The 72,089-nt window shown below is 39.2% G+C and overlaps 4 protein-coding genes and 1 long non-coding RNA gene across 5 annotated transcripts; 2 read left to right on the top strand and 3 right to left on the bottom strand.

Annotated features, from left to right (window-relative positions):
• Positions 1-19,565: 19,565 nt before the first annotated feature.
• On the bottom strand, positions 19,566-21,656 carry LOC136219845 (BI1-like protein). Its single transcript, XM_066007402.1, has 4 exons — positions 21,149-21,656; positions 20,594-20,707; positions 20,340-20,491; positions 19,566-20,058 (listed from the first exon to the last, which is right to left on the bottom strand). Exons 1-4 carry the CDS (start codon positions 21,558-21,560, stop codon positions 19,843-19,845), a joined length of 894 nt encoding a protein of 297 aa, XP_065863474.1. The 5' UTR covers positions 21,561-21,656; the 3' UTR covers positions 19,566-19,842.
• An 11,638-nt stretch (positions 21,657-33,294) lies between these two features.
• Positions 33,295-41,888, bottom strand: LOC136219844 (receptor-like protein EIX2). The gene is made up of 2 exons (XM_066007401.1): positions 41,247-41,888; positions 33,295-35,774 (listed from the first exon to the last, which is right to left on the bottom strand). Exons 1-2 carry the CDS (start codon positions 41,849-41,851, stop codon positions 33,470-33,472), a joined length of 2,910 nt encoding a protein of 969 aa, XP_065863473.1. The 5' UTR covers positions 41,852-41,888; the 3' UTR covers positions 33,295-33,469.
• A 6,164-nt stretch (positions 41,889-48,052) lies between these two features.
• On the bottom strand, positions 48,053-49,792 carry LOC136219842 (BI1-like protein). The gene is made up of 4 exons (XM_066007400.1): positions 49,448-49,792; positions 48,852-48,965; positions 48,561-48,718; positions 48,053-48,446 (listed from the first exon to the last, which is right to left on the bottom strand). Exons 1-4 carry the CDS (start codon positions 49,707-49,709, stop codon positions 48,240-48,242), a joined length of 741 nt encoding a protein of 246 aa, XP_065863472.1. The 5' UTR covers positions 49,710-49,792; the 3' UTR covers positions 48,053-48,239.
• Positions 49,793-51,610: 1,818 nt separating this feature from the next.
• Positions 51,611-54,178, top strand: LOC136219841 (uncharacterized). The gene is made up of 2 exons (XR_010684299.1): positions 51,611-51,786; positions 53,764-54,178. It is a non-coding gene; the product is annotated as an uncharacterized lncRNA (long non-coding RNA).
• On the top strand, positions 51,780-53,875 carry LOC136219840 (pentatricopeptide repeat-containing protein At5g18950). Its single transcript, XM_066007399.1, has one exon. It carries the CDS (start codon positions 51,921-51,923, stop codon positions 53,697-53,699), a length of 1,779 nt encoding a protein of 592 aa, XP_065863471.1. The 5' UTR covers positions 51,780-51,920; the 3' UTR covers positions 53,700-53,875.
• Positions 54,179-72,089: the final 17,911 nt, after the last annotated feature.

Raw genomic sequence — 72,089 nt, 5'->3', positions numbered from 1 at the left:
GACGAGGCAAGGACGTATGGGATACGTCACGACCCAACTGGTATGTCTCTCGTCAAACGTATATAACATGGTGAAAAAGCGCCTGATACACCATGACATACGGGGCATGAAGCTCATGCCCCTCGCTTGGCGTAAGGGAAGAGGCGAAGATGTACGGGAGGCGTTATGTCACACATAGTATACCTTTTGAACGGTGTGTAATGACATGATAGAGACACCAGGAATGGGTCCCAATAAGCGAGGCTCAACAGGGAAAAGACATATGGAATATGTCGCGACATAACAGGTATGCCTCTTGATTGGTGCCCGGACGATTAATGGAAGATGCATGGGGCGCATTACGTCCTACGGGGTACAACAAAGTGAGGATACAAGGAATATGTCACCACATGACAGGTGGGACTCCTGACGGGTGGACGCATGATGACACGACGCAGCAAGGCCATAGGGGATTCGTCATGAGAGAACGGTATGCCTCTTAACCGGGCAAGGATATACAAGAGATGACGCGACATACGGGGTATGCCAACACCAAGGCGTAGGAGATACGCCATGACATAATGGTTATACCTTCTGACTAGTGCCTACGATACTGGAAAAACATACGAGGTACACTACTATACGCATAGTATGCTAAGGCGAAGACGCATAGGATACGTCACGACATAATGGACATGCCTCCTAGCTAGCATACCAATGACACGGTGAAGACGCACGAGACATGCCAAGGACGCATAGGATGCTTCCCAACACATAGGTACGACAAGGCAAAGACGTATGGGATACGTCATGACATAACTGGTATGCCTCCTGAATGACACGCGACGCTGGGGTCGACTCTTTCTCACACTCCTAATAAACACGTCCTAAGTCTACGAAACCTAGAATGGCTGCACGCAATTTGGTTAGCATGCAACGCTCTATATGGCATGACTACCATGATTCGTTAAGCATAGAATGTATTATAACTTAAATCTGACTCGACTGGTGTACAACAAGATATAAATCTATACAAACAAACTAGTTAGCGAAAATCGTACATAACGCGTAATTAGATCGCGACAAGAGAAAGAAAATGTTAGATATCAATCACAATTATCATGCCATCTCTCTTCCATCCTTATTCCTCCACACACTCGTTGGTCCAAGTCTCTGTCCTAGGATTTTGGTATGGGCTCACATCGTGGTCCAGAGGACGCGTGATGCCGTCGATTATTGCGAAAAAGTAAATCATTCACCATACAACACAGTTCGTTTTTGACGCATCAGCGTTCAGTGACTAAGAAATCGACCAAGTTGGATTGTCCTTTCGGAATAACTCGTCTTTCGTCCTTTCGTGAGACGCATTAGTTCGGGTTTTGACTCCCTTTGAGCGCATCTCAGTTTTTAGACGTGGTACGAGTTATTCTTCTAGTCCAATCGTTCGTTATTGTCAATGACTCGTTCCCTTTTGTTCGTGCGGGTTCGTGTCTCAATTTTTAGATTACAACGGGATCTTTTGGATCTATCGAGAGACGTAACCACGTGTTTATTTAGTGATGGAATCACTTTTGGATTTTATTTTAGGGAACGGACTCATCGCGTAACGCGTTTGTTCTTAGCGTCGAGGATCCGTTTGCTCATTTTAGCTACGTGAAAAGACGGCGAGTCTTATTTTGAGCGCACGGTAATCTTTCGGCTAGCAACAGTTCGTTGTTCTTCCCAATCCATGGGATATATCATCTTAGTGTGGTTATATAAAATCAACGTTTCGTTGAATCGCATGTTTATTCGAAGCGAGGATATCACCGTTCTCTTTCCTTTAGGCATGAATTTAAGCAAACACGTACATCGGGCCATATTTCTTGCAGTTTTGGTAACGGTCGAAATGATCGAGTCGTTAGTCAAAACCGGCAGTCTCGTCCATATGGCGCAATTATATGGTTTGGCTTAATTCGGCTTCGTGATTTTAAACAGGGTATACACTCGTTCGAGGCACGTATTCAACGGCATTGGTTTATTTTCTTTAACTACTCTCGGTATTGACATATATCGTAGATTCGGAATGATTTTGGTCGTTTAGTTCATTTTTTTGCTTTTCTTTTCTTAGTCACTTCTGCGGACACGTCCATTTCTCTTAAGAACGACACGGGGCATAACGTAAAAGCTCGTCTTTTATTTGGAAGGGACGGGCTACTTGTGCGAAACTTTTCACGTTACGACAGGGTCATTCAAGACAGAAATGTTCTTCGTTTTCGTTTCGTCATGATCTCGTTTTATCCCAACTTATTTAAAGAATGTGAATAACGGCTACTGTTAATATAGTCTTTTGTATCGAGATGTAACTATCCTTAACACCGAACCGATTCATATCATAACACATTTCCTGAACATGTGCCTTCGTCGGGACACCGAAAGGGACAAGGCGGGTCGCACATGTTCATTCATATGAGATGACTAAGTCGTCTTTAGTTCAAATTGTTTCGATGTTTTAGGGTAATTAGTATGTCGATTCATGAGTATATATTAACACATCGTCTCATTTTCTTTACCTACTTTAGGATTTAGACACGTATCATGGCGATTTGAAAACACGAACTGATTCATTTATCACGCCAAAAATAGTAACGGGTAATCCTATGGCAACTTCTAAGGCTACTATATGCTGACACGGCTGAGCGCGGGACCTCACAGGACCGCACAAATTCGCCCCTAACGAATGGATGGGGACCCTTTGGCGCCTTACTGTAAGGGGGAACTTACACTAGCCTCTTTCGAGCGACGAATGGACTCTCGCTAGAGGTTTCGCGGAAATTACCCAAAAGGTTTGCAATAATGCACATGAATGCATACGAAAAGAAATAATACGATCCGTCCCCGTTAAGGGCTTAATACACGCCTTTCGGAATCAAATTTCTCGCTTCCCCAGCAGAGTCGCCACTTGTTAGACGAGGTGCCGCGGCCTAATCTCCCGGGCGGACCGAGGGGTGGACAACCTTATGGCGATGTAAGCGGTGATTGGCGCCGAAAGCAACCAATCGTGGAATCAAGCTGCTCGGCAGGACCGGAGCTCGGAGATATGGAAGAGTCGCCACCCACGAATGGAAAAATGAACACCGATCCCTTGCGGGAGACCGGTGTGGGTTCGAGAAACTTAGGTACGAGGCGAGAAGGCTAGCTCCTTTCTGGAGAAAGGCTACTAGGCACCCCGACATCGCCCGGTTATGAACCACCGGCCTCCTACTCAGCATGTTAGGCGATAACGGACTAATCGTATACTTCTTTAAGTTTAAAATTCATTTGAAACCTTTTCTTTCTTTTTTCAGAAACCGTTTTGAGCATATATTATTGGAAAGCTATATTAGTAAAGAATCACCCATTTATATTATACATACACATAGAAGGGGGAAGAAAGAAGTGATTTATTTACAACTTTATTTAAATGTCATGCCGTGTGTTTATTCTACACTAACTTATTTCCCCAAAACGAGTTTATTTACATGGTTCGCACCTTAATCACCGTTGGAACGATTTAGGTGCGTTTTAAAACCCCGATTAGTGAAGTTTACTCGAGTCACCGTTGGAGCGACTCAAGTGCTTTGGAAACGTTTGAGACAAAAACCTTTAGTTAAGAAAACGTGGTTAAACATACAAGTCAATTTTATTTTGTACAAATCCTTTAAGAAAATGATTCAAAAACTCTATTATTCACAAAGAAAGCGATTTTAATTACAATGTTCACTTAATCCGCCTTTGGAACGGATTAAGGTTTTAAAACGTGGTGTTTTGGAAACGATTTGAAATATTAACAAAAAACAACTCCATTTATTTACATTAGGAACCTCTAAAAATTCATTAGTTTAAATAATCAAATTGAAAACTCTCTTTCTTTTGATTTATTTTCCCCTCTTATTTAATGGACTCTCTCTACCTATTATAATTACAATAATAAACCCATTTAAAGCAAGATTCATAATCAAATAAAGCCCATTTGAAACATGGACCCATGAATGATCCAAAAGAATAAATAAAGTAATTCTAGCATATATATATACATTTAAATCAAAAAGAGAATATGAAAATAAAAGTTAATAAAAGGAAACTATATAATACATATATGAAAATATTAGATAAAATACATTTATACTTTAAAGATGTGAAAATAGTAAATAAATCTCATAAATAAGAACCTAACATTTACCCAAAACAATTTCATTCAATAACCAATAAAATAACCCAAATATCCCAAAACTACATATATACATAACTATTATAGTTTTAAATATCAAAAAATAACATATACTAATATCTATTGATTATTTCCCAAAATGCCCAAGTAAATAATCTTCAAAATAGGATCTAATATAACTCAAATGAATAAAAGAACAAATATATACATATACTTATGTTTTAAAAATTAAATAAAGAATGATATACAAACATCCTAAATAATTATATACACTAAACATCTAAAATAGTTTGAAACACATATATTATATAACTATACATATATATATTAAGGATTAAAAACTTAGAAATTGAGAAAAAGGGACTGAAATGGCATTTTTTGCGTTTTGGCAAGACTCTTTCCTCCTCCCTTTTCTGCTCACTCGTAGGGGTTCGGGACCCCCACAAAGGGGGAGGGAGTCGACTGAACATCTCAGCCATTGGCGGGAATTTCGCCTGCATCCGATCCCCAATTCTTGTTCACCCCGTATGATCGTCTTGGGTGAATTGTGACCTCGTACGCTCGTGTCGGGTGAGCAACAGCCGCTTCGTCACAGTACTTACTTATGGGCTAACGGGTCACACTTTACTGACGGAAAATCCGTAGGTAAACAGCAATTAGTGACAGAAATGGCAAATTACAGCAGCACTCTAATTGTTTCCAGATTTATTCAAAAGCTTTAAATTAAATCTAATTCAATCGTTTTGGATTTCCGAACTACAAAAAATGGATCATAGTCAATAACGGAAGTTCCTAAAACGATGTTTTTATTTTAAAACATTATTTGGAAATTTCTTTTAAATTAGAAACTTATAATTTCAACGTTTTCGATACCCGAACTACCTTTTTATCGGATCACGGTTCGTATTGGGATATCAAAACGAGGTTTTCTATTTTAAAACAAAACCGAATTTTATTCAACACGAAACAAAAATTAAATAAATACGCTAATTAAATAAAACGTGATAAAATAAATAACTAATCAAATAAAGAAACTATCACATAAAAAAAATAGAAGAAGAGAGTAAATAAAATAAAATAAAAGAGTATAGTCCTCGGATAATACCTTAAATTCGATATCTGACAGTCGAAGCGGATCGATTCCACGAGCCGCGATCTTCCTTTTTTATATTTTTTAGTAAAAGTTTAACTTTAGGAAACTCGGAATTTTTGAGAAAAAAAATATTTTTCTCAAAAAATAAATTCACTTTCTCTCTCTAAAAATGTTTAGAGTGAGAAAGGCTCCAAGAAATCCCCCCCCCTCCCAAATGCATGGGGATCCGTGCCTTTTATAGGCAAACGGGTCCCCGGACAAATGGGCGACGCCCGAGTAAAATCGGGCGTCGCCCAAGGGGGTTGGGCGGCCGCCCAAAGCATGTTGGGCTACCGCCCAACAGGGTTGGGCGAGCGCCCAACGGCCGCCGGGGCGCGTCTCGCGGTTGGGCGCTCGCCCGACGCGGTTGGGCGTCCTCCCGACGTGGTTGGGCGCTCGCCCGACGGCCGCCGGGGCGCGTCTCGCGCCGCCGGGCGTGCACGCCCCCTGCGGTCGTCGAGCTCACGTTCCGTACCGTCGGGCGTCCACGCGTCGTGACCGCCGAACGTGTGTTCCGCGCTGCCGGGCGCACACGCCCCGTGGCCAACGAGCGCGCGCCTTGCGCTGCCAAGCTCGTGCATTGCTCGGACGTCGAGCGCGTGCTATTCCTGGTTGGATGCGTGGGTCCGACGGGCGTCGAGCGCGCGCTTTGCGTCGTCGAGCGGGTGTCCGACTGTCGTCGAACGCGCACCGGCCGCCGCTAAGTACTTGCACCATGCCGCTAAGCATTCGCGAGCCATCCAATCAACAACAGCGACCCACCGTAACTTATTTATTTTATTATTTTTTTATCGAAACTTCCGAAATCAACCGCTTCAACTGTCTTGTTTCAGGTTTTCGTCACAGGTCCTCCGACTCGGTGTCTACAGTCGCCTTCTACTCCCTGTGTCGATCTGCCGGGTATCGAGCAACAGGTCTAGTCTTTCGTGAGTTTTTTAAACCAAGCAAGGGGCAACGATCTCAACATGTCACGTTCTCACACTAGAAGTTCAAAGTGATGGGTGGTTTGAAAGATAAATTATCCGAATACCGTCACCGCTACTTCTTGGTGAGGAAGCTCGATGGGGACTTTCCTTTTTGGGTCGTATAGAACGACGACCCCATGGACTCCAGTCGATGGCTGAAAACCCGCCCTAAGCTGCCTTTCGAGGAGAATTTAGTGAAGTATTTGAAAGGTCTCCCATCGGATAAGGATCATAAGCAGGATGTAGATGAGTTAGTTCGTTATTTCCTGGTCGTCGGTTACTACATTTGGAATCAATGGCGGATGGCTCAACTTAGAGGGTGGTCGACTACGGATTTTGAGAAATGGAAACGGGGATATAACTTCAAAGCTGGAGAATTGGCGGAATTGGAGGCGATCTCCGTAAATGTTGCCGTTGTAGGTGAGGGGCTGGGATTTTATTTTGCCTTGTGAATTATGTCGCACGTAATATGTTATTGTGTATTCGGAATGTCTTATTCTTTCTCCCTTCTGTATTTGCAGGTCCAGAAGATCCCCGTGTCAGCATGGACTTTGACCCCAATGAATTCAGTGTTGGTCTGGAGACCGCTGATGAGGCGTTCGGAGGAGCTTCGGGTTCATTGGCTTCATTTTCCTTGCTCGAGGATGCGAACCAAGTGGTGCAAAGTATGGGAGGGGTTATCGATGTGCGAGAAGATGCTGACGGAATAGTTGATGTTCCGCAAGGAAAACCCGTGAATGATCCAGCTGCCAAGGAGCTTGAGGGCGATGTGGGGATGATCGTCCTTGAAGAAGAAAAAGGCGACAGTCCGAATCATGGGGTGGTTGCTCGGAAGCGAAAAAGGGATACGGGGAAAGCTGTTGATGAATATGTGGCCGGGGAAGAGCCTGCTGGGGAAAATGCAGCTAGGGCCAGCGAGGGTACCAAGAAACCCTGTTCTGACGGTGGGACCGAGCTGTCTGCTGACGTGTCGGATCGAGTAGGAGATCATCCGGAAATGGTTAAGAGGATGGAAACGAAAATCTCCAAGTTCAGGGATTATGTTATGAACTTGTCAGTGCACTCGGATATGATGACTTCCGATCTAGCTCGCGCGATGGCTCATGTTGCCAGGGTCCCCGGGGAGCATCAGCGGATGGAGGGGGCTTCAAAAATGAACGTGGGCCTGGAGACCTTATCGGCCCTTGGTGTGGTGGGTTCTCCTATCCGCACTGTTAGCCTTGGTTTGCCTTTCATGATTTTCGTCTTCTAACTTGTGTTATCTTATGTAGGCTATCTAGAATGCAACCAGGGTTTTTGACATGTGCGTTAATGACGATCAAGTTTTTCGTGATATGGAAGACGGTCTGCGGAGATCTGTCGGCGATCTCGAGGAGGCAAATAAGAACTTGGTGGCTGCGCAGGAGCTTCTAGATCGTCGTGCGACCGAGATTACCGTTTTGTCCGAGAAGCTGAAAATAGAGACGGTCGGTCGAGTGGAGCTCTCCCAGAGGTTGAAACAAGATGTCGAGGAGATTTGTGCGTACAGGGTGTTGCTCAGGATGGCTGTTGGGTGGACTCCTCGAGTAGCGGAGACTTTGAAGGAGAAAACAGGACGGGCGGCAGTGCTGGCCGAGGAGAACGACTCTCTTAGGCAACAACTGGAAGCTGCACGGAAAGAGGCTGCTGATCTTCGTGCTCTCGCTGGTCAGCGCGAGGAGAAACTTATAAACCTAGATCGTATGATGTTGATCACCGCTGCTCATTCCGCCGGTTATAAAGTTCCTTCGGAGGTGATCTTTGCTCCGAATGTGTATGACAAAGCTGCCCAGGTGAAGGCTGTCGAATTTTGTGGTCGTTTCAAGAAGCAGTAGGCAGTTTGTACTTTGTCCATTTTGTTTTCAAAGATGTAATGATGATTCGTACAATCTGAATCTTTTTTGTGATATTGTAGTGTTCTAATTATGTCCTGCATGTTGATTTGATTGCAGTTCATTGTGATGTCTTTCATGTCTTTTCTCCGTTGTGTTATAAATAGGAGCCGGATTTTTCGTTGTGGACTTGCAATTTCTCTTTCACCCTTTCCTTTTCTTCTTTAGCTAATTTTCTCGGGGAAATGTCGCTTCGGGACGTCGTCGATCCAGCCCGCGTGTTGGAGGTGCAAAAGGCAATATCGGCGATGCCACATCCCTATGTTTATTATCCCCCGTCTGAGGAGAACGATCTGGAAAGGAAGGTGAGGTATTCGTCCCCTGTTTGGATGAACCGGGACTGGGCCTCTCAAAGGAGGAAAGTGGAGAGTGAGAATTCCGTTCCTTATACCGGATCCGTCACCGATTCCTGTGAGGTCGTTGTTAGCGCGCTTTCTACAACAGAAAAGAAAATATGGTCTCATGAGGGCATCGGGTATCTCCACCCCGATGAAACCTTCGCTCCGGTGCTCAATCCGCATCCTTCCTGGATAAAGAGGCTTCTAGCCGATGAGATGGAAAGGGTGATAAACTTGCCTCATGAGACGGAGTACCGGCGAGTAGGGCGCCATGCCTCGCCAACGCGTCCATATGGACCGACGTTCGTCGATCCCATCAAACCTCGAAGTGTGGTTTTCTTGGAGTTTGCGAGGCAGGGTAGTCTTGGTCCCGTTCTTGCTAATCCTAATCATCGTGTGACCCATGTGGGCAAAGCCTATTTGTATCATAGGCAGAACGGCCATAATACCGATGAGTGCGTGGACTAGAGAGCGATGCATCAAGATTTGATGGATGAGGAGGCTATCCCGAACCCTGATCGTCCTCAATCTACCTGAATGTGTTAGGGTTGCTTATGCGTTTGCTGTAGCCATAGGAATGTTTGTAATGGCTCTTTGTAGCAGGAGTGACCTTGTTGTAGTTTGATATCGTAGTTGACCTTGTAGTTTGCGAGTTTATTTTAATATATGCACCTTTCATGTGATAAGACTTGAATGTTGTGGAGAGACTCGAACGATAACATTCGGATGTTGTACTCAGATGCTCGAGGAGTTTTATTATTTTATTTATAAATGAAATGGAGCGAAGAAAGGGGCGGAGTTCTGCGTACTCCAAATCGTTCATAATGTGGGATTGTGAGATGACGTATTAGGCGTTCGACATGTTCGAAGAGCCTGATGTTAACATTTGAATGTTTGTTTGGCGGAGAATGCAATAGGGTTCTGCTCGCTCAAAATCGTTAACAAAATGATAGTTAGACGATGTAGGAGGCGTTCGATATGATCGAAGAGCCTGATGCAAGCATTTGAATGCTTAGTTGGCGGAGAACGCAATAAAGTTCTGCTCGCTCAAAATCGTTAACAAAATGATAGTTAGACGATGTAGGAGGCGTTCGATATGATCGAAGAGCCTGAAGCTAGCATTTGAATGCTTAGTTGGCAGAGAACGCGGTAAAGTTCTGCTCGCTCAAAATCGTTAACAAAATGATAGTTAGACGATGTAGGAGGCGTTCGATATGATCGAAGAGCCTGAAGCTAGCATTTGAATGCTTAGTTGGCGGAGAACGCGGTAAAGTTCTTCTCGCTCAAAATCGTTAACAAAATGATAGTTAGACGATGTAGGAGGCGTTCGATATGATCGAAGAGCCTGAAGCTAGCGTTTGAATGCTTAGTTGGCGGAGAACGCGGTAAAGTTCTGCTCGCTCAAAATCGTTAACAAAATGATAGTTAGACGATGTAACCAAAACATCTCTATGAATCGTGATTCGTGTACAAGTTATTGATAATATCTCTTTAACGTTTGGATATTCCAGCTATTGTCGTAAACCATCCCGTCTAAAGAGGCGATCTTGTAAGCTCCATTGTGGAGAACATTGTCGATCTTGTACGGTCCCTCCCATGATTGGCCGAGCTTTCCTTGAGCTAAAGGGGATTGCGCAGCCGCGGCGTCTCTGAGCACAAGGTCTCCGACCTGAAAAGTGCGGGGTTGAACTCTTCTATCGTGATAGCGCGCGACGTTCTGCTTATGGGCCGTGATATGCAAAAGAGCATTAAGGCGCTCTTCCTCGAGTCGGTCGCTGGCTTCCTTGAGCTCCGCGCTATTGTCGACCTCTTCGAAACTGGTCTGTCGGGGGGAGCGAAGAATGACTTCAGACGGTGACATTACTTCTACCCCATAAGCGAGGAAAAATGGGGTACGTCCTGTTCCCGTATGAGGGGTGGTGCGGTATGACCATAAGATTGCCGCAATGTGATCGGGCCATGCCCTGCCTTGGTCGGATAAACGTGCTTTGATCCCTCGAAGGAGCGTTCGGTTGCTTACCTCCGTGAGGCCGTTGCTCTGAGGGTGAGCTACCGACGTGTACCGTCCTTTGATACCCCAGTCTGCGCAGAAATCGCGAAACTGACTGCAGTCGAACTGCTTCCCATTATCAGTGATAAAGGAGTGAGGGCCCCCGAATCGGTAAATAATTGTTCGTTTGAGAAAACTGATAACGTTGTCAGCGGTTATCTTGGCAAGGGCTTCAGCTTCGATCCACTTGGTAAAGTGATCGACTGCCACGACCACGAAACGCTTTTGTGCTAAAGCCATTGGGAAAGGGCCTAGCAGGTCGATGCCCCATACCGCGAATGACCAGGGTGTGATGATACCTTTGAATGGAGCCGCGGGGGCGTGATGGGTATTGGCGTGTAGTTGACATGCCTGACAACTGCGGACCAGACGCGTTGCGTCGGAATCCATGGTCTGCCAGTAGAACCCCTGGAGCCGGGCCTTCTTTGCAATTGTTCGGGCGCCCTGATGCGAGCTACATACGCCCTGGTGAATTTCCTTAAGACAGTGATCTCCCTCTTCCTCGGATACACAACGCAACCAGGGATGCGTGGCAGATTTGCGATAAAGTAAGCCATCATGTAATGCATAACGCCAAGAACGCCGGACCACAAGGGATGCCGTTGTCCGATCTGCTGGGAGTGTCCCATCCTGAAAATATCTGATAATTGGGCTTCTCCATCCTCCTGCCACGGCGTCTGCTGAGTCGATCTGCAGCGAACTCTCGGTGCGAATAGCTGGGGCGCTTGCAATTTCGATTAAGGTGAGCGGGTCACTAGACCATTCGCCTGCTGCAAGAGCGACGATAGCGTCTGCTTCCTCGTTCACCTCTCGCGGTACTATCATCAGGTCAAGGGTTACTCCTTTTGTTTTGAGATCATTGAGTAGGGATGTGGCGAGGGCCAGGTATTGGCACATTGTCGGGTCCTTTGCCTGGTAAGCGCCGCTGACATGGCTGACGACAAGCTTCGAGTCCGAGGGCGGCGATTAAGGCCTCATACTCGGCCTGATTATTAGTGGTCGGGAAATTTAGCCGGACGGCGTACCGCATGTGGAGATTGCCGGGTCCTTGAATGGCTATACCAACGCCTGCCCGTCTTGGAGCGTAGGACCCGTCAAAGCTCATAGTCCAGATGTCGTCAGTGCGAGCTACCGTTGTCGTAGGCTTGGTGTTAGCACAGCCGGTAAATTCGACAATAAAATCAGATAACGCCTGAGCCTTGATCGTCGTGCGAGGCTCAAAACGGACGTCAAACTGGGAGAGATGAACGGACCAGTTGGTGATACGCTCGGAAACCTTGGGTCTTTGGACGGCCTTTTTTAGCGGATAATTGGTCCTGACCACGATCGTGTGCGCTTGGAAATATGGTCTCAGACGTTCTGAAGCTTGAGTGATGGCGAATAGGGCTTTTTCCACCTCGGAATATCGGATTTCGGCTCCCTTCAGCACTTTGCTCAGAAAGTAGATTGGAAAAAGCTCCGTCCCCTCTTCTTGAGTTAAAACGACCCCTACTGTTTCATCCGTGATGGTGAAATATAAGTGAATGTCCTGTTCTGGTTTTGGCACCGAGAGCATAGGGGGTGTTGCGAGGAAAGATTTTATGGCATTGAACGCGGCCTGACAATCTGTAGACCACCTAAAGGGGTGCTCCTTCTTGATTGCTTTATAGAAGGGGAGACATTGCTGCGCCGAGCAGGAGATGAAATGTCCCAGAGCGATGATTCTTCCATTGAGCCTTTGTACCCCTTGCAGATCGCGCGGTGGTTCCATTGCTAGAATTGCTTCGATTTTTGCGGGGATAGGCTCGATGCCCTTTTCTGATACCACGCAACCTAGGAATTTGCCACTGCGAATTCCGAAGAAATATTTTTCCGGATTCAGCTTGAGGTTATAGGCTCTGAAGATTTTAAATACTTCTGCTAAATCTTGCGAATGGTCGCCCTCTTCGGTGCTTAGGACCACCGTGTCGTCGATGTACACATGTACTGTCTTACCAATGAGATGGGCGAACATCTTATCTACCAAACGCTAGTACGTGGCCCCTGCATTCTTTAACCCGAAAGGCATGACATTGTAACAATATGTGCCTTCGTGTGTAATGAAAGAGGTTTTCTCGGCGTCGGCCGGGTCCAAAGGGATCTGCTGGAAACCGGCGATGGCGTCAAACTGAGACAAGATCTTGCGACCGACAGTTTGATCGAGGAGTTGATCTATGTTAGGCAGCGGATAAGAATCCCTGGGGCAAGCTTTATTGACATTCGTGAAATCTACACACATGCGGTACTTTCCGCTGGCTTTCTTTACAAGTACAACGTTAGAAAGCCAGTACGGATAGTTGACCTCACGGATAAATTTTACAGCTAGGAGTTTGTCGATCTCTGCTTTTACTGCTGCCTGCTTGTCTTTCGCCTGCACTCGCATCCTTTGCTTCACTGGTTCGACAGAGGGGTCGATATTCAGCTTGTGCATTGCTTTCTTAGGTGCGACCCCCATGATGTCCCCGGTGCACCAGGCGAACACATCCGAATGCTCTGCTAGGACAGCCTTGATCTCTTCGGCCAGCGGGGAAGCGAGTTTCATTCCCATTTTCACTATCTTGTTGTCCCCGAGGATACAGTCATCGACTGGTTCAATGGGCACGGGATTGTAACCCCTCATGTCCATCAGACCGTCCTCTAGGTAGAGCGCTGTTCGAGGCTGAGTCGCCTCCCATTGCAATTTTTTGGCCAGCATATGATCTCCCTGGATGGTGATCTTTCCACGCGGAAGGGGCAAAGTCAAGCATAGTCCGGAGATATCCACCGTGGCCCTCAGGGCGGCCAGAAGAGGCCTTCCGATAATAGCATTGTAAGCCAGGGGGATATCGACCACCACCCACTCTGCGGTATCCTCGATTTCCTCGACCCCTTCGGCGAAGATAGTCGGTAGTGTAATAACTCCTTTTACCGGCACTTCGATTTCTAAGAGGCCAACCAAAGGGAAAGTCCCGGCCCGGAGGGCGGTGTGAGTATTCTTCATTGCGCGGAGTGCTGCCCAGGTGAGCAAGTTCACCGAACTTCCTGTGTCTACAAGCACTCGGTGTGTTTTAAAACCTGCGATGCTAATGGTGACAACAAGGGCCTCCGAGTGGCTGGTACGGAGTGGAGGTTGCACCGTTAGTGTCTGCCTGATCGCCTTTCTCTTATGGGAGCACTCGGGCGGTGCGGAAAGTGCTGGTGCTCCTTCCCTTATGACGTATATTTCCCCATGGTACCTTGACCTCTTTGGCTCCTCTGCTCGCCCCGCTTCCCTCTGCTTCGGGCTTTGCTCCCTTTGCCTACTCGCCTTTGGTGGCGCTCCCTGCTCCGTGATCCGCTCGATCTCCTTTTGTAGTTGATAGCAGTTCTCCGTGGAATGTCCGGAGGATCTGTGATACTTGCAGTATTCCTTTTCTGCCCGGGTTTTGCCCTTGTCCCCGGCCGAAACCTGCTGTGTGAATTGGCGAGGTTGACTCTGAATGGCGTAATGCACTTCCTTGCCCCGGGATCGATCTCCCCTTCGCTCCGGGTTGGCGCGCTCGGCTCGGTCCGGAAAGGGCATCGGAGCCTCCTTGCGGACTCGGGCCTCCTCACGTGACTCTGGGATCATCCTGCCTCTATCCTGCTTGTGCGTGTCGCCTTTGGCCTTATCCCTTTCTGTCTCCTCGTAGCCGGCGGGACGGTCACAATCATCGTATCGGACAAACGTCTGTGCCATGGCCATCAGCTCTTCGAAAGACCTCGGCATCTTTCGGAAACACTTCTGCTTTAGAGGCTCGCAAGTGGTCCCTTTCGCTAAGGCATCGTGGGCCACCTCCAGGTTGAGGCCTTTAACTTGCGAGGCCATGTGATGAAACCTTGAGAGGAAACTGTGCAGAGGCTCGGTTGTTCGCTGCTTGAGCCCGTTGAGGTCCGAACTGATTTTCCTGACCTTTGCCGCTGCGACAAAGCGGGAGAGGAAAAGATCCTTTAGGAGATCAAAAGAATCAATGGATTCCGAGGCAAGTCCCCGATACCATTCCTGCGCACTGGATGAGAGAGTGGTGGGGAAGACCTTGCACATGATGTCCTCATCCTTTGAGTATAAATTGATGGTGCTCATGAACGATGCCACATGGTGTTTTGGGTTAGTCGAGGAGCTTTCCAGTCGCGCGGGAACCTCTTCTCGATGATCCTTTGCACCAGTGATGTTTTGCTGGAGGTGATGCTTCCTTCCATTACGCCCCCGAGGGCCCTTTTGTCGAGAAAACGTTGAATCTTCAGTTCCAACAACTCTTCGCTATTCGCGACTGTAGTCCCCTCTCGCCGCTCCTCGCCCTCTCTGGTCGCAACGGCCCCGGCTCCTCTTCCCGCGATGACCACCGCTTCTGGGGCCTGCTCTGGCAAGGTTCCCTCCTGCTGTATCTCTGCCGCCTCTTTAAGGTATTGCCATATTTTGGCGTTCTCCTCCTGCATGCTTCTCTGCTGGTCTATGATCTTCATCTGAGCCGCCGTGTGTACGGCCTGGGTCGTTTGAAAACCTTGGATTGCGCTGAGGAGTTGAGTGGTGTTAAAGGTCTCCTCCTCTTCAGGGCTTACCTCCTCCATCAAAGGCCCAAGGTTTCTGGGGGAGATCGGAAGGTTTGGGATCACGCCTCCGGCGTGCGTCATGGAGCTGGTTGCTCCAGCTTCGGGTACTACAGTTGGTGCCGAGTCATTAGGGGTTTGCATCTTGTTTGAAGCTCTGGAGTCACTTGTAGTCCACACTCACCGCACCAAATAATCTGGGAATGCGAACACAGTGATCCTGGCCTTCGGTGATGACGTCTGGCTCGCCGATTGCTCGTCCCTGCGCCGGGAAAGGTCCCTGTGGATACTCCGACGAGCAAGACAATTAGTAGCTCAAGAGCGTTTATTAATCAATTGTGTAAGAGATAGAAAGAGTTACCCGCCTCGATTCCCAATATGAGCTGTGTATTTATAGAGGGTGCCTGGGCCTTCAGGCCCTGATTCATATCCCGAATCACTTACTTTGTGTGTTTTCACCATTGGATGAATTTTAAACTCCATCATCCAATGGTGAAAAAAACAAAGTAAGGTTTACTTTGTCAAAAACAAAGTAAGGATAGAAAGCACCAAAGATATAAGGTACCAAAATAGATTTATGATTTTTGGAGAAGTATCATTTTAGACTTAACGTACAAAATAGTATCAATATATGCTTAATGTTTAAAAAAAATGAATTTAGATCTCAACAACGAAATATAACACGTTATTTATATTATTACGTTATTTAAAATCTTCAAAAAAAAAAAAAACTGTTACTCGATAAATTACCTTTTAATTAATTAATTAATTTATAAACAACAACATTATATTAGCTAAGAAAACACACAGTCATTAACAACATAACATGAAATACAATTCTGAAATCTTCAAGAAAGATTTTCAAATCGGATAGAGAGACAGCCAGACACTAAGGTGCCGTTTGGTTCGCGGAATAGAATGGAATGGAATAGAATGGTTATTCCAAAGGAATGGAATAGCAAAGAATGGAATAGAAATTCTTAGGAATTATTATTCTTATGTTTGGTTGGTGGAATAAGGTAGAATGGAATAGATAATTTTTTTTATTAAAAAGACAATATTATCCTCAAATGTAATTTCTTATTTATTTTAAAATTTTAATTTTTTACTATAAATTGTTCAAATATCTAATATATATTATTTTAAAAAATATATAAAAAATAGAAAAATGGAAAACACGAAAGACGAAAAAAACACGAAAAATACATTAAAAACGAAAAAACAATAAGAACATGAAAACGGAAAAATTGTAAAAACACGAAAAAAGATAGGTAAAAAAACAAAATGTAAAAGCGCAAAAAAAAAATTAAAAACACAAAAACAAAAGAAAAAAATGAGATAAAAGTGGAAAATGGTGAAAACGCGAAAACATATAAACGTGTTAACACAAAAAAAAACACACACGCAAAATATAAAAAAACACAAAAAAAAATGTGCAAACCGTAAAAAAACACAAAAACATGAAAAAAGTGGAAAACACGAAAATGTGAAAAAAAAATGAAAAACGTGAAAAAATCGAAAAACACGAAAACATGAAAAAGTGTTAAAAACACGAAAAATGCGTTTGTAACGTTTTTTTTATGTTTTTCCGTGTTTCCCAAGTTTTCTTGTTTTTTCCGTTTGTTCACGTTTTCGTATTTTTCACGTTTTGTCATATTATTGTGTTTTATTTTGCATTTTTTCGATTTTTCACGTTTTAGTTTTTCGGTTTTTCCCCTTTTTGTTTTTTTTCGCGTTTTTGTATTTTTCGTATTTTGTTACTTTTTCGTGTTATTCACGTTTTTCCATGTTTTTCGTATTTTTTCATATTTTTTTGTTTTTAACGTTTTCGTGTTTTGTTTGCGTTTTTCGCATTTTCATGTTTTTCACATATTGTCACGTTTTTGTGTTTTAGCATTTTTCGTATTTTTTCGCATTTTCGTGTTTTTATTTTTCACGTTTTTTAATATTTCGTGTTTTGTCACTTTTTCGCGCTATTCCTATTTTGTGTTTTTCGTGTGTTTGCTGTTTTTTTTTTGCATCTTCGTGTTTTTCGCATTTGTTCACGTTTTCATGTTTTTCGCGTATTTTATTTTTTGCATATTCTCGTGTTTGTAACATTTTCACATTTTTCGTGTTTCATATTTTTCGTATTTTTACATTTTTTAACGTTTTCGTCATTTTTTCATTTTTCACGTTTTATATGATATAAATTATGGATTGACCAAAATTTATAAGATTTGGGAAAGTGATTAGAGAGAAGATTGAGGATTTAATGGAGGATAATTTTGTAAATTACAAAAATATAATATTAGGAATAGGCTATTCCTAACCTAAATTGAAGAATAGCTATTCCATGAAATCAAGGAATAGGGATTCCATGGAATAGCTATTCCATAAAAAAAATCAACCAAAGGTGGGAATAGCTATTCTTTAGGAATATGCTATTTTATTCCCCCTCTATTCCGCGAACCAAACGAGCCCTAAGATTATAAGCAACTGTTTTATAAGAATGAAAAAAAAATTCTAAACATCCGAACCATGTTCTAAAATCTTTTATTTTAGATAAAAAAAATTGTTAAAAGCCGTGTTTTTTCGATGAAAATCGAAAATTTTAGAAAAGATGCTATCTTATGATATTTAAATTCCCCATTATAAAAGTGGAAGGCATGAACAGTGCCAATTCCAATTTTTTTTCAATTTGTTCCTATAGCACCCTTCAATTCACTTTCCAATTTTGCCCAACTTTTTTAAATTTATTCTCGTCTCACCCTTCCACTTAATTTGACATGCATCTCCACCCTCCTACAAAAAACGACCGCGTTTTTTTTGCTTTGCAAGAGGGTTAATTACATCCATAGCCACTGAACTTTATCATTTTAATATTGTGACTACTGAACTTCAATTCTTAACAGTATGGCCACCAAACTTTATACTTTTTAACACTAGTGGCCACTTAACACCTCAAACCGACTGTTGACGATCTCAAAATAAATAATTCGAAGAGTTCATGATATTCAAAGGAATTTCAGCTCTTAAAATTTTTTGTTTTGAGGTCATTTAGGTGTTGTTTGGTTAGAAGAGAAACTAAATTTTTAGAAAGAGAAAGCTAAAAAAAATGTGATTTTGGAAAAAAAAAATGTGATTTGATGGTAAATTTCATTCTGAACAACTTTAATTCTTGAATATTTTCATTTTGAGGTCGTTAAAGGTCATTTTGAGGAGTTAGTTAAAATTGAGTGACTACCGATGTTAAAAAGTGTAAAGTTCAGTAATCATACCATCACGCATTCTAAGCCTTTATCTTATTTTTGAATATTTACTATTAGATCCAAACTTACAAAAATTTTAAGGTGAAAATTCTAAGCATTCTAAGACTTACATTTAATAAGTCAGCGTATAAAGATGAATAACCAATTTCATTTATTTGGTTATGCAATATCCATTGAACACTACCACTAATATTAATAATTTACTTTTACATAGATGCGCTCTTTAATTTTATCATAATTTTATAACATGAATTGGAATTTTTTATTATTATTACTACTTCGGGTTTTCTGATCTTATTAAAAATTTCTACTTTAAAAGTTTTCTCAACCCAGCCCAATCCTTCAACCAAGAACAAAATTATTTACATAATTTAATTTTTGCGCTAGCTGTTTTTAATTTTCGGTTTGATTTGGTTAAGTAGGCGTTCAGTGTAGAAAACTTTTGTATTTTTAGTTATTATATATCTATTGTAACTAGAAACATAACTATACTACTACCAATTACGTGGTTCAAGTGGTTAAAATACAAATCAATTTAATAAAAATTAATACGTTATTTTTTTCCCGAAGCGAAGCAAGGATATCTTTCTAGTAAAAAATAAAAAGAACAATATACATGAAATAAAACCCCAACCAGTAAATATAATAAGGGGGGCATAATGTTTCTTGGGAAATTGAAACCTGAATAAGTTCTGCATTTGTTAGAGTGAGAGAGAGCAGAGGACGTGATATAATCATCCACATCACATATTATACATATTAATGTTTAAGATTTACATTTTAGAATTTAAATTTACTCTTTGTGTTTTCACCATTGGATTAATTTTCTAATCCATCATCTAATGGTGAAAACACACCAAGTAATGGTACTTTATCAAAAACAAAGTAACCATAGAAAGCACCCACAATCTTAATATTTTATTGATTAAAATGTCATAATATGTGTTTTATCACGATTTTGCGGAGAAAGAAGGAAATCCAAATCCTAACTATTAACAATATCATTAATAACTCATTATTGCTTTAAACAATGGGAAATTATTTTCCATTACTTATAGGTAATAGATATTAGTTGTTTTTTTTTCTGCTATTTCAAAATTTTATCAAACAATTAAAAGACAAGAAGTAGTTCCGAAAAATGGAAACAGACAGACATTAAATTCTTTCCATTTTGGTTGAGCGGGAAAATGAGATTAAAACAAGGACATGAAATGAAAGAAAATGATTACAGATATAACGTAATTATTCCCAAGAATCAAAGCCTTCACATTTATTGAATTGCCACAATCAATTATTCAAGAGAGATAGACTCCACTTTTCATATTCACATCACATAGCCAAAGGCAATTCAAGCAAAAGACTATCAGTTCCTTCCAAAAGAAAAGAGCAACCTAACCTTTCATGGTAAGTAGGTATAATTCAAAACTCAATTCAATCCATTAGCTTCTCTGCTATTTCTTCATGATCAAACAAACATCAGAAACGTTGAAATCTTCATGGCTTGGTATAGAAGGATCAAATTCAGTTCCACCATGATCCAAGTTCGGACCAATTTGTTGTGAACATAATCAGCCATGATTTCTTGGATCCCTTTACTCATATGCCAGAATATCACGAAAGTGCAACCGGAGAGAAGCAATGTACCACCACCATTCAAGACAGGATTAAATGGATAAGATATCTGCATGTATAACAACACAAACTTACTAACAATCGGGAGGATCAATTGATAATATGTATTACAGATTTTTTTTGGTCTAAGCATACGGATGCCTAAATTCTGTCACATACCCAATCCGTTACAAATTCTGAATATACTGTAATTACTGATAGAAATTTCCATTGTAATTATAATTTTTCTTTGTTTCTCCCTAAGGGAGAGGGGTCAATGGACCCTTTGTGAAACTCTGTAAATATGCCGCAGTCTGCACATACAAATATATACAAAGATCAAGAACTGACCTGTAACAAGCCAGGAAGAGGTGCAAGGGAGCTGCACAAGAAGGTTCCAAAAACGTTGAACTTCTTCCCTTTCCTAGCAGCCCAAAAGGTATACCCGGTTAAGGAGGCAACAGCAGCTGTGCTTATTGCAAATGCTTCATTCATAACCATTCCTGCAATATGAAATTTGGGTCTTGATTTGAATAATGAAACTATAAGCAGACATCATGAAAACACATTTGTGTATATACATATGTTGAGAGAGATTGACATACCATCCACAATGGAAAAGGCAGTACCAAAAGTAAGAGTCTGAAGCAAGGACAAAGCTCCTAGGGAGAGGAGATTCCGTTGATGCTTATACCCATACTTATGCAGGCCATAAAGAGCTGCAAATTAAGGTCTTAAGCTACTGATAATGATATCTGGTTTTTACAGATTGTAATCTAACACAAAATCAAGCCACTAAGTTCTACAATGGTTTGAATCCAACAAAAAATAGGCATGTATTCAAATACATGGATATCAGGTATAATATTAAAGAGTAAAAGTTGCACATGTTTTTTTATAGATCAATTCCAATTAAAATACGCAGACAGCAGACTTATCTATTAATCCAAAGATCAAAATTAACTTTAGCAATTAGCAATTAGAAAAATCCGACGATGAAATCTGATTTGAAAAACTAGAAAAGCAAAATTGACAACTTATAAAACAAAAAAAAAGCAGGAAATTAGAAAATTTACAAGAACAAGGAGATCAAAAGATCAAAGCAGGACAATCAGTGTCATAATCGTTGATAAAACAAAGTAAAGGCTTACGTTACGTACAGGCGAAACATAGAAGACCGAGCCCCCCATGATAGGGAGCGTAATTGATGACTGTGGAAGAAACAGCAATGGAAGTCAGAATCTGGAAATTTGAGATCCCATAAGTTTTTTTTAGGAGAGGCCACCATTTCTGGCTCCTTAGAGATGTTTCAGCGGCGTCATCCTCCGATTTATGCTTCTGTGTTGAAAAGAAATGATGGGAGACAACAGAAGAGGAAGGAAACAGGGTGGATTTGGCGGAGCGAGTAGGTGGGATAAGATTGGGTTTGAATCCGGTGGAGCGGGGAGTAGTATCGAATCCGGCGAAGTGAGTGAAGGTGGAAATTGAGCGGATCGAGAGAGAGGAAAGTGGATGGGAAGCGGAGAGAATGTGACGGAAAACGGAGGAAGATGGCTTCGTGAGAAAGATCATGATGACTGATGAATTGCAGCGTTTAGGGTTTGGAAAATCAGACAACCAGGCACTATCTCAATCAACTCACTCCTCCTACAGAATTCGCTCAAGACTATGTTTGGTTTAACAATCAGTTTGATACCAATTTTTAGGGTAAATTACACCCATGCCTATTGAACTTTACTCATTTTCACTTACGGCCACTAAACGTCAAAACTTAATATAAAAGTTATTCAACTTTACATTTTCTAATGGGATAATTACTAATCTAACCCAATGAAGGACCTCACTTTACATATCTAACCCACCTTCCTTCCATTTTACCAAATTAGACAAATAAACCCATTTTGGACAAAACTACCCTTATTTTAGTTTGAAGGTTCATCTCCTACCTCCCGCTGCTTCCACTTCGACTTCCTCACCCGACCTTTCCCATTCAACATCATTGTGGTTCATCTTCTTCAGTTTCAGTTCGTTTCAACTGCATTTTACGTTTTGAACTCATCACTATATATAATCCGGGTTGTTCTTCTCTGCATTTTCATTTTTATTTTCATCTCCTACCTCGGCTCATTTTCCTTTTCCATCTACTGCGCGCGGAAGTTATGGCGAGAAAACGGAAGGCGACGGCGACGGCGGCAAGCGAAGAGGAAGGACGGACGAAGCATAAGGTAAGCATGCATCATCTTCTTCCCCGTTGTTACCGCCATTAATGAAGATTAAATGCGCTCGAATGCGCTCGTATGTTAACTGTATGTAAATATGGTCGCATTTGTTACCTAAATGCGTTCAAATGCGACAAGGAATTATACGTGAACCTAGTGTCGCATTTGTTACCTAAATGCGACAAATGCGACGAGCCATTCCATTAAACTGTCGCATTTATTACCTAAATGCGCTCAAATGCGACAAGCTACACCCTTAAACATTGTCGCATTTGAGCGCATTCACAGACGAATGCGACATGGTTGTAAGACTTATACATAGAATATGTCAGTTTTGTTAGAGAATTTAATGTGTGTATGTTTAAAATTGTTACAGCATGATCCCAGTGAATCTAAAAAGAGCAAACATAGTTCCATTTTCAAATATCCCAAGGCGGTTAATTCGGATGCTCAAGTAACAGTGAGGTTTAACGTGGATTCTGGGGTCATGATAAAGAAGTATTTGAGTGAAAAGCAGTTAGAAATGTATAGGAAAACATGTTTTGGTCAATATTTGGATATGAAGGTTGCTAGTTTCTCTTCTGGAATAGTGCATCATGTCCTATCACGGGAGATTAAACATAAAGAAAGGAAACACAGGGAGATGTGGTTCAGGGTGAGGGGAGTTGATATGCGGTTTGGAGATTGGGAGTTTGGCTTGATAAGTGGTTTAAGGTTTGGGGTAAACATTGGGGAATTCATGGAAAGAATGTATGAATTAGAGATGCCGCATAGGTTGCGAAATAAGTACTTCAAGCAATACGAGACAATAACGACAATTAACTTCTTGGAAGTTTTGCAAAGTATACAATGGAAGAAGAAGGATGCGACTGACAGATTTAACCAAGATGCTGTGATGATTGCCATGTTGTACTTTGTGCATGGCAATGTATTGGATAATGCTAGCGAGAGGCATGCAAAGGATTGGGTTTTGGATCTTGCAGATTATCCAAGACTGTTTAATGAGTTTCCATGGGGGACGTTGGATTGGGAGGAGACATATAGGTTCTTGGACTGGGCCATTAGCAAAAGACTGAAGCAATTAGAGGCAAGTGCAGCGGGAAATAGGAATCGTGTTCCATATCAACTTATCGGATTTGCACACGTATTTCAGGTATGATTTGTGTATATATGTTTGGTGTATGAATGCGCCCGAATGCGATTACCAAATTTGCATCTGTGTCGCATTTAGTGTTGAATGCGCTCAAATGCGACATGGTTGGGTTGCTAACCTTGTCGCATTGGAGCGCATTCAAATATAATGCGACAAGATTGGGTTGTAAACCTTGTCGCATTCGAGCGCATTCAAATGGAATGCGACAGGATTGGGTTCTAACCTTGTCGCATTCGAGCGCATTCAAATGGAATGCGACAATGTTATAATTCTTATCAAGGGATACCTCTTATTTGCAGACTTGGATTCTTGAGTTGTGGAATGTGACTCATGCATATTACACAATGAGAAGTGGCAACCCACTTCCACGCTTGCTGAGATGGACCCAGAGAATAGTCCCCTCAAACAAAGCAGTCAGAGAAACGTTTTCTGTAAGTGGAATGAGATTTGTATGTTTCTCTTTATTTTGTATTTGTTTACCAATACATTGCTATTTTTTTTTGCAATGTAAGGTTGCTGATCCTCCAGACGCGCGTCTTGTGGTTGAGGATGAAGAGAAAGAGTTCGATTGGTACACGTATTTGGTGGACCATGTTGAAGGACGGGAAGCTGATATAAATGCAATATTTGCCCCAATAATGAAAGGTAAGGAGAAGGTTGAAGCTGAGGAAGAGGAAGGTGATGGGGAGGAGGAAGGTGATGAGGAGGAGGGTGATGATGAAGAGGGAGGTGATGGAGGTGATGGAGGTGATGATGAAGAGGGTGGTGAGGAAGGGGATGATGAAGTTGATAGATATATCATTGCATCACGGTCACAAACGACCGAGATAAAACAACTTCAAAAAGTTCTAACGGATGTGCTTGATAGGCATCATAGGTGGTGCAAGGGACAATTTAGCAAGGTCGACAGTAGGTTGGGCAACCTAGATGAACGGGTATCATTGATTGAGGGGGATATAAAAGAATTAAAGGCGATGGGTCAACCCAATGCTAATGTGGAGAATGAGGAGGCTGAGACCAGTAAAGTTCGGGAGGAGCCGATGGTCCAAGAGGAGCCGATGAAAGATGGAAAGGAACAAGAGGCAGCTATGGTTCAAGAGGAGCCGATGAAAGATGGAAAGGAACAAGAGGCAGCTATGGTTCAAGATGATTTGACCAAGGGCGATGAGGAGGTTGAGAATGTTATTGTCGTACTAGACGATTCTGTGCCCGAGGAAGTTGTGCAAGTAGATGAGGTTGTCCATCTTGATGATTCTGTGCCTGAGAAAGTGGCACCAAAGTTGCAGCAAGAGGTACAAGTTGGTTGAATTTATACATATCGTATCTCTGGGTCGCATTCTGTTGTGGAATGTGCTCTAATGCGACAAGATGTTGCATTGCAGCTTGTCGCATTGGAGCGCATTCATCTCCAATGCGACAAGATGTTGCATTATAGCTTGTCGCATTGGAGCACATTCATCTCCAATGCGACAAGATGTTGCATTATAGCTTGTCGCATTGGAGCGCATTCCTCTCCAATGCGACAAGATGTTGCACTATAGCTTGTCGCATTGGAGCGCATTTCTCTTCAATGCGACAAGATGTTGAATTACAGCTTCAAGGATGAATTATTCATTACCATGTTTTTCCTTTGTAGGTGGTTGCTCCAAAAGAAGATAAAGGTAGAGGGACCGGGAAAGATGAAGATAAGGAAAATACTCGAGGAGGTATAGTTCCAACCCGAGGTGGAGGCACAGTTAGAGGTAAAGGAGCAGCACGTGGAAAAGGTAAACGGGTTGCTAAGGTTAGCAAGTATTTGAATTCACCGTGGACCGATCCATTAAAGTACACCGATCCAGTAGCATTATATGGTGGCCAAATCAAGTCCGGATTTGAGGAAAGACCAACTATTTGTGATGTTGATGATCAGCGCCACCGAATAGATGCATGTTTGATAGAGGAGCTAGAAGCGTGGATCAACGGGCCTGAATCAACTGCGGGAATACGTTTGAAAGGTTTAGAAATGTACAGTTTAGATGCAAAATTTTTCAATACACTTCGGGATGTGGGGACGTATATCTGGAATGAGGTAACATTAATCAATCCAATATATCCTATTCATTTGTAATTATGTGACTTTTACTGTATTAAATGTTTACATAATCTTGTTGTAGCATATCAATGGTTGGCTGTATTTACTGAGACGACAATCAGTATAAACTGATGTGGCTGCAGAATGGACTATTGTTGATACTGACTTTGTTGGATGTATGTGCTAAGCCATGTTTGTGAGGGGGTTCAATGAACCAGGGTGGGATAGTGAAGACTATTTCGTACGAAGAGTAAAAGGTGATGCAGATAATTTTGTACGCCCTTGGCACACAGTGAAGAGAGTGTTTATTCCGATAAATTACAAGCAAGAGCACTGGATCCTAGGAGTGTTAGAGTTGCGGTCTATGCACTTATATATATATATATGACAGTCTTGTATCAAACATGTCGGAGCAACCTTTGGATGCGGTCCTCCAAACACCCTTGCAAGTCATTGTTAGAGTAATGGAATTGAGTGACTATTTCGTAGATGGACGGGAAAATGTGCGACGGATGATCACTTGGAGTAGAGTTCCAGGGGTGCCACAACAAATGTCCGGCTCAAATGACTGTGGCGTTTGGACTTGCATAAACGCACAATTCTTAAGTGGATTACATGATCTCCCGCATGACGACTCTTATGTATATCCATACAATTCTACGGATGGCACTTTCTTTCGTTTACGACTTACGGTTGAGTTGTTTCATGGACGTTTGTTAGACTTCAAATGATATTGTAATCTGATTCATGATCTTGTTATATATGTAATATTTATGTAATATTTGTTATAAACCTTATCGCATTTGAATGGAATGCGCTCAAATGCGACACGAAGTATTCACACAAGGAATTTGCTGAACCGCATTTGAGCGCATTCAACACTCAAATGCGACTAGGATTGTTGTAAACCTTGTCGCATTTGAATGGAATGCGCTCAAATGCGACACGAAGTATTCACACAAGGAATTTGTTGAACCGCATTTGAGCGCATTCAACACACAAATGCGACTAGGATTGTTGTAAACCTTGTCGCATTTGAATGGAATGCGCTCAAATGGGACATGAAGTATTCACACAAGCTAAAGTATTGTCGCGTAAAATACAAGATAAATTTGTTTATCCCCAATAGAATCATACAGTATTAAAACAAGCACATGCTAAAGACAAATGATATTAATCAACTCGATCATAAATGCTTCGAGGTAGTAGTGTTAGAACAACTTGCTGAACTTGAGATTACACTAGGAAGCCAAGTAGTGTTTGGAAGCATGGATGGACAATTCAAACGATTATGACCGATGCTTCCGCATCTGCTACACCTTGTGCGAATTACATCTTCACCCACGGATGGCCTTCTTTTTTGACCTTTTGGTCGACCAGCAGACCGCCCCTCCTTCTTAGGAGGAAGCACATTCATAGGATTCTCGTTCACTTTCTATTCTGATTGATGACCAAGTGGATATATCGACTCACCCCATGCCAACTTAAGTGACTCGTTGGTGTATTAGCGATGCACCCACCTATAGGCGTTATCCATCCTATGTTTGGAAGCAACTTTGCATACGTGTTCACATGGAAATTGGGCTAGTTGCCATTTCCTGCACGTACATGTTCCTGCATTTAAATCAACAAGTCGACCCTTAACCCGATCACTGATTTGAAAGGTGTGATTATCCACAGGGAAATATAAACAACGTATCGCTGCCCCTACACGCTTTATCATCTTTTCTTCCGGCTTCCTTGCCAAATAGCCCACACGTTCTTCTGCAGAAACATATTAATCTCGTAAATAATTACGTATGTATAAATAAAATAAAATAAAATAGAATACACGTTTATAACCTGCTTCTGTACGTCTCTCGTAAAACCATTTTTGTAGTGTCATGCGTATGAACTCAACCAACATTGTGATTGGTAGACGTCTAGCCTCCACCATTAACGTGTTGAATGATTCTGCGACATTCGTCGTGATAATGTTATACCGAAGACCACAGAAGAATGCACGGGACCATTTCTCTTTTCCAGCTTGCAGTAAATATTCGGCAGCACCAGAATGTAGTGAACGAAGTGTTGCAAAGGATTCCTCAAAATCAGATACCCGATAGGATTTTGCACATTTCCAAAACGCCTCATCTATCTTACGAATTCCACGAAATTTGGCCTTAACATTTTGTTACAGATGACGAGCGCACGCCCCGTGAACAGCATTAGGAAAAACCAAACTAACTGCATGTATAATGCTTTGGTTCCGATCTGATATAATGGCTAGATCTTCAACATCATTCAGACACTCTTTCAATTTATTGAAAAACTAGAGCCATGATTCATTACTTTCTTTCGGTCCAACTCCAAATGCAACAGGAAAGATCATTTTGTTCGCATCAATACCAACTACAATGTATAATATGCCGGGATATTTACCTTTTAGAAAAGTTCCATCAACGGCAATGACAGGTCGAATATGTAGTTTAAAACCTCTCAATGATGCACCCATAGCCATAAAGAAAAATCTAAATTGATCATCATCATCTGTCTCGATATGTGTCACGGTACCCGGTTTTGTACTTTTCAACATCTCACAGTAGTCCGGCAACAACATGAACGATTCCTCCGGCGAACCACTTTGTGCTTCCAATGCCTAGTGTTTTGCTCTCCAAGCTTGCATATAAGAGAGATTAACGGAAAAATCTCGTTCAAAATCGAAAACAATATCCTTTGGTCGATGCACCCGATTTTCCAAATCAAACCTGCTTCGGAGTAGTATCCCTGCAACACGTTTCCCCGCTTGCCTATGGTGCGGACATATCTGATCTCTCCCACAAGCATGCATGTCCATACCATCTATTCTTGAAAGCCTGAACAAATTGGAACCTGGAATGACGATCCCTCTAGCCCTCCATTTACATTTGCCCACATCCTTACATTTCACCTCAAACAAAGACTTGTTTGATTTGTAAACCTTCCATTCAAACGAATTTTCAATTGCATATTTTCCAAGTGAATCTTGCAATTCAACTTTGTTTGAAAATATATCATTGACCCTCAAAGTAGTACCTCTGTTTGATTGTTTAGGTGCAATCATATTCACGGACGCATCGCATGGCTTTGGACACCATCGAAACGGATCAGTCATCCTTTTCATTCTATCTTCATCGCCATCCTCATATGGGATACGTTGGACGCATTCAGATTGCTTAACTGTTTCATGAACACTTTTAAAAAGAATTTCATTCTGAGTGGTATCTTCATTCTCCACATTGTCACCATTATCGTAACAATAATCATTATCATAATGCTCATCATAATGATCATGATTATCATTCTTCATATAATCATCGATACCATTTCCACAATCGTTGTCATCCTTACCATGTATAGGAGCATCCAATTCGATGGTGGGATCATTACTTACTACTTCCGTTGGTTTACTTTGACCAACATGTCCATCCTTGTTAGGTCGCAATGCTGAAGCTTGTATTGTTCGCATGTTTAGAGTAACATACAATGGAATCAAATCGGTCGGATTCATTCGACAATACTCTATGAATCCCATGACATCTTCATCGTCATCAATATCTGCTATCCCACCACGCAGTTTATTTGGACCATATGTCGCCTGCATGGACATTTGGAGATCATACGAGGTCGAGTTAACGCGAAGTGCACCATAAACTTTCTCTTTCAACTTTTGCAAGTCAATATCTGTTGGCAAAACCAACAACTTCGCTTTACCACCCACGTATGTCATCACAGTTCCTTCTGTGGTCCACATTCCGTTCCAAGATAAAAAATACGTACACCTCTCTTTGGTTGACATACTTCTACATTTAGTAAAATGGACACCTGGTCAAAACATAATAAAGCCAATTCATATGTAAATGATGCTCAAATGCGACATGATACACCAAAATGCGACTCAAATGCGACAAGCTATACCAAAATGTGACCGCCAAATGCGACATGTTACATCAAATGCGACCGCCAAATGCGACCGCAAATGCGACATGGATATGAATGCGAAAAGCTATATGTTAGTCCTTGTCGCATTTGATTCTCTGTGTCGCATTTGAGCACCAGAATGCGACACATCGGGAGACAATGGCGGAATCGGAAAATGTCAAGATTCAAGCAAATGTATTCGAATACCAACTGTGTATTTCTAGTAATGTAAATGAAAAATGAATGAATGATACTTACATGAATTTGAATGGGGTATGGATGTTTAGATCTTGGGTTAAGTTGATGAATTTTGCTGTCAGAATGTGAAAGTAAATGAAAGGGAAAGAGGAGATGGTTGTTATATGAGAACAATGGTAGTTTTGTCCAAAATGAGTTTATTTGTCTAATTTGGTAAAATGGAAGGAAGGTGGGTTAGATATGTAAAGTGGGGTCCTTCATTGGGTTAGATTAGTAATTATCCATTTTCTAATACTATGATCATTAAATCTTATTAAAATGACAGTTAACAGCCTCAAAATTAAAATGTTCAAGAATTAATTAAAGTTGTTTAACACAACATTTACCATGAAACTGTATTTTTATTTTTCAAAATCATCATTTTTTAAGTTTATCTCCTAACCAAACAACCTTAAAATGAATATTTTGAAGAATTAAAGTTTTTTAGAATATTATCAAGTTTTGATTTTTTTCAGATCGTCAATGGCCATTTTGAGATGTTGATTTAAGTTTAGGGTTAATTACATATAGATGTCATGTGGTTTTACCGATTTGTAGATGAGTACCTGTGGTATTTATTTTTTTTGCAAACGCAACTCTGTTGTTTACAAAATTTTGCAAACGTAACCTTGTGGTTTGTAAAATTTTACATTTTGATTCACTTTGCCAGAAACCTCGAAATGAAATTTTTCAAGAGTTAAATGTGATATTTTAAGTAACTTTAATTCTTCAACTTTTTAGGTTTGAGGTTATTTAGGTGGTGTTTTTGGTGGGGGAGAAAGTTCATATTTAGAGAAGGAAAACTCCAAAAATGATGATTTTGAAAAATAAAAAACATGGTTCCATAGTAAACATGATGCCAAACAACTTTAATTCTTGAAAATTTTCATTTTGAGGTCGTTGTTAACCAAATTTAACAAAGTAAACAAAACATACAAAATTTTACAATTATAGGACTGTGTTTGCAAAAAAAAAAAAAAAAACATAGATACCAATTTATAAACCGGCAATATCACGACATATGTATATATATTTAACTCTTAAATTTATTGTTCATAATGTTAAAATGTAAAGTTAAAGGCTTTTATATTATGTTTTAAATTTAATAGTCATACCATGAAAAATGGTTTCAATGGCCATGAATATAAATTATCTCCATTTTCTTTTACAAAATTATCGTTTTTTTAATTTATTATCATGTAAAATATATAAATTATAGAAATAATTTTTTTTAACAAATTGTGGTTTGAAGGATGAGTCTATGTGCTTTTTTTAAACACTTTAAAACCTTATAAATTGTGTATATTCTTGAATAAATTATAATATTATTATTTTGATTTTTTACCATTAGATGATGAAGTGTAAAATTTATCTAATAATAAAAACGCATAAAATAAAACTTATTTTATCAAAAACAAAGTAAACATAACCTCTAATATATATATATATATATATATATATATATATATATATATATATATATATATATTGACGTGATTTTTTTCAAACAATAAAAACGCATAAAATAAAACTTCTCCATCTCCTTCTACATTTAATAAAACTTCTCCATCTCTTTTAATAAATTTGATTCGGGGTTTTTTTGGGTCTGTGGTGGGGTGCCAGCATAGTTGGGATGTCCGCCGCTTACCCTTCCTCGCTAACCAATCTTTAATCAAAAAAAAAAATTGTAATACTAATGCTTATATGACATTAAAATTAATACTTTACTATAGATAACCTTAGCAAGCTTGCTAAATTAGTAGAAGATAGAGAGAGTTTCATAAATAAAATAATGAATGTGGATATCATTTTTCTAAAAGAAAATTAAATTTATTAATAATAATATTATATATTAATTTAATTTCACATATTGAAAGTTGGTCAATTATAAAATAATTACAGGATGTGACATTGAAATTCTATAATTTATCAACTCTGTCAAGATGTGACATTGAAATTCTATAATTTATCAACTCTGTCAATATATGCTTTAGGCTTCATGTAATGTGTTGGGAGGAGGAATTGCATCATCACTTTTCTTTTCTTTTTGTTTCTCAATTATATTTTATTTATGTCTCTTTGTTCTTGTACGGCATATTTTCTTTAATAAAATACGATGACCTAATATAATAGGGATATATGAACCTAGCTTTAAAAAAGTTTCAGTTGTAAAGAGTAACTTATATTACTTCCTCCGTTCCATTATATAGTCGTTTTAGAACGGGAATTTTTTCCAAAATATAAATCGTATAGGTTTTCTAAAAACTTTTAGTTTGGTTTTTTGGTCCAAACATTAAATATTTTATCTTGATATATGTGTTTTTTAACATTCCAATGTTTATTTACATAAGAGAGAATTGTTTTTCAAGTTGACCAATAAAAATTTATTAATTTGATTCAATATTAATTATATTTATTAATTTGTGTGAAAATCTCTAGAGTGACTTATATTATGGGACCGGTGTAGTAATTTATTTAACATGATATATCATCAAACTTATTTTCATTCATTGACGATATTTCAAATTTGTTCAAAGTGATATAGATTTCAATTTTTTTAAATTCAATATTAATCATCTCACATTAAAAATTCAAAAAAAAAAATCAAGAAACTAACAGATAGTTTATAATTTTAGAGAGCCAATCAAGACTAAGTTCAACGAGCTTTAATGTATTAAACGAAAAATGATATATAAATATAAAATAGAGCGGTGCAGCTTAGAATTGTATAAGTGGCTTATTGGGTAAATTGTACTCATTGTCACTGAAATGTAGGATTGGTTTTCCACATGTTACTAAGCTTCATTTTGTTTCAATAAAATCATTTAATTATACCTTTTATTTTAATTAAGTCGTTCTAACTAATTCAGAAGGAAAAAATCGTTAGAATAATGACGTGATAGTTAATTGTAAAGAATTTACTTTTATATATAATATGAGAGACACGTGACAACTAATTCTTTTTAACTATCATATCGTATGTAAAAATTGGTCATTTTCAATGTGAATACAATGTTGTTTTTCTTTTAAAAAAAAGATAAACTAAGAAATTAATGAGTGAATACTGCAAATGTAGTATACTTGAACATATATATTGTAGATTATAGAAGCTATTCTTAGTAAGTTTTTAGTTCAATTAATTCTTTAGATGTGGTATCAGAACCTCTTAGACTAAATGATCGATGGTTCAAATCCTGATAACCGGTAGAATTAAAAACACATGGAAAAGTGACTCTATGTTGTGCACACGAGGCATTCACGTGAGGGAGTGTGTTAAACATTAATATAAAAGCTATTTTTGACTTTAACTATAGATAGCAAACGAATATAAACACGCCTACATGACATTAACAAAGCTCGGACCACCACACGGGAAAGAGAGCACGTGGAGTCATCACAATGAATATGCTCTGTATGACCCGATTTTAGGATCTTGGCTCGGGAAGTCTCTAAAGACCCCGTCAAGGATCCACCCCTTACAGCAATCACGTCCAATCCCATAAATCATGGACCTAGTGGGTTTAAGGGATATTGAGCTCCAATATATAGGCGCAATATCCCTATCAACATATGACACGTGGCACATTCCGCTTCTAAGCTTATAACCGTATTCTATACAACTCGACGACTCTATAAATAAAGTAAGACACTGCTCAAGACCCTCTCATGATCCCAGCCTGATCACAGTATAAAACTTAGCTTTTATTTCAATTGGTTACTTGATATATATATTAGAGAAGATTAATGTCTATTTATAGACTTACATGATTACATCGATAAAAAAAAAAAAGATAATAATTCAAATTTAAACATCTCGATAAACATAATTTACATCAAATTTAAATATCTCAATAAACATAATTTACCTCAAACACAACCAGATTTTGCTCCACAGACGACTGAGGAAAAGATAATAACCATGCCTCCATCGTCTATTCAGAACCAAAGAACACAAAATGCTCCAAAATCCCACAATGAACCCAGCCGCCAAGCTCACATACAACCCCCAATCCACTTCGTCTTCTTCTTCATCATCACCTTCTTTTTCTTTTTCATTTTCTTTTCCATTTTCACCATTTGGTGCAGTAGAATTCTCTGTGAGAGGAGCTCCCCAGAGTCCTTCATTACCGACGAAGCTTGAAGACGGAAAGCTCTGCAACTGAGTTCCCAGAGGAATCTTTCCACTCAAATTGTTGTAAGACAAGTTCAACATGCTCAAAAACGTCAAACCTGTCATGCTCTCAGGGATTCTTCCATTTAAGTCATTCCAAGAAACATCCAAAGCTTCTAAGTTTCTCATAACACCTATATTCTCAGGAACTTTTCCTGATAGAATATTGTTTGATAAATTCAGAGACTGCAATGCTATCAATTGTGTAATTTCTTCAGGTATCTCACCAGATAAATGATTGCTAGATAAGTCCATAATTTTCACATACTTGAGGATCTTGTCATATTCAACTATTTTCCCTTTCAGCAAGAGAATTGATTCATCCCACTGAATGTGTCCATCACCAATGTAATAGAAGAATTCCGGGACTTGAGAATCCGTTGTAGCCATGAATTTAAAATTCTTAATACAACTCGGGATGATACCTGTTAAGTTATTGTGAGCAAGGTCTAGAATCTGCAGAGATCCCAAATGGCAGATTTCCTCAGGTATGTGGCCATGAAAGTTATTGCCACGAAGACTCAGAATCGACATATAATAGGCGAACCGGACACCCAACCATGTTGGAATTTGGCCTGTCAACTTATTTTCTCCGAGGTCAAGTGTGATTAAGAGTTCACAATTACCAAGAGACAATGGCAATTCACCTGAGAGACTATTGTCACGAAGATGCAAATACATAAGTTGTGATAAAGTCCCAATTGATTCAGGAATATTGCCACTAAGATTGTTACTGCTTAATCTTATGAGGTTCAAAGATGTCCAACTTGACCAACAATCTGATATTTCTCCTGTCAAAAGATTATTGTCAAGATTAAGAATTTGGGTTCCCTTCTCTTCATCCATCTTGTAACATAAGAAGTTCGATATAGAACCCGAAAACGAGTTCTTGGAAACATCAAACACCCTCACATCAGTTGAAATAAAAGGTAATGAGCCTTCAAATTGATTTGAGCTCAAGTCTATCTCTGAGAGAGGAAGAGCAATATTTGGAATATCAGGAATCGCTCCGCGGATTTGGTTGTGGGAGAGATTTAAATGCAGAAATTGTGAAGAGTTCCAAAACCAATTCGGAATAGTACTTGAAATTCTTGAGTTTGACAAATCTAGATGATATAGATGTTTTAACAAATGAAGCCAAGCTGGAAATTGTGCACCAATATCCCAACTTCTTAATCTTAAGACTCGAAGAGAACGAAAAGGCGGAATCCAATCGAAACCAACTTCCAAACTCAACTGATTCATGGAACCATCAAACTTTCTTAACTTTGTGAGATTTGCAAAATGCATTTCAGAAACTTTTCCCTGTAACAAGTTGTTAGAAATGTTAATATTCTCCAATTCTGAAAGCCCTCCAAGCCATGAAGGAATACTTCCTCCCAATTTGTTATTGTCAAGGGAAAGAATTCTCAAGCGCATCATTTCTGCTGACACCAATGTTGGAATCTGACCAGAAATGAAATTATTCGACAGACTAAGATAGATCAAGTTCTTAAAATTGCCAAGTTGATCACTGAGTTCTCCAGATAATTGACAATCATGTAAATCCAAAGACTCGAGCACATTTGAAGAACAACCTGATAGGATGTCAAGGATTTCATCGATTTCTTGGCCTAACTTGGTTCTTGAAAAAGATAGAGACCTCAAGTTACAAAGATTATTCTTCAATGATTTAGGAATTCCTCCCTCAAATTCTAAATTGGAACTCAGGTCAAGATCAGTGAGAGAGGTCAAGTTTTGGATGGCATTGGAGATTTTACCTCCCAATAAATTCAACCGAAGGTTGAGAATCTCAAGATGCCTAAAATTATACAACCAGTCAGGTATTGAGGAATTGAAAAAATTTGCAGATAGATCGAGTTCCTTAACTGAAGAAAGTTGTTGAAGTTGATTAGGAATTGGACCTCTAAACCAATTTCTTTGTAAATCAAGAATCAAAAGGGATGAAAAGTTAAGATTTACCAGAGGAGGAATTTGGAGAAGATGGCAAGAGGATGTCACATACAATAGGAAGAAGAAGGACTAAAATGGTTATTAACCAGTTAGCTAGGTCCTTTATGCTTTTTAGTGGCCTAGGTTGTGTTGTTCTCCTGCTGTGAGTTTGTTATGCATTTTAGATGATTGCTTTTGCTATTTTGGATGTATTCATAAAAGTAAGGCCAGCTGTCATACCAGCTGTCCCCTCATCATTGTACTACACTGCTTTATATGGGTCATGCCTTTTGAGAGGCAAGACATCAATGAAGAATATTATTCCTAATTCCTTCTACTTTCTCTCTTATTCTGTATTCTCTCTTTCTCTCTTCTCCTTCTCTCTTTCTAAATTCTAAACTGATTCTCTACATCAGAACCATTAGTCCTGACATTGGTATCAGAGATACTCGTTTCTCCGGCCAACTTGTATGGTAAACGCTAAAACCAGAGCAGCAAAACAAGTTCAAGCAGCCATGGAAGCTTTAGAACTCCAGTTGAAGGAGCTCACTACCCAGTTTCATAACAGATCAGAAGCCACACCAGAAAAGTTAGAAAAAATGGAGGCTCATTTTGAAGCCATTCAAACAGCTCAACAAAAGAGGATTGAATCTATTCTTTTAGAGCAAAACCAACTAAGGAAAGATCAGATCGATTCTCAACAATCTCTTGAAGATTTAGTTCATAAATCCATCACCACCCTTGCCAAACTCATTCAACCACAAACTGAATCCAATCTCTCACCTCTCAAAACACCCAACCTAAACATTGACCCAAATAAGGGAATTCTGGGCAGTTTCCCTGCTTCCTCTTCAGGAGAATCTAATATTGCCAAACCTCAAACTCCAATTCCTACTCTTAACAAACTACTACCTAAATGTGAGTTACCTTCATTTGATGGTACAGAAGTGGAAAACTGGGTGAGCAAGTGCTCTAAATATTTTCAACTTTTTGAAGTTGATAATTCAAAGAAGGTAGCCCTGACTGGGCTGTATCTTCAGGGAAAGGCTGAGAAGTGGTATAAGAACTGGATTCCCAGTCATCCACATGCTACTTGGGAAGAATTTGTTGAGGAGATCGAAAAGCGATTTCAGGAAACAAAAGTGGAGGATATAGTAGAATTACTATACCAGCTTAAGCAGACTTCAACTGTGGTGGAGTATCAAGATCAGTTTGAATCCCTCAAACTAAGAATGGAGAAGGTCCACCCCACTACAACGGAATCCTTCTTTGTTTCTAGTTTTATCACTGGCCTGAAACCTGAGATTAAATCTGCAGTCAGATCTAAGGAGCCTGCTGATATTTTCACAGCTATCAAACAAGCCAAGTATGAGGAGATTCATCTCCAAAATATTATGGAAGCAGTTAAACCTAAACCTACCTATCGTTCGCCTAATCCAATTAAACCCTGGACTGCAAATCCATATTCCAGACCCACACCTACAACCCCAATCACCACCACTACACATGGGTATAAATTACCTGAACCAAAAACTGCTGTTTCCACTTCTAATCATGCCCTGAAACGTATCCCTGGTGCTTGTTGGACTTGTGGTGACAAGTTTTTCCCAGGTCATCGTTGCACTAATAAGAAGTTGAATCTTCTTCAAGCAGTTGTTGAAGAAGCTGATGAGGATGAGGAGATACAGGAGGAGAACAGTACAGAAGTGGATGCTGAACCTGAAAAGGTAGAGCAAATCTCCCTGTCCATTCATGCTTTAGATGGAGGCAAGAATGATAACACCTTAAGACTTAAGGGCATTTTACACAAGAAACCTATCATGATATTGATAGACAGTGGTAGTACACACAGTTTCGTAGATCAGAAACTGGCTCAGGAATTGAAGCTGCCCTTGATTCAGGTGAAACCTGCAGCAGTATCCGTGGCTGATGGCAGACAATTGCTTGTCCAGACAAAATGTAATGACTGCCAATGGTCCATGAACCACAACAGGTTTTCTTTTACCCTTAGAGTCTTAGCTCTTGGTGATTATGATATAATTCTTGGTTCTGACCGGATGCGTGCTCATTCTCCTGTGACTTTTGATTTTGAGAAAAATAAGCTAATCATTTATAAGGAACAAAAGGCTATAGAATTGCAGGGCATCTTAGCTTCTCATTCCCTTAAACCTATGTCATTAAAGGCCATGAATAAACTAGTAACTAAGGGATGGAAGGGAGTTACATCAAGCTTATTTCTCTTATCTCTCACAGAAATTGAACCTAATCAAGTATCCTCACAACAACCCAAACCTTCAGAATCCTTACCAATTACACCTCCTGCTTTCACTCCCCTGGTTCACCACTACAATCACCTATTTCAAACACCATCTACATTACCTCCATCTAGATCACATGATCATGCTATCACTCTAAAAAATGCCACAGATCCCATCAATGTGAGACCCTATCGGTATTCTCATCATCAAAAGAATGAAATTGAACGGTTGGTGGAAGAGATGTTAAACAGTGGTGTTATCCAAGCTAGTCAAAGCCCCTATTCCTCCCCTGTTTTGCTAGTAAAAAAGAAAGAAGGAAGCTGGAGATTCTGTGTAGATTACAGAGAACTTAATAAAGCCACTATCAAGAATAAATTTCCTATTCCTGTAATCCAGGAGTTAATAGATGAACTAAAGGGAGCTACAATCTTTACTAAATTGGATCTCAGGGCAGGGTATCATCAGATAAAGATGAAGGTGGAAGATGTTCATAAAACTGCATTTCGTACGCATTCAGGGCATTATGAATTTTTGGTCATGCCCTTTGGCCTGACTAATGCACCAGCCACATTTCAATCCCTCATGAATACTTTATTCCAACCGTATTTACGCAAATTTGTATTAGTTTTCTTTGATGATATACTAATCTATAGTGCCAATGCAGAGGAACATCTTTTACATCTTGAGATTGTGTTTCAGTTAATGCTTGATCAACAGTTGTATGCTAAGGCATCCAAATGTGATATAGCTGTTCCTCAAGTAGCCTATCTGGGCCATGTATTGTCTCAAGAAGGAGTAGCAACAGATCCAGCTAAAATATCTGCTATGCTGGATTGGCCTTTACCAGTAACACTTAAAGGATTGCGAGGATTCTTGGGCTTAACAGGCTACTACAGGCGTTTTATCAAGGGATATGGCTCTATTAGCAAACCCTTAACTGATCTCTTAAAGAAAAATCAGTTCAGTTGGACATCAGCAGCTACTGAGGGATTCCTAGCACTTAAGAAGTTGATGACTCAAGCTCCAGTTTTGGCCCTTCCTAACTTCAGCTTACCTTTTGTTCTAGAGTGTGATGCTAGTGGAACAGGAATAGGAGCTGTCCTGATGCAACAAGGCAAACCTATCTGCTTCCTTTCTAAGGCTTTAAGTCCACGCAACCAACAATTGTCAGCTTATGAGCGGGAATTATTGGCTATACTTCATGCTTGCACCACATGGCGCCATTACCTAGAGAATTCTCCATTTGTGATCAAAACCGATCATGAAAGTATCAAGCATCTGCTTGAACAGAAACTCCATACATACTTACAACATAAAGGGGTCTCCAAGTTGCTAGGATTGGAGTACACCATCCAATATAAAAAGGGAGTTGACAACAGGGTTGCTGATGCCCTTTCTCGACAACAAGAAGATTCTGCCCACTTATTGGCTCTTTCTATGGTTATTCCTACTTGGTTAGAGGAAATACATTCTTCTTATCAAGGTGATTCTATTGCTTCTACCCTCCTGCAACAGCTCACTATTCAACCTAATAGTGATCCTAAGTATTCATTACAGAATGGAATTCTCAGATTCAAGACTCGAATCTACATTGGCAGTTCTACAGGGTTGCGACAGCAAGTTCTGCAAGCTTGCCACAACTCTTCATTTGGGGGACATTCAGGCATTAAGGGCACATTAGTTCGGTTGCAGCAGAATTTCTATTGGCCTCGTCTTCACAAGGATGTTATTTCTTGGGTGGCTAATTGTGACATTTGTCAAAGGTGCAAGGCTGACCATGTAGCCTACCCTGGTCTCTTACAGCCACTTCCTATACCTCAAGCTGCTTGGCAAGACATTGCCATGGACTTTATTGAAAAGTTGCCTAAATCTAAAGGGTATGACACCATACTGGTGATTGTTGACAGATATTCTAAAGGTGGTCATTTTATTCCCTTATCACATCCCTTCAATGCTGCTACTGTGGCTCAGGTATTCTTGGACCAAGTGTTTAAATTACATGGCATGCCTCGCTCTATCGTTTCTGACAGGGATAAAAATTTTACTGGTACTTTTTGGAAAGAGTTTATGAAGCTCTTAGGGACCACTCTACATTATTCTAGTGCCTATCATCCTCAGACGGATGGCCAATCTGAGCGATTGAACCAGTGCCTTGAGAACTATTTGCGTTGTATGTGTTTCCTTACTCCAAAAAAATGGGCCAATTGGTTAAGTCTTGCAGAGTATTGGTACAATACTAGTTACCATAGCTCTTTAAAAATGAGCCCCTTTCAAGCTCTCTATGGAATTGTTCCACAGCTTCCAGTCCTTCCTATTACTACATCTCCTGTTGCAGCAGTGGAAGATCTCTTACAGGCCAGGGATAAAATGAGTTCTCTTCTTCGAGAATGCTTAGCTAAGGCACAGAATCGAATGAAACAACAAGCAGATAAGAAGAGGTCAGACAGAGAATTTAAAGTGGGGGATATGGTGTTTCTTAAACTTCAACCCTACAGGCAATCTACTGTCATCTCTCGCAACTCTCTCAAGCTTACTGCTAAATACTTTGGGCCCTATCCTATTCTAGAGAGGATTGGCAAGGTTGCATATAAGCTTGCTTTGCCAGAAGGTAGCAGAATCCACCCTGTATTCCATGTCTCTCTCCTTAAGAAGCAACTCAGTCCTGCTACACCAGTGTTGACTACTTTGCCTCCTCCATTCAATGATGAATGGGAGTTGACCCCTCTAAAAGTGATCAACACAAGGAATGTTATTCGTGGGGACACTTCTGTGTATCAACTACTCATTTTCTGGAATGGACTGTCCGCTGTGGATGCTACTTGGGAAGATGCTGCTACTATTCGCCAGCAATTTCCAGCCTTTTATCATTCTTGGGGACAAGAATGTGCTAAAGGGGAGGAATTGTCACATACAATAGGAAGAAGAAGGACTAAAATGGTTATTAACCAGTTAGCTAGGTCCTTTATGCTTTTTAGTGGCCTAGGTTGTGTTGTTCTCCTGCTGTGAGTTTGTTATGCATTTTAGATGATTGTTTTTGCTATTTTGGATGTATTCATAAAAGTAAGGCCAGCTGTCATACCAGCTCTCCCCTCATCATTGTACTACACTGCTTTATATGGGTCATGCCTTTTGAGAGGCAAGACATCAATGAAGAATATTATTCCTAATTCCTTCTACTTTCTCTCTTATTCTGTATTCTCTCTTTCTCTCTTCTCCTTCTCTCTTTCTAAATTCTAAACTGATTCTCTACATCAGAACCATTAGTCCTGACAGAGGACAAGTGAAGTTCGACAAGAGATGGAAGTTTGTTAACATTTTCGAGCCAATCCAAGGAAAGGCTAAGATTAACATGACTCAGATCAAGAAATTCAAGCATAGAAAGACCAGAAACCCAATCCAAACTATCAGCATATGTATCAGTACTCTCCAGATTAAGGTACTGTAAATTAGAAAGCTTTCCAAGTTCATGAGGAATCATTCCACGAAAAGATGACTGAGAGAAATTAAGGAATTTTAAACTTTTTAAAGAGCCAAGAAAACTTGGAATTGGGTTTGCTCCAAAATAATTGTTGCTTAAATCCAAGTACCTGAGATCCTTCAAATCAAGCAAAGATGAATTGATCTCCCCACGAAATGTTGAAGAAATATTTCGAAGATGGAGCTCAAAAACATGGCCAGTTAGGTTGCTGCAGACAATGCCATACCATTTACAGCAATCAGTATTAGCAGCCCAAGATTGGAGCCGATTCGAATCGTCATTGAGCCCATTCTTGAACTGCAACAGAGCCTTTCTCTCGCCTGGAATGCAGGCAGAATTCAAATCAAAACTAATGATTGTAATGAACAAGAGAAACAAAGGAGTTATGTGAACTATACTAGCCATTGATTTCAGATTATCAACTATAACTCTGACATTAAGTTTAGCCAGTGGAATGTTATATATATGTTAAGCATTCTGCTTCAAAGTCTTAAACTTTTAATTGCAGGGAAATAAAGAAGAAGTTGTTGAGTGGAAATCCATCAAGTCAACTCTTGACTCAATTAAGTAAGCTCTGACCAAGTCATGCCTTAAACTTTGGGGCATGACAACTTCTTCTTTTATGGAAAACTATTGTTTTTGTCCCCAATTTGTTTAATTTTCAATTTTTAGCTATAGAACTTTATTTTGGCAAAATTACTACCCGAACTTTAATTTTTAGTAAGTTTTTCCTGATAAATTATTTTGAGAGATATGAATTGAACTCTTATTATGTATTAAACTCTTATCCTCTCAAAATAAGGTCAAAAAATAAAGAAATTAACGTGATGTTTTATCCTTCATCCCCTCCATTTGAATGAAAACCTAAAACTCAAAATCCCCAAACTAAATATACAGTTCTACATCTTAGCTTTCCTGTCAATGAAACATTTCAGAAAATGATCTAAAAAATTGGATTGATAAATGCTTTCAATCAAAGTAGTACCTTGAAGGCTTGAATGCTCCATTTTAGGGAGATAGAAGAAAGGATCATAACCAGTTGTCAAAGTCCACTAAGCAACCAGTTGCATGCTCACCGTTCACCGATTTCTGCAATAAACCCTCTGAAAATCTTCGATCCAAGTTCCTTCACGCTTTCAAGTCGCCGTTCACCGATTCCGAAATTCTGTTTTAGGTTCTGGTAGATTGAAGCTGTAATAAGGACCAATGAAAAGACCAAAAATGTAGACAGGGGTCAATTTTTTGAGCCAAATCGAGGCGAACTGTATAAATTTGAACGAAATTGAAGTGAAATCAAACAAAAATCAAGTGAACTAAGCAACCAGTTGCATGCTCACCGTTCACCGATTTCTGCAATAAGCCCTCTGAAAATCATCGATCCAAGTTCCTTCACGCTTTCAAGTCGCCGTTCACCGATTTCGAAATTCTGTTTTAGGTTCTGGTAGATTGAAGCTGTAATAAGGATCAATGAAACGACCAAAAATGTAGACAGGGGTCAATTTTTTGAACCAAATCGAGGCGAACTGTATAAATTTGAACGAAATTGAAGTGAAATCAAACAAAAATCAAGTGAAGTCGGCGTGAATTTGGGGATGAAGGATACAGATCAGGTGAAATCGACATGAATTAGGAGCACTGGAATAGCAATTTGGACATTGATTTGGAGTTTTTTTTGCGTTTTCATTGAGATATTCGGAATGGAGGGGTTGAATCACATTAATTTTGTGTGTGCATTACTATTTACAGCCCCCAGATTATTTATCGTAGTCCCATTTGAATAATTTTATCCTCTTCATAGAAAAATTTGATAATTGAAAATTTGGATTTTTGGGAGAATCGAACAAATTTTCGCCCAGGTGGATGCCCATCCACCAAGCCATTGGCTGGGTGGATTTCGACATTCGTCTAGTATAGTTGTGAAAGGCGCTTGCTTGGATCGCCTGACGCGAGATGCGACCCAAGCGATCGCAGCCCCGTCTTCTTTAACAAAAGGCGGGCGAAATACTTCAGGCGGCCACCTCTTGGCCGCAGGCGAGAGGCGGCCGCCTTATGTATGCAGAGGGAATTTTTAATTAGTTATGGACCAAAAAAAATTAAGTAAATGGGGGTTTAGAAAGAAATTTTTAATTTAATAGGGGCCAAAAGTGATATTTAGTTTTCATAAAACAAAGAGATGCGACCCAAGCGATCGCAGCCCCGTCTTCTTTAACAAAAGGCGGGCGAAATGCTTCAGGCGGCCACCTCTTGGCCGCAGGCGAGAGGCGGCCGCCTTATGTATGCAGAGGGAATTTTTAATTAGTTATGGACCCAAAAAAATTAAGTAAATGGAGGTTTAGAAAGAAATTTTTAATTTAATAGGGGCCAAAAGTGATATTTAGTTTTCATAAAACAAAGAGATTACAGATAAAACAAAGAGATTACAGATTCTACGTCACAATTAGAAGAGAATTGAGAAAAAAAAAAGTTGTTCGTTCTTTTTCCAGTCTGCTCGACACACTCTCAACTTCATCTTCGATTTCAACCATCTCAGTCAGCCAACAATGAGAGAGATGTACTTTTCATCTTCATCTCTTCTTTTCTTCTTCCTTTATCTTTTTTTTTATTGATTTCTTACTTCTCTTCTCTTTGTTTCTTCATTTTCTTACTTTCTAAATATTATGCTGTCCAATTTTTTCTTTTTATGATCTCTTCTCTTATTAGAGTGGAAGAAGATGCCTATAGAATTAAGGCAAAAGGTAAAAGTGTTGTGTTTATTACTAGGCCTATAAAAACATATGTGAGAGGAGTCACATCTCGGGCAAGAAAAGTCAATCCTCTTTTAGTTAATAGAGACGAGGAGGAAGAAAATTATGATGAGGAGAAGGATGAGGATAAGATGAAGATGAAGAATACAATGATGAAGAAGAGGAAAACATCGATGATGAGATGAAGTTTGATGATGAGGATTTGAATTAATTATGGTGTTCATTTGATATGTTATAAGGAATTAGGTTTTATTTTAGAATTAAATGTTATTATTGGGAGTTTTTGTGGGTGTGTTTTACAACTTTAGACTTAAATTAGTAGATTTGAGTTATTAATATTAATGATTTTATTTTTGGTGTTTTCTAATTCTTTTGTCGCCTCACGTGTTAAAGACGGTCGTCTCGCCTCTTGCATCGCCTCAAGGCGGTATTTTTCCCTTAGCGTCTCGGCTCGCCTTTCGCCTTTCGCAACTATGCCGCCTATAATTTTACCCATTCAAAATCGACAAATTTTTGGTGACGAAAAATGTTAAATCGTTCATTTTTCTGACGAAAAATGCAAAATCGTTACAAAAAAGATACATTATTTTCATGATTTCTTTGATAAAAAATGTAAACTTTAATGTTTCCGAATCGTAATCATCCATTTTCGAGGTTCTCGGATTGTCACACAGCAATTATTTTCATAATTTCAATAATTATTGTTTGGTTTTGTGATTTTAGAGAGAGAATTTTCAGTTTTTTATCAAAACAAAATTATGAAAATGGTTAAAAAGACGAAACGGAGGCGATAACTAGTAAAAAGGAGGTGGTATTTAACACTTTTGATGACATGAAAAGACACTTGGAAGGGAGAAACTTAATTTTTTTTATTTATTTTTTATTTTTTTGAAGAAAAACAGAAAACTTAAGAGTATAAAGGTATTTTAGTTTTTTTTTTAAAACCTAAACTCTTCTAATCTTGTTGTTCTAAAATAAAAAAAAAACACAGAATATGAGAAAAATATAAAAAAAAATACCAAAAAAGGGAAAAACACATAATAAAGGAAAAATATAGAATATGGAAAAATGCATCAAATCAGAAAAACAGTAAAAACAAAAAAAAAAACCCGCAAAAGATGAGAAAAACACGAAAAGATAAGAAAAATGAAAAAAAAAACACGAAATAGAGGGAAAACGCAGAAAACGGAAAAAACGAAACGTGGAATACGAGAAAATGGAAAAATAGTAAAACGATCAAAATGAAGAATATGGAAAACATGCATCAAACAGTAATATTCCGGATTTTCCAAATTTTCGCGTTTTCCCTGTATTCTTCATTTTTCACGTTTTTTTTCTATATTTTGCGTTTTTTTCCGTATTCTTTATTTTTCCTCTATTCTTCATTTTTTTCTTGTATTTTGTGTTCTTTTTCTATTCTGTATTTTTTATTTTTTCGTATATTTTCGATGTTTTCCTGTGTTATGTGTTTTTCAATGTTTTTTTTTTGCATTTTTATTGGTTTCTGCGTTTTTATTGTTTTCTTTGTTTTTCCCGTGTTCTCCATTTTCCACAGTTATTCATGTTTTCTTGTATTCTACATTTTCCCGTATTCTGTGTTCTTCTTGTATTATTCATTTTCTTGTATGTATTCTCCTTTTCCGAATTTTTCCATTATTCTGAGTTTTTCCCGTATTTGTTGTTTTCCATGTTTTTCCAGCATGTAGTTTCCTTGTAATATGTGTTTTTCTTATATTCTGCATTTTTACACATTCAATGTTTTTCATGTTTTCTGTTTTTTTTTTCATTTTTCGCGTTTTCTCACTTTCTCTTTTTACCGTATTCTGCATTTTCCTATATAATGTATATTTCATGTATGTATTTTATGTTTTTCATGTATTCTATGTTTTTCTCGTATTCTCATTTTTTTTTTTTTTTGCGTTTTCTACAGCTTTCACATTTTCTGTTATTTCTCGTTTTTTCGGTTTTCTACATGTTAGGCAGGGGCGAAGACAGGGAGGGGCCTGGGGTGCCCGGGCCCCTCCGGCCGCCGGAACCACCCTGAGTAGGGGTGGTTTCCGTCTCCCCTGTCTCCATTGTTTAAGGTTGGGGGTGCTGAATTAGCACCCCCAGACTTGAGGCGCCCAGCTTTGGGCTGCCTCGAGTCATCCGTATTTGAGCGGTTCGGCTTGGTGTTAAATTGGCCCCCCAACCGAACAGTTCTGTATTCGCCACTGATGTTAGGGTGCTAAACATCACAGTTGACAAGATTGGTGTTGCCAGCCAGAAAAGCGATGATGGGCAAGGAAGATGATTTAGAGATGGCGCCCTCCAGTTGCCAACTTGGTTTAAATCAACTTGGTTAAAATCAATTGTGATGCATTGGTAATCGAAGTGCTTTAAAATCGTATGAAACCATGAAGGGTTAATAATGACATCAGAGGGAGGCACATTAGGAACGTCTCTACCCATCCTTCACATTGAAATTCAAGCAATTCTCTGCAGTTCGCAATGTCAACAATATGCAAGGTTAACTTTGTTATTATCGCCATAGACTCACTAGAAGCAGCTAAGCTAATTGAAAATAATTTCGACATTCCAAACTGGTTGGGTCTTCTTGTAAGCAACATTCTAGACTTGAGCAAATGTTTCTCTTCTTTTATGATCGTTCATTAAGATAGACAAGCAAATATTCCAGCAAACTTAGCCACGAGGGCATTGACCCTATCTCATTCAGAAGTTCTCTCTTTCTTCTATTTCCTGTTGTATTCAGACTAATGTTAGTTTTCTAATACAAGTGTGTTTTTATAAAAAAAAAATAAAAATAATAATAAGAGTAACATTTTGATTTAGGCCTAATGCTTCTCCAGCCCCCTTAACTTGTCCAAATTGATCACTTTACCCCCTCAACTCATCGAATGTCCTATTTACCCCCTTAACTCCATAAAAGTGGTATTTCTCACCCCCTCAACTTGTCCATTTATCCCTCCAACTCATAGAATGTTCTATTTACCCCCCTTAACTCCATAAAAGTGGTATTTTTCACCCCCTTACAATTCGTTATCGAAGCCTAAATTGATAACTTTTTTTAAACGTCAAACCTATATTTATGCTATTTTGTAAGTGGAACCTAAATTGATACTTCCCCAAAAATCATAGGCCTATTTTAGTACATTAACTTGTTTATATTAATGTTCTTTTTATTTGTATTTTTTATTCGTTCTTTCTCTTTTCAACTTTTTTGACTATTATAAATGGATAAGAAATACCATTTTTATAGAGTTAAGAGGGTAAATAGGATATTCGATGAGTTGAGAATGGGTAAAATGACAAATTTGGACAAGTTAAGGGGGTGAGAAATACCATTTTTATGGAGTTAAGGGGGTAAATAGGACATTCGATGAGTTGGAGGGGTAAAATGACCAATTTGGACAAGTTAAGGGGGCTGGAGAAGTATTAAGCCTTTGATTTATGTAGACCTGCAAAGCCAGACAAAAATCATTACTCTTCAACAATGGAAATATAAAATAGGTTTGTCCATCCTTTTCCAGAAATGGATGAGCTGGATCGCTCAAGTTGCCAGCTGATTGTCACGTCCCAACACCTTTGTTATGTGACATGCCAACGTATGAATGCTTGTCCATGGCGAAAATGTTGTGACATGACAGCCAGCCAATAACCTGGGAATATAAAATAATGAGGGAAAACATTAAAGCTTGAGAAAATTACTGTTACAAATTGAAATTATATGGTAATTATATTACAGTTAAGAAAAATGGAGGATCATAGGTTTCATCCATCATATCTCTCCACCCCTCCCAAAATACGGTGAACTGCCGTCCAAAAGAAACTTACAAAAAAAAGGGGATCACCATCACAAACAAGCAGATAAAATCTCCATGGAAATAAATCTATTTACGATAGTTAATTCAGATAAAAACATGACTTCAAGATTCTGTATGATAAGAAGCCTTCTTACCAACAGCATAAGAGCAAATGCATTACATATATCTATAAAGCAACTATTCACAAACTTGATCCAAGCTAGTGAAAGAAAGTATCTTTGTCACCTAATTGTTTCTTTGGCTTAGAATCCGCAAAATGGAGAGGAATAGGTTAAGAATGTCCAGGTAGAGTGCAGCAGAGGCCAATATATACTCATCATAAGTGAAGCGCTTGATCAGGTTGTCCGTGTCATAAATGATGTACCCACTGAATACTAAAGCACTAATGCCACCGTAGATGGCAGTAGAAGTTGAGCCAAGAGGGAAGAACATCTGCAATGTTAAAACATATATTAGGAAATAAGGGTCATAAGTTCACAAATTGTTTTCACCAACTAGATGATATTTGGGCTTTGATGACTCCAACAGACGAAGACAAATGCTAACCTGCATAAAACTGGTCAGGATGAGAATGATGAGGCTCGTGAATAAAATTGGTCCCAGGAAGCTGAAGTCTTTCCCTTTCTTAGAAGCCCAGAAAGTGTATGCAGTTAGCGAGCAAACCACAGCTGAGGTAAGAACAAGCGCTTCAAGCACAATTTTCCCTGAAAACATCAGGAGAGCAAGAACAATAAAACAATAATTCAACATTAAAATGGAAAATAGTAAATGTTCATGAAATTGCCAAAATTCAACCCATCTCAGAATTCCAAAGGACAGGACGGGAAGGATACTAACCATCTGTATTAGCACAGCTTACTCCCACCAAAAAGCTCAGCGAGATAGTGAAGAGACCAAGGATAACCAGGTTTACAGGATGCTTCTGGTGATAGACGTGTAATGGCCACAGCACTGCAATTTTTTGAGTTGGTAGTTTAGATGACTAGACAATAAATTCAGCAAGATTAAGCAGCACAAATAAACCATTTCAATTCTCAAAAAAGCTCGAGGCTTACTATTGTAAGCTATCACAAGGAAAGGAAATACACATTAACTGAAAGTTTAACCCGAAAGTTACATGAATAGCAGAAATGAACAAATTTGAGCAATAGATAGCCAAGAAGACAACTAATTCTACTATCCATTCAAATAAACACGGATAAATAAATATAAACGCCCAAATTTGAATCATCTTTGCAACCCTAACCAGCATAACTCCCCGAAAAGGCAGGCATGGCCTCAAAAATTCAAGAATCAGAGCATCATCAAACAAATTCCACATAAAATCCAAGAGATCGAAAACATCGCATCAATTAGCATGAGATCGAACGCTAAACAAAATCAAATACAAATAACGGAAAAAAAAAATGGAGATCTGAACAATTAAGACTTACAAATGAAGGGAACGATGCAGAGGAACAAAAGAAGGCCAGGACTCTCGGCGAGGAGATTGTTGATAGGAGTATAGAGGACGGTAACAGCAGACACGATAGTGGTGAGGACCAATTGAACAGAGAGAATGCCATAGACTTTGCGGATCAAGCCCCAACGGAGTTGATTCTCCCCGAGACTCAAACCAGGGTACAAAGTCTCTCCATTTCCGGCCTCGAGATCGACCTCCTTGTCCTTGGTACTCACGCTCGTGAATCCGTACATCTCTTCGTTCTCTCAGGAAATTGAAAATCGATGACTTGAGAGAGGAAGATGAGATGAAATGCAATACCTAGAAAATATATCCGCCTTTCTATAATACGTGAGGCACAAAGACGACTTCTTCAATTTTAGACTTTTGTTTGACGCTTAATCTCACTGGCCTGTATCATTAACCGCGTCACAGACGAATAAAACCTTTACACCTAAGTGGAATCCATAGCAGCACCAAATGGCGGCTAAAATTATAACTTGCTACCAACTTGTAATTTTTCAAGTCACCAATCAATTTTTCTTCATTTACAATTCAAAAATTTAACATTTAAATAAAAAATGCTGTAAAAAAACATTTAAATAAAAAATAACAATTTCACCAAAAAAATAATAATCAATTTTAAGGTCTACATTCTATAAAATAAATATACTTTAGTTTTTTTTGAAAGGATTAAATATACTTTAGTTAAATTTCAGTGAAGTAGATAAAATTAACAAATAAATAATATATTTAAAAAATTAAGATAATAATTTCTCATTATCTTAAAGAATTTTTATCTCTAGAAATACATGGTAAGTTAAATCTGCACTCATGAATAATTAATTTGCAATAAATAAAAATTTATAATATTATTGATTCAAAAAAATGTATAATATTATTAAGAATAATCCAATATCAAATACGGATAATAATTTCGTGAAAAAAATGTTTTCATGAACTCCCAAACATGCAATTGTTTTGTAATTATAGAGTATATTCTACTTATTTCATTTTAAAATATATTTTATCCGTATAATTGCTTTGTAATTTACATTCCTTTTAATTTCACTTTCAATTTAGAATTTACATCACTTTAAAATACATTTCATTTTATAAGAAAATGAAGATGTTTTTATTTATTTTTCCTTCCATTCATTTTTTGTGTTATTTCTAAATAAAATCCAAATACTATTTACAGTCATTGTTAGATTTTCAATATATTTATTTTTTATTTTAAAAATATATATTACTTTTAAAAAAATTATCAAAATTTTGAGATTTAGAAAATAAATTAGATGTATTGTTTACGACAAATTAAATTTACACTTATGAATTAAACAGTTTTAAATTCTTAGGATAATTTATTCTTAGCAAAAAAAATATTTATCTTAAGAATAATTAATTACTTTTTTTTTTGAAAGAATAATTAGTTACTTGAAAACAACAAAATGATTTAGGGCATGTGTATTGCTCGTGACAGTGGATGACAACGTGTGATTCTGGAGTTGGATTGCAAACTCCTTGTGGATGCGCTAATGAGACAGGGACAAATTCTAAGAACAGGCTCTATGGTATTTGATGATCTGCGGACCATCATCGGATTGTTCTATGAGGTACGTTTTTCACATGTTAAACGGCAGGCCAATAGCGTGGCAAACGCACTTGCTAGGCGTGCCAGGTTATTAGACGAGCCATTAATATTAATTGAAGAAATATATAGGGATATTGAATTACTTTGTATTGCTGATAAGTGTAATATGAATTTTTCTTAATATAATTACAATCTTGTTTTAAAAAAAGAAAACATAAAACATCTAACTAAATCATTTTATTATTAATTAATCTAAGACACTTGCATTAACATAAAAAATCACGATCAATTTGAATATAAGTTAAAACAGATAACTATAAATTCTCAATAATTTCTACATATGAAAGAGAAATAGCTCAAACTATCGGATTATATTCTCGATTGTCGTTTTTTATGAAAAAGTACAAAAAATAATTAATTAATTATATGTACAATAAAATAAATTTTTATTATGTATAATACAGTTAACTTAGAAAAATCATTTCATTGATGTGTGACACTTATTATTTCATTTAAGTGTACCTAAATTAGTTTTCTTCGCACATAGGGTTAATTCTTGTGGGTAAATTACAATTTGCCACTGAAGAGTGAAGACTATCTATCTATCTCCTTATTTCGCCGTACATTAACCGTTCTCTTCATTTCGCCGAACAATTGAAGCTTAGCAGAAGTTTCTTCCCGATTTACAGGATCTTCATCCATTAGGGCTTTCAAATTCTCCTATTCAATTTTCGCCTGTAAGTTCGATTTAGTACTATTCTTCTCTGTGTGATCAATTGCTTCTTTCATCGTTTCCCTATTTTGTTTTCAATTCTTAATTATACAAGAAGAAAAACTAAGATCGAGAATTAGCTTAGTTCGTACCATTTTCATGGCTAGGACTATATCCTCTATGCTTCGCCAAATCCCTATTAGTACTCGCCATAACTCTGGTACCTATATTCGGAAATTGACTGTACAACCTAAAGAACAAGAATTTAACGGCGAAGGAATCCAGCCGATAGGGAATATTGATCTTGCTGAGAGTATAAAGGAACATTTAACTGACATAACTAGAGAAGTTACTGAAATTATTGGAAGAAAAACCAAATCGGAGCAAACTGTTTTTTCAGATTTTGCTTCTTTCGATTTCAGTGCTGTGCTTTTACTAAGATTCTTCCATTGGCTGCGATTGCATTCCAATTTTTTACCTGACCCAATTTCCTGCAATGTGCTTTTTCAATCACTTTTGGAGGCTAAGGCTTTAATTGCCGCAAAAACTTTCCTTGAAGTTTCAAGTTTTACTCCTGAGCAGGATGCTTTAGAGCGTTACATTTGCTGTCTTTGTGAGGCTAGTTTGATTGAGGATGCGCTTGAGGTATTTGCCAAGTTTAAAGATGTTGGACTGTGCCCTTCAATCAGAACATGGAACTCGGCTTTATTGGGCTGTCTTAATGTTGGAAGGACAGATCTTGTTTGGAAATTGTATAATGATATGATGGACTTGGGGGTTGTGGCAAATATCAATGTCGAGACTGTTGAGTATCTGATTCGAGCTTTTTGTAGTGATGGTGAATTTCTGAAGGGTTATGAACTTCTTAGACAGGTTTTGGAAAGTGGGTTTGTCCCTAGCAATATTGTTTTCAATGCATTGATATCTGGGTTCTGCAAACTTAGGAAGTATTATAGAGTGTCTGAGCTTCTTCACATCATGATTGCCAAGAATTGTGCCCCTGATATCGATACGTATCAAGAAATCATCAAAGGACTTTGGAAGAATAAAAGGCCAGGTGAAGCTTTAAGGATTTTCAATGATCTTAAGGATAGAGGCTATGCCCCAAATGTGGTGATGTATAATACAATGATTTGTGGTCTTTGTCAGACGGATAGACTTAACCATGCTTGGAAGCTTTGGCATGAGATGATAAGTAAGGGAGTCCTTCCTAATCAATACACTTACAGTGAACTGATTAATGGGTTGTGTAAGTCGGGAAGCTTCAAGGTAGCCATGAAACTGTTCGATGAGATGCGTGGTCGAGGTTTTGAAAAAACAACAGCAAGTTACAATAGGATGATATCAAATTTGTGTTCACTTGGAAAAGTGAATGAGGCTTTTGACTTGTTTGAAGAAATGCTGCAAAAGGGAATCGCTCGTGATGCATGGTCGTATAATTACCTCATTCGAGGTTTTTGCAAAGAAGGGAAGATAGAGGAGAGTAAGAAGTTGCTAAATGAACTATTGGCAAATGGATTACAACCAACAAAATTATCTTACATTCCTCTTATAAACAAGCTATGCCAAGCAGGAGCCATCAAGGAAGCGAAACAGTTGTGGAATGATATGGAAAACCAGGGCCTGAAACCGACAGTGCATCACTATGATCAATTTATAATTGCATTGTGTGAACAAGATCATGTTATGGATGGTATGGAGTGGTTAGTTGCTATGTTCAAGAATAAACTGAGACCGAAAGACACAACTTTGCATAGCGTACTTCTGCGACTTTTAGAATCTGATATGTTAGATGAATCCTTATTTATCTTAGATTTTATGCTCGGAGAAGGTTATTCTCTCAACAAAGACATATGGTATTCTCTAGTTAGTAAACTCTGCAAAGGGGATTTCGTTCTTTCTGAAACGTTCCTAGATAAGATCTTAGAAAGAAATTAACTCTTTCTTTTTTGTTCTTTTCATTATTTGCTGTTGTATAACTCCTCTAATTGTTTGGAAGCAGAATGTGATGTGTGGATCAAGTTCCAGTCATGAAAAGCTTCAATCTGAGAGTTCTGATCCTGAAAATTGTGTTCCTGTGTCATTTCAAATGGATGAATACCATCTTTTTTTTTTTTTGCGATATCAAGGATATGATTTTGACAGTATTGACTCACTTTTAGGAGATTTTATACAAAGGACCGGGTTCTCGGAAGATGAAGTGGGCGCCACATGTCATTTTTTGGGTGGGGTCTTTCATGAGTTTGTGGGCGAGGGTTGTTGTATGTTCATTTGATGCAACTATTTTCGGATTATGGCTAGGTTCATAATGTAGGTTGAATGTTGAATTTATTGGAAGTTATTTCAGATTTGCAAAGAGCAAGATGTAACTCAGCCTCAATTATAATTATCTTAATAAAACCATTTCATTTCATTAATTGACCGTATTTTAGAAAAAGTTAACACACATTTCAATCTCTTGTATAAGTCATTGTAGGATATTTCACACAAATTAAGAAATGCAATTAATATAAAGTGATTAATGAATCTACATTAGTTAACTAAAAAAATTCTCTCTCCTGATTGGAGAATAAGCCTTAGAATGTTAAAAGATACATGTACCAAGATAAAAAAAAAAATTAATAATTGGATCAAAAAATACTAAACTAAAACTTCTTGGAGAACCGGAATAACTTATATTTGAGATTCTTGGAGAACTAAAATAATTTATATTTGAGGAAAAAAATAATTTGCTAAAATGATTTATATAAGAAAAGAGAGGGTGTAATATTTTAATGTTCTTTTTTTTTCATATTTGCATCCATGTAATTTGGGATGAAGGGTGGTTTTTAAGGATGAATTTTGGCTCGATTGTATTTGCCAAAATTGGTTCTTCTAATTTTGTTATCAAGCAAGTTTAGGTACACATTATAAATTTTTAATGGACAAATTGCTAAAGAAGACAGAGGAAAAAGAATCATATTATAACATGGGAACTAGGGGCGGTATTATTAAATTTAATAAATATTAAAATAGCATTTCCTCCATTCCATTATATATGGACCATTCTAATAAATTAGTTTTTTTTCAAATATAAATCACTCTAAGATTCCAAGATTTTTAGTTTAGTTTTTTGGTCCAAATATTAAATTTTTTGTATTGGTACATGTGTTTTTTAATACTCCAATATTTATTCCTCAATAGTGACATGAGAGATAATTTTATTTAGTTAACCAATATATTTCTTAATTTATGTGAAATACCCTAAAATAACTTATATAAAGAAACGGAGGTAGTAATAAATAATAAATTTTTTTATTATTATTAATTTAATTATTCATTTTGAGGTTTATCAGTTATTCTATAAGCAAATGTATGGCGAGGTCGAGAGAAAAAAGCGAGGGCGATGGAGAGAGGCGCAACAGTGGTGGTGGTAGGGTTCGGGACAGATCCAGGGAGCGGGAGGGTCCGGCGGGGCTGCGGAAGGGTGTGGGGAGGCCGGATCTGTCGGCTGGAGGCAAGGGCGGGATAGATCTAGGTGCGGACGGGGCTAGGAAGGGTTTCGGGTCTGGCGGCTTGGGCGGATCGGTGCTGAGTGAGCAAGGGTATGGAGGCAAGGGCAGATCGGTGCCTGGTGAGCAGGCGGGGGCGAGGCAAGGGACAGAGCCGGGAGTCGGTGCAGTTCCAACGCCGAGGGAGGTTGCTAGGGCCGGAGCTGGAGGTGACGGGTTTGGGGAATTTCCGCCGGCAGTCCAAGGGGAGCAGGGGCTGGTTGCGGGTATGGGCGCCGGGGCGGTGCTAGGGGAGATAGGAGATAGGGCTGGCGGGATTGCCGGGGGTCTGGCTAGGGCGAAGGGGGAGGATATGCCGGCTGTCCAGGCGGTTGGACAGGCTTGCCAGGCGAGCAGCCAGACAGTCCAGGCTGGCAGCCGGGCGTTTCAGGAGGGAGGACAGGCAGTCCTAACGGCAGGCCAGGCAGTCCTGGCGGGCGGCCAGGCTTTCCCGACGGGAAGCCAGGCAGGCCATGCGGCTGCGACTCAATTGGGGAAAACATCTTAGAGAGACACTGTGATGGGGGTTGACGAGGATGAACCGAGATAGATGAGGAAATTTTAGAAGATGAGTCTGATGAGGTCTATTCGGACTTTGATGCTGAGGACGGAGGGCAGGATGACCCGTTATGTCCGGTGATTAGGCTGTCCTCGGCAGATAAGCGAGCCCTACGATCTAAAAGGAAGCTAGCTTTAATTGTTACTGTGCTTGGAAAACGAAACAGTTTTAACTATTTCGCTCAGAGAATCCAGGCACAGTGGGCTATAAAAGGGAAAGTCACCATTACTGACTTAGAGAATGACTATTATGTGATAAAATTCACTAGGGTAGAGGATTTCAATGTGGTTATTAATGGAGGCCCCTATATCATATCTAATCATGTTCTGGCTTTAAAGTCATGGGTCCCTAATTTCAATCCTCATGACTGCTCTGTCAATAGAATTCTCACTTGGGTAAGATTTCCGAGTTTACCCATTGAATACTATAATAAAACCTTTCTTAACAAGGTTGGTGGTCTGGTTGGGAAGGTTCATCATGTGGACAAAACCACAATTGGGGCAGTGAGAGGTAAATTTGCCAGGGTATGTATTGATATCGATCTTTCTAAGCCTCTTTTATCCAAATTCTGCGTTCAGAATTCGGTTTACTATATTGAATATGAAGGCATTCATAATATTTGCTTCGAGTGTGGTATGTTTGGCCATACCTTTGAAGGGTGCCCTAAGAGAGAGAGGCGGGTCGAAGAGGTCATGGTAACTGACAAAAATGGAGAAGAAGGGAATCAAGATGATGGGAGAACCTTTGGCCCCTGGATGCTGGAGAAGAGGTCGGTGAGACGTAGGAATCGTGCTACTGTTGTTCATATTCAGCCTCCTGTCATTAGCAAGGAGATGAATCCTCTCCAGAGTACCCCTGTAGTTAAGGTAAGACCCCCCAATATAAGAGCTGATTCTGGCAAGAATACGGTTCGCGGTTCTGGATCTAGATTTGGGGTCCTGTCTATTGAGGAGGCCCATGATTCTGATCATTCTAGCGAGCATATGGAGCTTAGTATGCCGGGGTTGGAATCTGTTGAACCAGAGGCCAGCAATGTGGAGGCGACTAACCCGCTGTTCGAGTCCAGAGTTGTTGCTTTGGGGAGTACCTCGAATCTTACCTCAGGTGGGAATAAGAAGCTCAATGAGGTTAGTATCCCAAAACCCCAGATTGATATTTCAGAATGGAGGGTTATGGGGGTCAATAAACCGAGCATGAAAAAACATAAAGGTATTCAGAAAAACAATCATAACTCCTTGGATAATTGGGAGAAAAGGGGACCTACTGGTACCTCCTCAAGGCTCTCAGGAGCCCCGAATAAATACCTAGCTTAGGGTGTTGGGCCTGTGGTCTGTAGTCTGCCTTTTTGATGGATTTCTTTGTTTGGAATGTTAGAGGTGCGACGAGCAAGGCTACCCGTATCCATGTTAAAGATTTAATTAAACAATTTAACCCTTCTTGTTTTGCTTTGATGGAAACTAAGATTAGTGGCAGTAAAGCAGATGAGGTGGTTAGAAAGTTTAGTAGTTGGAATTGTGTCAGATCGGAGGCTATTGGGCGGGCTGGGGGAATCTGGCTTTTCTGGAAGTCAGATCGAGTTCAGATTGACATTGTCAGCATGGATAAGCAATTTATCCATAGTAAAATGTGTCTTCCTGGTAATAAACCATTCTTTATCACCTTTGTTTATGCTGACCCTATTATGGCTAATCGTAAAAGGTTGTGGGAGGTGTTGTATTCTATGAGTACAAGTATTGTTGACGCTTGGCTCGTGGCTGGAGATTTTAACGATATTGGTCTTCTAAGAGATCAAAGAGGGGGTGGGAACCACTATGTGAATAGGTGCCTTAACCATAAACATAATATGGACTTATGTGGTCTTTCGGATCTGGGAGCCGCTGGTCATAAATTTACTTGGAAGCGCAATAATGTTTTCGTTTGTTTGGACAAAGTTTATGCGAATATTGCGGCTTTCAGTAGATTTCCCGAAGTGAGAGTTTTAAATCTGCCCTTCCGCCACTCTGACCACTGTCCTATTTTTGTTCAGTTGGTTAAAAACCATCGGGCTAAAGGGGATAGACCTTTTAGGTACCATGTGGTCTGGGAATCGCACCCTGAGTTTAAAAACTTTGTTCAGAATAACTGGCAGCCTCACTCCAATGTCCTCATTGCCGTTGATGAGTTTAGAAGAAATGTGATGGGCTGGAATAGGAATGTCTTTGGTCATATTTTAAGAAGGAAGAATAAACTGCTTAATAGAATTGAAGGCATTCAACGCAATTTGGAGATTCATTTTGATCACAATTCGAATTGTCTTCTTAGGTCTCTTCAGAATGAATGGGAAGCTGTGTTAAGGCAGGAAGAGTTCCTCTGGTTCCAGAAATCTAGGAAAGCCTGGATTAAAGATGGTGATCGCAATACCAGGTTTTTCCACCTTTCAACTATTATTAGAAGGCAAAGGAATCAGATTGATGCGATTAAGGATTCAAATGGAGATTGAGTCTATGAGGATGAGGACATTCGTCATATAATATAAAACAGTAACGATAGAGCTGAGGTGTCACTTTCTCCTTTTTTACTGATAAAATATATAATATAATATATAGTATATTCATTTTAATTATATAATTATATTTATCTATAAAAAGATTATTTTATCCGTACTATATCTAAGAGTTCTATAGAACTTAAATTAATCCATAAAATCTCTCTAATTTTCTGCATATCCATATCTAAAAGTTCTACAAAATTTAAATTAATCCCTAAAATTTCTCTAATTCTCTGCATATATATATCTATATATCTATATATAATATAAAACAGTAACGATGGAGCTGAGGTGGCACTTCCTCCTTTTTTACTGATAAAAAATATAATATAATATATAGTATATTAATTTTAATTATATTATTATATTTATCTATAAAAAGATTATTTTATCCGTACAATATCTAAGAGTTCTACGAAACTTAAATTAATCCCTAAAATCCCTCTAATTCTCTGCATATCTATATCTAAAAGTTCTACAAAATTTAAATTAATCTCAAAAATTTCTCTAATTCTCTGCATATCTATATCTATATATAATATAAAACAGTAACGATGGAGCTGAGGTGTCACTTCCTCCTTTTTTACTGGTAAAAAATATAATAAAAAATATAATATATTAACTTTAGTTATATTATTATATTTATTTATAAAAAGATTATTTTATCCGTACTATATCTAAGAGTTCTACATAACTTAAATTAATCCCTAAAACCTCTATAATTCTCTGCATATCTATATCTAAAAGTTCTACAAAATTTAAATTAATCTCTAAAATCTCTTTAATTCTCTGCATATCTATATCTATATATAATATAAAACAGTAACGATAGAGCTCAGGTATCACTTCCTCCTTTTTTACTGATAAAATATATAATATAATATATAGTATATTAATTTTAATCTATATATAATATAAAATAGTAACGATGGAGCTGAGGTGTCACTTCCTCATTTTTTATTGATAAAATATATAATATAATATATAATATATTAATTTTAATTATATTATTATATTTATCTATAAAAAGATTATTTTATCCGTACTATATCTAAGAGTTCTACATAACTTAAATTAATCCCTAAAATCTCTCTAATTCTCTACATATCTATATCTAAAAGTTCTACAAAATTTAAATTAATCCCTAAAATCTCTCTAATTCTCTCCACGATTAAGCTGAGGTGTCACTTCCTCATTTTTTACTGATAAAATATATAATATAATATATAGTATATTCATTTTAATTATATTATTATAGTAACGATAGAGCTGTGGTGTCACTTCCTCCTTTTTTACTGATAAAAAATATAATATATTAACTTTATTTATATTTATTTATAAAAGATTATTTTATCCGTACTATATTTAAGAGTTCTACAGAATTTAAATTAATCCCTAACATCTCTCTAATTCTCTGCATATCTATATCTAAAAGTTCTACATAATTTAAATTAATCTCAAAAATCTCTCCAATTCTCTGCATATCTATATCTATATATAATATAAAACAGTAACGATTGAGCTGAGGTGTCACTTCCACCTTTTTTACTGATAAAAAATATAATATAATATATTAACTTTAGTTATCTATTTTAATATTTATTTATAAAAAGATTATTTTATCCGTACTATATCTAAGAGTTCTACAGAATTTAAATTAATCCCTAAAATCTCTCTAATTCTCTGCATATCTATATCTAAAAGTTCTACATAATTTAAATTAAATCTCAAAAATCTCTCTAATTCTCTGCATATCTTAAATTAATCGAAGCCTGCATTTCTTCCCCTGTTTTTCAGGTTCTTATAAATGGTGATATGTCTAAAGAGTTTTCTCCTTCCAGGGGCATCCGGCAAGGGGATCCTATGAGCCCTTTTTTTTGTTATTGCTATGGAGAGGTTGTCTCACCTTATCCAAGAGGTTGTGGGTAAAGGAGTTTTCCACCCTGTTTCCATCAACAGATTCTGCCCTCAGATTACCCATTTGTTCTTCGCAGATGACGTTATGATCTTTGTGGAAGGAAATGAAGAACAAATAGGTGTGGTTATGGACATTCTGAACTGTTTTTGTGCTGCTTCGGGCCAGAAGATTAACATCCAAAAATCTAGGATGCTTTGCTCCAAAAATATGAGTAAGAGTGTTTGCAAAAAGCTTAGCGATATTTCTGGTATTCCTTTAACTAGCTCTCTAGGCAAGTAATTAGGGGTTCCCCTCCATAGTGGAAGAGTTTCGAAAGCCTCCTTTAAAGAAACTATTGACAAAACTAGTGGTAAGTGTGCCATTTGGAAAGCCAAAACTCTTTCTCTCGCTGACCGTCTGACCTTAATTCAATCGGTCAATTGTGCAGTGCCTAACCACATTATGCAAACGTGTAAATTGCCGGAGCCTGTTCTGAATGATCTAGATAAGATCAATCGGCGCTTTCTTTGGGGGGATTCTTCGGAGGGGAAGAAGATCCACCTGGTTCCTTGGAAGGAGGTTTGTCAGCCTAAGAACAGGGGGGTCTTGGGATTAGACAAGCGAAAGATAATAACAAAGTGTTATTAATGAAGCTGCTTTGGAGAAAGTGGCAAAACCCCTCTACTCTTTGGGTCTGTTTCCTCTGTGGGAAATATAGGAAAGATAGAGTCTTTGGGGGGCCCAAAAAGAGAGTTGGAAATTGTTCTTTTCTCTGGAAAGGCCTTAGTTATGTCTTTTCAGAGTTCTGTTCTGGGATTGGCTGTGAGGTGGGAAACGAAAAATCTATCAGTTTCTGGAATGATCCTTAGATTGGTGGTAAACCCCTTTTAGAAGAGTGTGTTTCTCTTCCTCCTGATAATATCCACAATTGGAGGATTGCGGATGTGGTGGATGCTGAGGGGGATTGGATCTGGGATAAATTTGCATCCTTTTTTAATCTGGATTGTTGAAACACCTTTCCACATAATTTTGATTTGACAAAATTGTTTAAGTATAAATTAAAATACATATTCTAAACACACTAAGTTTAAATGCTTTGATTTATTCTACTAATGTGTTTGTTCAATGTTGAGTATAAATGTTATAAGTCATAAGGATTGGAAGGCCCAAGCCCAATACGGAAGCCAAGGCCCAAGTCAAACAAATCAGTACACTCGGCCCGCGTATGTCAAGACGTTGCCGTTTTGGACAAAAACGCAACTCAGCAAACGGAAGGATCTAGAAGACCTTCGGGAACAACTTCACAATGAAGCTGCTGAGTAGTCTCGACAAAGCGTACAAGACAGCAGCTGGCAAAGGAAAACTTCCAGACAAAGTGTTTCCTCTTTTAGCAAAGTTCAGACGACACAGTATGCTGTCCAGTTGACTTTACCATAAAAGGAGAGACCATCTGTTGTACTGACCGAGGACAGAATATACACGATTGTGATTGGCCGAGAGCTCTGTGCAAGTCAGGATGACAACGACACATAGCCGTTTCCCTCCAACGGTTATTTCGAAATTTGAATTGACCGAATGACCAGACGTCTCTATAAATAGTGCCATCACAAGCTTCACAACACACAGAACTTTATCAAGCCATTACGCTGACCAAATCTCTACAAGCTCTGCAAGCAAGAAGCAAAGCAAAATTCTTACACTACATTTTCATATCTGTGTAAAAGTCTAGAGTGATTGTAAATCGTCTAAAGTGTCTTAGCACATCTTTGTATTAGGACAAAAACACTTATCATTTCTAGAGATAGAAAGGAGAGGCTGAGTACTCGGTTTTAAGTACTCAGCGGAGAGATTAGGATTGAGTAGAAGTATAGAGGAAGGTACTCTTGTCATACTCAATTGCTGATATTGTAAAAGGTTTGAGGCTCTACCTTTAAAGAGCTCAGTAGAGGATTTGAAATCTCGGAACGTGTTCCGGGGACAGGACGTAGGCTTATAAGAAGCCGAACCTGGATAAATCTGCTGAGTGAAGTATTTCTAAACCTTAACTCCTTATTTATATTGTTAGCTTTAAATAATCAAAACTGACCAAGTAAAGAGGTCAAGTTGAGTTGTGCGCGTTGAACGTCTGAGCTCGGGAATAGACTCTAAGTGCTATCTCCTGACTCAAGCTAAGAAACTGACCTAGTCACCTGTTGACTAAGCCAGTATCTTACTGTTTACTCAACGCCGCTGTTCAAACCTTTTTCTTTAGAAAAAGAAGTCTGCCTAAATTGTTGAAAAAGTTTAAATAGTTCCTAACCCCCCATTGGAACTATACTTGCAACTAAATAAGGGACCAACAAGTGGTATCAGAGCCTAAAAGCTCACTTTAAAAGGTCTAACAACCTTGAGCTGATCCCTACCATGGGCGAAAACAACACTCGATTTCTTCCTGGAAACCAAACAACTCAAATACTGCCTGAGGGGCTGTCCATTACTAGGCCTCCCCTATTCTTCGGGTCAAACTATACCTTTTGGAAGAATAGGATGAAAAACTTCATTCAGGCTACAAACATGAGTGCCTGGCTATCTATAGTCCAAGGGCCGTTTGTACCTGTTGAGGTTGTGGCTGGCCAAACAGTTATAAAAGCTGAGGCCAAATGGACATAGGATGATCTTAAGAAGCTTAAAAACCATGCTTCGGCTATCAATATGCTTCACTGTGCGCTCGATGTTGCAGAATATAACAAAATCTCAGGTTGTGAGTCGGCACAAGAGATCTGGAAAAAGCTGGAAGTCACCTACGAGGGAACAAACAAAGTAAAAGAATCCAAGGTGAATGAGTAGATGAGACTGTACGAGCTGTTCGAGATGAACAATGATGAGGGCATTTCAGACATGAACGCAAGGTTTACCAACATCATTAATGAGCTCAAGAGACTTGGGAAAATCTTCACTGAGGAAGAACAAGTCAAAAAGATACTCAGGAGTCTTCCAAAAGACTGGCAAGCAAAGAAGACAGCAGTTGAGGAAGCTCAGGATTTAACCACCTACAAATATGACGAACTCATCGGTTCATTGCTGACCCATGAGATATCCATGAAAAACTTTGAGGTGAAGGAAAAATCTGATGACAAGAAGCAGAAGTCACTTGTCATGAAAGCTGACTCCACTGACGGGAGTTCAACTGATGATGAGGAGATGGCCATGTTCACAAGAAAGATGAAGAGGCTGTTCAGGAAGAACGACAAATATTCTAAAAAGCCTTACAAAAAGTTTGATAAGTATAAGGCTGACTCAAGCGACAGCAAATACAGAAAGGACAGCTCAAAGCCCACTACATGCTTTGAGTGCCATCAAGCTGGCCATATTAAGTCAAACTGCCCCACGCTGAAGAAAGACAAGAAGAGTGGGAAGAAGGCAATGGTGGCTACTTGGAGTGACAGTGATGAATCTTCATCAACAGAAACTGAGGCCACCGAGTCAACGAAGATATGCTTTATGGCTGACGAACTTGTTGAGCCATGCGTCTCTGAGCATGCTGACCCATCCATCGCATCAGATGATGAAGAACAATCAAATGAGGTAATTTCTCTTCCCCAGCTCAGAAACGATATGGTTAATACCCTGAGTGATCTCTATACACTTGTTAAGAAGTGTAATAAAAAGGTTAGAGCACTCAGCAGGCGCTGTGACGAAGTGGAAGAGGTCAAACTGAGTGACCTCAGATACCTTCTTCAGGACAATTCGACTCTGCATGATAACATGAAGATCATGCATGAGTATGTCTCTGAAGTCCAGTCAGTTTCAAAGAAACTGAGGAAGGACGTCACAACTATCCAGAACCAACTAAAGGTTCCTAAGAAAAATAACATTCCTCTGAGAACTCAGCACCAAGGTACTCAGCAGAGATGGAATCCCCAGCGAAAAGTCCAGTGTGACTTTTGTGGGAAATTAGGACACACTACTAAAGTGTGCTGGCACGCTCAGCACTGGGGTGCTGACAAGTCAGTAAAAACTCCTAAACAGAAGGTCAGTTGTGACTTCTGTGGAAAGAATGGCCATACTGTCCATGTATGTCGTCATAAAATAAAATATGATGCTATACCTGTTGCACCTAACAAGTCAGGACCCAAAAAGATTTGGGTACCTAAAAGTAACTAGTTACAATGCAGGTAAGCCTGAGATGTGCTGAGAAGTCAAAGATGTGGTATATTGACAGCGCATGCTCAAGGCATATGACGAGTGATGAAACTCAGTTCATCATATTTGAACGTAAACGAGGAGGGAGCGTAAGTTTTGGAGACAACAAGAAGGGTAAGATAGTAGGCTCAGGAACCATCGGAGGTAATCCTACTATTGAATCTGTCTCCCTAGTCAGCGGACTCAAATATAACTTACTCAGCGTAGCTCAGCTATGTGACAATGAGAGAAAAGTTATATTTGATGCTACTGGATGTAAAATATACGAGGGTAAAACTAATGAGTTAATTTTAACTGCCCCTCGGATGGATAATGTCTTTATGCTAGACTTAGAGAAAAAGTTTTCAAAAACTGTGTGCTTAGTAACAAAGGAAGAAAATTCCTGGCTATGGCACAGGAGACTTGGTCATGTAAGCATGGACCTCCTGGCCAAACTAGCAAGTAAGCAATTGGTTGAGGGACTGCCTGAACTTAAATTTCAAAAAGATCAATTATGCCACGCTTGCCAAGCTGGAAAACAAACCAAACAATCTCTTCACAGCAAAAACATTGTCTCAACTAAACGTCCGTTAGAATTACTACACTTGGATCTCTTTGGTCTAGTCTTTCCGCTGAGTCTGGGTGGAAGAAGATTTTCCTTGGTCATTGTAGATGATTTCTCTCGATATACGTGGGTTATCTTGCTGACCAGCAAGGATGAGACCTTTGAGACATTTTCAAATTTGGTTAGAAAAATTGAAAATGAAAAAGACCTAAAATTAGCTCATATCCGTAGTGATAACGGTGGAGAATTCAAAAACTAAAAGTTTGTTGAATTCTGTGAAGCCGGCGGCATTGACCACAATTTTTCTGCTCCTAGAACACCTCAGCAAAATGGGGTTGTAGAAAGGAAGAACAGAACTCTGGTTGAAATAGCCAGGACAATGCTGGATGAGCATAGGCTTCCAAAGTATTTTTTTGGAGAGGCTGTTAACACAGCATGCTACATTCTTAATAGGGCTCTAGTTAGACCTATACTCAAGAAAACCCCCTATGAACTTTGGAAAGGACGAAAGCCCAATATTGGATACTTTCGTGCCTTTGGCTGTAGATGTTTTATTTTAAATACCAAAGATAGCTTAGCAAAGTTTGATTCAAAAGCTGATGAAGCTATCTTTCTGGGCTACTCAACAAACAGCAAAGCATACAGAGTTTTTAATAAGCGAACTCAAGTTTTAGAAGAGTCAATACATGTAGAGTTCGATGAAACTGACCCTGCAGGTAGATACCAGCCGCTGACCGAAGATGATCCAAACTCAGTAACCATCGCTGACTCAGAACCAGCTACTGAGTCATTCACGAAAAGGCTGACCAAGAGTAAGAGTGAACCTAAGATTACTTTTACTGACCCATCTACTTCTGCAGAGATTGTTGAAACAGGAACAACACAAGACATGAATCTACCCAAAGAAATAAGGATTCCAAGAGGGCACTCCAAAAGTGCAATCCTTGATTCTGCTGGAAATACCCTGATGACGAGGAATCAACTCAGGAAGTACCTCAGCAATGTTGCTTTCGTCTCAGTACAAGAACCGAAGAATTTCGCTGAAACTGAGTACGATGAATTCTGGATCAACGCAATGCAAGAGGAGCTCGATCAATTTCGAAGAAATGATGTATGGGAGTTAGTGCCTCATCCAAAGAGTCAAAAGACCATCGGAACAAGATGGGTCTTCAGGAACAAGATGGACGAACAAGGAAACGTAGTCAGGAACAAAGCAAGGCTTGTAGCTCAGGGCTACAGTCAGCAAGAAGGTATAGACTACGGTGAGACCTTTGCCCCAGTGGCAAGGCTAGAGGCAATTAGAATATTATGTGCATATGCATCTTACATGAATTTTAAATTATTCCAAATGGATGTCAAAAGTGCATTTCTTAATGGAGTTATAAACGAGGAGGTTTATGTAAATCAACATCCAGGTTTTGAGGACCTTAAGTTCCCAAACCATGTTTACAAACTCAAAAAGGCTCTGTACGGCCTCAAGCAAGCACCACGTGCTTGGTACGAGAGGCTGACCAGTTTCCTGCTGACTAGAAATTACGTCAGGGGCAAAGCTGATACAACCTTATTCATTAAGAAAAAGGGTAAAGATACCCTGTTGGCCCAAATTTATGTTGATGATATAATATTTGGTGCAACTAACGAATCAATGTGCAAGGAGTTTAGCAAACAAATGCAGACTGAGTTTGAAATGTCCATGATGGGAGAACTCAACTTCTTCCTCGGTCTTCAAATTAAACAAGGAAAGAATGGCATCTTCATCAGTCAATCCAAATATGCCAAGGAGATCTTAAAGAAATATGACTTGGAAAATTGCAAGCCAATATCCACTCCTATGGGCACTGACACTGTCCTCTGCGCTGATGAGAATGGTAAGTCAGTAGACAGCAAGTTATATCGAGGTATGATAGGATCTCTACTTTACTTAACAGCCAGTAGACCGGACATTCAGTTTTCAGTATGCTATTGTGCTAGATATCAATCTAACCCTAAGGAATCTCATTACATTGCTGTAAAATGAATCCTTAGATATTTGCAAAGCTCAGTGAACGCAGGTTTGTGGTATCCAAATACTCATGATTTTACACTCATCGGATACACTGACGCTGACTATGGACGAGATAAGCTGGAACGAAAAAGCACCTCTGGAGGATGCCACTTCTTAGGAAGCTGTCTTGTATCCTGGTTCAGCAAAAAGCAGGCGTCAGTAGCCTTGTCCACCACTGAAGCTGAGTACATTGCTGCTGGTCATTATGTTGCTCAAGTCCTATGGATCAAGCAACAACTTGAAGATTATGGTGTTCAAACGAAGACAATTGAAGTCAAATGTGACAACAAAAGTGCAATTGATCTTTCCAAGAACCCAATTCAACACAGCAGAATGAAGCATGTCAGCATCAGACATCACTTCATTAGAGACCATGTACTCAAGGGTGAGATCAAGCTGACCTTTGTCCCAACGGACGAACAGCTTGCGGATATCTTCACGAAGCCACTGGCTCGTGAGCAGTTCAGCATACTGAGAGAAGCAATTGGTATGTTTAATCCTCTTCAGTAAATTCCTGTGCTAAATGAATATGAATGCTGAGTGAATTACATACTGAATGATTTATTGTTTGCTGAGTTACTCATCAGAACTGACTGAATATACAAAAACTGAGTAAAACTTACATACTGAGTAAATTAGTTTAGAACCTGAACTTAAAATCATCCTTAAATGCTGCACTGACCACTCAGAATATCAAACGCTTGACATTCTCAATACTGAGTGATTAATCCGTTAGCATAAATGCAAAGCACGCGTATAGCCTAGGATGACGTATTCGTCGTAATGTGTCATAAATGCCAGGATCGTTGTCGGTACATGATCCCAAGGCAAAACTGACACATGGATTCGATTAAGATCCACACCGTTCAATTCGTCTATAAATTATGGGTATTTTCCCATCTTTTACTCTTTACGCTTAATCAATTCTTAAGGCAAAGAAATCACTTAGAACTTCTTTTCTCTCAAATTCCTCTAATTCCTCCATCTTCGAAGAATGACTAAGTTATCTTTCAAAGTCTCCGGTGCCGGCCACCAAAAGTCCAGCTCCGATGAACCTTCACAAAACCCTTCTACACCGAGCAAGGGTAAAACTGGCCAAACTTCTGGCAAAGAGAAAGCTGTTAAGATCAGGACCTACTCCAAGGTCTTCGACAATATATCTGAATGGAAGGTAGAACCCTCCAGATGGGTTTCGGAGCACTTTGTACAGAATGAACAGCCATTTGCCGAATGGATTGAAAAGAACGAATGGACTGGACTGTTCTCTGTCAGGGATGAGACCTATCCTGACCTAGTAAGAGAATTCTATCGCAACCTCAAGGTCGCCAATGATAATACTGACTACCTATGCACCGACGTAAAAGGAAAAACAATCTTCATCAATCCTCTGTACATAGGAAATCTCCTCCAACTCAAGACTGAGGGAGTAAGGCTGAGAAAGTCAGGTGATCAGGAGAAAACCAACTATGTCCTTACCTTCTGCAAGCCCGATGGCTACTCAGGAGAAGTCTCCGCTTCTTCAATGGGCCAGCATCAGAAAATGGCTCACTATCTACTGAGCTATTTTATCTACCCAAAAATCAACTGTACTACATCAGCAACCAACTTTGAACAGTGCTTCATATGGCACATGCTGACGTACACCGCCATCAACATGCCGGTCTTCCTGGTTGCTGGGTTTCTACGCAGCACGGGTACACTAAGGTTGGGATCACTCATCACCAGGATCCTCATCGACCACAAAATTGACCTCGAAGGTGAGGAATCTTTTAGAAGAACCGAAATCACAGCCGCCTCGCTGAGGGCACTAAAATATGGGCAGCCCTTGAAGAAAGGAAAAGTTGTTGTTGCTGCTGCTGACCAAGCTGGCAAAACTGAGGAAACTGTTGCTGAGCCAAAGAAAGGGCAAAGAACTAAGGCCCCAGCTTCTCGCAAGAGAAAGTCTGCTGAGACTCCTTCATCGAATGTTGAGTCTCCTGCTAAGAGGCAGAAGTCAGCTGGAAAGTCAGCTGAAAAGAGAACCAGGCAAGATGAGCCCGGAACTGAGATAGCTGCTGAGCTCTCTCAAAAGAAGCAGAAGACTTCATCTATGACTCCTCTATAGGCCATACCAACTGATTTCATTGTACCGAGTGATTCTCATTTCACTCAATGCCAGGGTACTCATGCTGAGGAAACTGAGGTCCAGTTAGATGACCACTTCATCTCCCAAGTGGAGGACGAACTTGATGGAGACAGCACTGCTGAAGAAGAAGCTGAAGCCAGCGGTCAGGATGACGCTGATGAGTCTGAGGAATATGACAGTGAAATAGAAGCTGAGGATGCTAACACTGGGTTAGCTGGTGGAGCTGTGCAGACTGACACTGAGCTGGCTGCTGGAGTTGAGCAACTTGAGCAAGTTGATCAAGCTGACCAGACCAATACTGAGGAAAAAGAACCTACTCCTACTCACTCAGAAGAAGCTGCTCCTACTTCCACTCCACCACGTAGAAGGAGGAAGCTGGTTAAGGCCAGTGAGGTGCCGGTCAGTGAACTTCATGAGCAATCACCGACTATTCCTGAACTTGTCCTCTCCAAGACAACAAAGGATCCTTCTACCGTCAAATTAAAATTTTTCAAACGACCCTCAACTTCCTCTACTACAACGCCGTTGGAAAAACAAGCCTCTATTTCTTCTTAACAGGAACATGCCGAGCATACCACTTCAACCACTTCAACAAGTCAGGTTGAACCAAGCACTGTCCATGCTGTTTCCTCAAGCATGGTGCTGACTCCTCATCCTTCTGCTGTCAGCACAGACAGTGTTCGGGTTATGACTTCCATCAACAACCTCTCTGCTGATCAATCAACCTTACCTCCAACTCAAGTGCAGATTGAGCAAGGTCATCCAGTCACTGACCAGGGTACTCCTTTCACTCCACCTTCTTCTGGTCATACTGATGTACATCGGGATGCCACTGAGTCCGGCAAAAAGCTCCTTGACTCAGTGCAAGCACTCATCCACGATCTTCAACATTCCACTTCGCCTGCTGCTGGATCTTCCATTCCTGAGGCAACTCAGCTCTCTCAAGTCACTCTACTTCTCAATGAAGTCAAGGGACTCAAGGATCTGCTGAATGTCGTCCTGTCATTACAAGCCCAGCAAGCTAAGCAGGATTCAATTGCCAAGTTGGCAGAGATACAACTGTCAACAATTCAACATCTGAACTCACTCCATCAGCAAGTTCAGAAGTTGTCTGCTGTGAACACTGACTATGCTACTTCCTCAGAACTCAAAATGCTCTTTGCTCAGCTTCATACTGAGCAACTTAAGACAAATGAGCAAATGGTATCCTATAGTCAGTGCTCAGTCGAGCAAATTGGTGAGGCCATACGGCTACTTAACCTCAACAAGCAAGAGATGGATACTGACGCGATGAAGCAAAATGAGTTGCTATCTCTTGCACAACAATCCTTCAATCACATCCGTCATAACAATATCCAGCGTCATCATTATGAATCAGCTCTCTTGAAAACCTTCCACCAAGTCTTTGCTGGCCTCACTGAAGCTCTCATTTGGCAAGCCAAAGCACAAGCTTTCAGTGTAAATATGCTCAGTGCTGCTGATCTTCATATACCAGTCGAAGTATCAGCTGATGGAGTTGCCATTTTTGATGGGGTCAATGAAAGTGCTGACAAACTAAAAGAGCTTTCACAAGAACTGACTCGAGCTGTCTTAACCGATGCGTTTAAGCTCCCTGAAGTTGACAAAACGGGGGAGAAAGTGCAAGCTACTAGAGCTCAGCATGAGCAACGTCAGTACGAGCGAAGTCAGTCACAGGGCAAGAAAAAGAAATAGATAGGCTAGGTCTTAACATTTGTAATCTATGTGTTATTTTCTTTTGCTGTGTAACTGCTGACTTCTTTCAATATATATCATACTTACTTTTCTTATTCAAATACTGAGTTATGATATATGCTATTAAGTACTGAGTTATTATGTATCTTCGTTTATATCAGCTATGTTTAACACTTATAATATTTATTGACTAAATGATATGCTGATAACATGTTTGACATTAACCTATGTACTTGTGAAACATTCTGATAAGAACTCATTGAACAACAAAATACTCAGCGCGCTCTATATGTCTAAAACTTCCGCTTAACACTAAGTAAATAGAATATGTGATATAGCTGACCTATATCTGAAAACTGACCTTAGACTTACTCATTTAAACCCTTAAATGTTTTAAGTAAAACTATGTCAGTAGCTCAACCCTTACGGGGGAGTTTCCTTAATTATACTAGGTCAACTATCATGGGGGAGCTCATACTGAGTTCCTTGCTGAATAGTTTTGTCAACATCAAAATGGGGGAGTTTGTTGAAACACCTTTCCACATAATTTTGATTTGACAAAATTGTTTAAGTATAAATTAAACTACATATTCTAAACACACTAAGTTTAAATGCTTTGATTTATTCTACTAATGTGTTTGTTCAATGTTGAGTATAAATGTTATAAGTCATAAGGATTGGAAGGCCCAAGCCCAATACGGAAGCCAAGGCCCAAGTCAAACAACTCAGTACACTCGGCCCGCGTATGTCAAGACGTTGCCGTTTTGGACAAAAACGCAACTCAGCAAACGGAAGGATCTAGAAGACCTTCGGGAACAACTTCACAATGAAGCTGCTGAGTAGTCTCGACAAAGCGTACAAGACAGCAGCTGGCAAAGGAAAACTTCCAGACAAAGTGTTTCCTCTTTTAGCAAAGTTCAGACGACACAGTATGCTGTCCAGTTGACTTTACCATAAAAGGAGAGACCATCTGCTGTACTGACCGAGGACAGAATATACACGATTGTGATTGGCCGAGAGCTCTGTGCAAGTCAGGATGACAACGACACATAGCCGTTTCCCTCCAACGGTTATTTCGAAATTCGAAATGACCGAATGACCAGACGTCTCTATAAATAGTGCCATCATAAGGTTCACAACACACAGAACTTTATCAAGCCATTACGCTGACCAAATCTCTACAAGTTTTGCAAGCAAGAAGCAAAGC

Source organism: Euphorbia lathyris, chromosome 2 (genome assembly GCF_963576675.1).
Source record: "Euphorbia lathyris chromosome 2, ddEupLath1.1, whole genome shotgun sequence".
Taxonomy (NCBI): domain Eukaryota; kingdom Viridiplantae; phylum Streptophyta; class Magnoliopsida; order Malpighiales; family Euphorbiaceae; genus Euphorbia; species Euphorbia lathyris.
This window is presented reverse-complemented; position numbering and strand designations above follow the sequence as displayed.

Coding starts and splice junctions, on each gene's coding strand:
- LOC136219845 (XM_066007402.1), bottom strand. CDS start 21,560: ATGATCTTTCTCACGAAGCCATCTTCCTCCGTTTTCCGTCACATTCTC. Junction 20,492..20,593: donor TGCCTTTTCCATTGTGGATG/GTATGTCAATCT, acceptor TTCATATTGCAG/GAATGGTTATGAATGAAGCA. Junction 20,059..20,339: donor CTCTTCCTGGCTTGTTACAG/GTCAGTTCTTGA, acceptor TTATACATGCAG/ATATCTTATCCATTTAATCC.
- LOC136219844 (XM_066007401.1), bottom strand. CDS start 41,851: ATGGCTAGTATAGTTCACATAACTCCTTTGTTTCTCTTGTTCATTACA. Junction 35,775..41,246: donor TCTCTTGTCGAACTTCACTT/GTCCTCTGTCAG, acceptor ATTGTATGTGAC/ATCCTCTTGCCATCTTCTCC.
- LOC136219842 (XM_066007400.1), bottom strand. CDS start 49,709: ATGTACGGATTCACGAGCGTGAGTACCAAGGACAAGGAGGTCGATCTC. Junction 48,966..49,447: donor CTGCATCGTTCCCTTCATTT/GTAAGTCTTAAT, acceptor AAAAAATTGCAG/TGCTGTGGCCATTACACGTC. Junction 48,719..48,851: donor AAGCTGTGCTAATACAGATG/GTTAGTATCCTT, acceptor TGATGTTTTCAG/GGAAAATTGTGCTTGAAGCG.
- LOC136219840 (XM_066007399.1), top strand. CDS start 51,921: ATGGCTAGGACTATATCCTCTATGCTTCGCCAAATCCCTATTAGTACT.